Genomic DNA, 72,089 nt, shown 5'->3' on the forward strand with positions numbered 1-72,089 from the left:
CTACCTAATCTGCCAGCACATAGCATAGCTGGCTCACACTGACATCGAGCTTGAATCTCAACAGCCCCTCTCAAGCTCATGATGTACTGCCGATGAAGATGTAGATGAGCTTGGGATATCAAGACTCTCAACACTCCCCCTCAAGCTCATCCCATGTACTCCCAACATAGTCCGGAAGTACTCAAACTTCTCCCTGCTAAGTGGCTTCGTAAAGATGTCTGCCACCTGCTCATCAGTCTTCACATACTGAAGATCAACTGTACCATCCAGCACCTTTTCTCTAACAAAGTGATAATGGACCTCTATGTGTTTGGTCCTCGCATGAAACACTGGATTCTTGGCCAACTATATACTGCTCATGTTGTCACAATGAATGACAACTTTGCCATCAATAGGCTCACATAAATCTGCCAAGAGACCCTTTAACCATACTGCCTCACAAGTAGCAATGGCTGCACCCCTGTACTCCGCCTCTGTACTAGATAAAGCAACTGTAGGTTGCTTTTTGCTACTCCAACTCACCACGGCACTTCCAAGTGTAAAAGCATATCCACTAGTAGACCTCCTGTCATATGCGCTACCTGCCCAATCAGCATCTGTGTAGCCATGTATGTCCAAGCTTTTACCACTCTCATAAAATAGACCATAATGTGCTGTGGTCTTCACATATCTCATGATGTGTCTCACTGCATCCAAATGTGGTTTCTTGGGGCTCTGCATAAACTGGCTGACTAGCCCCACAGTATAACTCAAATCCGGGCGTGTGATAGTCATGTATATGAGACTACCAACCATCTTCCTGTACATGGAAGGATCATCCAATTCCTCGCCATAATCAGCCCGCAACTTCACATTTTGCTCCAATGGTGTACTCATAGGCTTACACCCTGTCATGCCATACTTTGCCAACATATCCAATGCATATTGGCGCTGTACTAACCAAGTACCTGCATGATCTTTGACCACTTCAATTCCAAGGAAGTATCTCAACTCACCAAGATCTTTCATGTCAAATTGCCCACTCAAAGCTTTCTTGACATGCATCACATCTGCACCATGATCACCTGTGATAATCAAGTCATCCACATAGATGACAAGTAAAACAATCCCATGCTGTGTCTTCTTCACATAGAGTGAAGAATCTGCTGTAGAAATCTGAAAACCAAGTGAGATAAGATATCTGCTCATCTTATCACTCCAAGCACGAGGTGCTTGCTTTAGACCATACAATGCCTTTTTCAACCTGCATACGTGAGTGGGATATCTAGGGTGTACATACCCTTCTCGCTGTGCCATATACACTTCCTCTTGTAAGTCTCCATTTAGAAATGCATTTTTACATCCATCTGATGCATTTCCCAGCCATTAGCTACAGCCATAGCAATGACCGCTCTCACTGTGCCCATCTTAGCCACTGGACTAAACGTCTCATCATAGTCCAATCCTTGGGTTTGTGCATAACCCTTTGCTACCAATCTTGCTTTATGTCTTTCAATAGAACCATCAGATTTGCACTTCACTTTGTAAACCCATTTACGTCCAATAACATTCTTGTCCTTTGGTAATGCAACCAAATCCCATGTGTCATTATGGACCAATGCGTCCATCTCAACATCCATTGCTTTTTCCCATACATGCTCTCCAATAGCCTCTGTATCATGTAGGTTCCACATGCTTCACCATAGATGTCATATATGCATAGTGCATAGCAAAATCTCGATATGTCAATCTGTCATGGGGTATCTGACCCTCTGGGATCTCCACAATGCATGCGGGTCACTCTGTACACCTGTAACTCTAGCATGTGGTGGCAAATATCTATCCTGCCTAACACCAGGTGTGTGTAAAATAGGTATGCCAAGCTCCTCATCCAAACTCTTAGAACTAGATGACTCATAATCTGTGATTCCAATTCCTTCAACTTTCTTCTTTCCTTTATCCATAGCACTACTCCCAGTGCTCACACTCTCATGCCTCAAACGTCCTGACCATGGACGTACACTGCTACTCTCAGCTTCTGCTGCTAGCCCAGACATAGTAGTAGAACTAGAACTTGCTTGTGGTGGCAAGTTCACAGGTACATCAGCCTCAAGTGACTCAATGACACCTTCATCTTTTCCTTTGTACCAACTAGCAAGCTCATCAAACACCACATCTCGTGAGATGACCACTTGTCTAGTTTGTGGATTATAACACTTGTATGCCTTTCGATCCTGTGCATATCCAACAAATACACATTTCTCTGCTTTAGGATCCAACTTCCTTCTTCTTTCATCAAGCACATGTACATAAGCTATGCATCCAAAAACTTTAAGATGTCCAATGTCTGGCCTGTAACTTGTGAGCCGCATCTCTGGCGTGCTTCCATGAATGGCTGCTGTAGGTGTTTTGTTCAATATATATACTGCATTAGCACATGCTTCTGCCCAATAGTAATCTGGCATGCTCTTTTCATTGAGCATCGCCCTTGCCACTTCACATATGACTCTATTCTTTCTCTCAGCCACACCATTCTGCTGAGGTGTATACCTGCAAGTCAATTGTCTTCTTATTCCATGCTTCCTCAAGAAATGCTCAAAAGCTTTTGAGGTGTATTCACCACCTCCATCTGTTCTCAAACATTTAATCCAACAGCCATATTGCTTTTCTGCAAAAGCTTTGAAATCCATGAACTTTTCCAAAACTTCACTCTTCTCTTTCAGAAAGTATATCCATGTCATCCTACTGAAGTCATCTATGAATGTAACATAGTATAAACTGCCTTTGATAGATGGGTTTTGTGCAGGACCCCATACATCACTATGTACTATCTCAAGTGGCCTGTTACTCATATTTCCTTCTCTAGGAAACCTCAACCTTGCCTGCTTTCCAAACTGATAAGCTTCACACACATGCATATGTCCATCGTATTTGAATCTAGGCAATCCATTGACAATGCCTCTTGTTTGCATGTTCTTTAATCTCTGTATATTGACATGTCCAATCCTCTTATGCCACATATCAATGTCCTGTACCACATTTTTACTTTTGGAGAACATGGCTGATTTTAGCTCAGGAATTCCAGCATCCAGCTTAAACAATCTGCCTTCTTTCTTGCCTTTAGCAATGACCCTACATCCATGTTTAAAATCTTCAACGAAGCATCCATGCTCGTTGAAACGAACCTGTAATCCCTGTTCCACCATTTGACCAACTGAGGCCAAGCTTTTAGTGATCGAAGGCACATACAACACATCTGACATAGACTTTGTCTGACCATTGTGCATGACCAATGGTACACTTCTTCCAACATGTGTAATGACATGCTGGGTATCATCACCTGTTTCCACATAGCCTTTTACATCCATAGGCTTCATATGCTCAAACCATTCACCATGACATGTCATATGGTTTGATGCTCCTGAGTCCATATACCATGTGTCATCATTCTCAGCATTTGTCGTCATAGAACCCACAACATGCTTCATGGCAAACAAATGATTTGCAGTTCCATCATTACTGCTTGATGCATAGTTACCACCATGTTGTGCATAATTTCCACCATAATGACCACCACGTTGTGCTCTCCCCCCTCTCAAATCATTCTGTTTGCGGAAACAATCTCTCGCCATATGACCATATTTGCCACAATAATGGCATTCCACATCTTGCATAGAATTTTGTTGGCCTTGCCAACGTCCTCGACCATGGGGGTTACCTCTGTCTCTCTGAGGTGCATATCCACGACCACCTCGAGCACCATATGAAGGCTGAAAATTCTGTTGTGGAGGCCTGTCCTGCCATCCACGACCATTACCACCACGTCCACGTGATGCGAATCTCCCCCTGTGTCTAAAGCCTCTCTGCGAGTAGAAAGCCTGATTTCTGCCATCATCATGGCTAGTAGATGCATCCAGAAATGAATCACTGAGCTTGATTTCCTCAACCAACAAGAGTGAAACCAACTCATCAAAGTCGGGTAGACCTGTACTCCTCACTGAGATAGATGTATCAAAAGATTTGTATTCCTTGCCAAGACCACGCAAGGTAATATCCACCAAATCATCATCAGGCATGGGGGCATTTATTGTGGCCAATGCATCTGCAAACTTCTTGATTTCTTGCACATAATCATGTATGCTCCTTTTATTCCTTTTCACATTATGTATCTGTTGTCGCAACTGTGTTGAGAGATGTAATCGTGGTGTTGTGTGTATGTGGGAAAGCACCCTAGAGGTGCAAGATATTGTGGTGAGATAGGAATGCCACATGTAATATTGCATGGTGTGTGAGAGTTGACCAAAAGAGTGTAAAAGGAGTTGCCACATGGATGATGACATGTAAAGTGGGATAAGGCTAGAAAGCCTATATCATTGTATGGTTCATGGAGAATGCAATACAAGAGAGAATAGTGTTGAGTGTGCAATCTCTCTCTCTCTAGTTATGGAGTTCTTAGTGTGGTTTAATCCACCTTAATCTTATGCTTAATCTATGTCCTTCACCATGATCAATCCCATTTCTAGAATCTTAACATGGTATAAGAGCCAAATGGGCTCTTGGTCTTGGTGATTATTATGTATATTAGCTTGTTTGTGTGTTTCTTTGATTAAGCATTATTTTCAGTTATTATGAGAAAAAAATTATGCACACTCATATTATCATTTGGATTTGCATTTGTGAGGACTTGAGAGAGATTTGGAGCTACCATTCTCAAGTTTGAGAGGAGATTTGCAACAAGGAGGTTGCATAGAAGCTGCCCAAGAGAGTTGCAAATGGAGTTTTGCAACATAGAGAGCTTGATCATCATCAAGGAAGCTGAAAATGGAGATTTCAGCATTATGAAGGCTATGGAGTCTTCATCATCATCAAGGAGAAGCTACCAAGAGAAGATATGCTACTGATTATGCCTCAAGAAGGTTGGTTTTGTGAAGTTTTGCCTCAAAGTTTTGTGTTTAAGCATGGAAAAATGCTCAATGTATAAGGGTTGCTTAATGGGATGGAAGAATCCCAAGGTTCTTTGCTTCCAAGAAAAGAGTGTAAGAGGCGCAATGCTTGTCTAAGAAGGGACAAGCGGTTATGGGCTTGGAAGAAGTCCATGGTTGAGCACATTGGAAAGAGTGATGCTCATGGTTTTGCTCATAGAAGATGGGCAATGTTTGGTGGAAGCTTTTGGAGTTTTCACATTGGTTTGCACCTATGGTTTCAATTGAGAGACCATGTGAAGAAGCACCCTTGAAGTTTGTATGCAAGAAAAAGCATAGAGAGTGCAAGTTCATTTGGGAACTTGCAAGGCCATGTTGATGGCTATGGGAGAAACCTCAATGAGAGAGGTTTAGAAGAGGCAAAGAGACTGAGAAAAGAAAGAGATGCATGTTAGAGCTCAAATTGGGGAGCTCTTGAGGGCCATATCAATGGCTTATGAAACCTCATAATAGGGGTTTTTGAACAGGAAAATGTAGACAAAGAATCGGGAAAGGAGGTAGTGCAGTCAACATGTGGAAGAAGTGAGCAGCGCAAATTGGTGGCAAAAAGGAAGAGTCCTAGAGAGGACAAGCAGTTATGGTGAGCTCAAAGGAGAGGAGCTCAAAGAAGATGACCTACACGGTGGGTCCTATAGCTGCATATTTTGGCAGCGCAGACGTTTGGTCAAGGCCACCAAGGAATCCATAGAGAAAGAAAAGCATCAGTCATGGCATAGGAACTCCAAGCATCAAAGCTCCTCAAGCATTTGGCTATGGCAGACTACTGTGTGCAGCAATAGAGAATAAGCAGCTTGAAGAAGAAGCTAGAGGAGCTGATCAAAGTACGCATGGCGAGCTCAGATTAAAAGAAACGGCTGTTGAAGCAGTGATGAGGACGGTGGAAGCTGCAGAGCAGAAGGCCCAAAGATGGCTTGGCACTGGGTAATGCAATTGGACGTAAAGCAAGAGAGAGGCAACACAAGCAGAGGCATCGTATAGCCAGTAAAGAAGAAGGCAATGCAGTACAAGAAGCCAAGCGATGTAGGCAGAGAAAAGCTTCCAAGCTGTGGCTATGGCGGATATCTGCAGCATAGAGTCGACTAGAAGAACAGTCGAGGTGAAGAAGACGAAGACCCAAGTGGGGTCCGTATCTGTGAAAAGAGAAGCTAGTAGAGGCTAATAGAGGCCAGGTTTGATAGATGAGAGAATTAATGGAGTCTGGCTGGCACCTCTACATATCGGCGCTGCACTCTGCACAGAAGACGGCCCGTGTGGCATGTGTTGCGTTGCAGAGGAAAACTTTAAAGATTAAAATTTCAACTCCACCCTTATTAATTTGTAAGGGTGCATTCATACCTTTCAAAATGCAGCATCTATTTGTTCTCATAAGGTATCCATTTATATGTGTTCACACATGGGTTCACTGCCCGGCTTCGGCCAAAAATGATTGTATTTTTTTCTCTCACCCATGAATGAGAAGGGTAATTGTACCCAAGCTTGAAGCTCAAAACGAGGATTTTTTTTGTAATCATCCATGGTATGAGGGTCGCCCTGCCCGAGCTCACCTAGAAGCTCGAAATGGTAGTTGTTGTGATGTGTGCAAGAGCGATGCACGTGTGAGGTGCATGTGCATGGGTTGGTGAACTTCTACGTTCAAATCGAACGCAGTGGTTCTGCTGTGAGCGAGTCGGCTCAAAATGGACTAGGTGTCTAAGATGGTAGACATGCGCACACATGATTGGTTGATGGACACTCCAATGTATCATTGAGGGGGAGTGTTGAGAGGTAGCGATTGCGGCTGTGCAATGCTACATTGATATGGGTGATGGATGATGGGTGAGTTGTGGAACACCTCGATTAAGAGGGGGTGTTGAGATATGTAATCGTGGTGTTGTGTGTATGTGGGAAAGCACCCTAGAGGTGCAAGATATCGTGGTGAGATAGGAATGCCACATGTAATATTGCATGGTGTGTGAGAGTTGACCAAAAGAGTGTAAAACGAGTTGCCACATGGATGATGACATGTAAAGTGGGATAAGGCTAGAAAGCCTATATCATTGTATGGTTCATGGAGAATGCAATACAAGAGAGAATAGTGTTGAGTGTGCAATCTCTCTCTCTCTAGTTATGGAGTTCTTAGTGTGGTTTAATCCACCTTAATCTTATGCTTAATCTATGTCCTTCACCATGATCAATCCCATTTCTAGAATCTTAACATACTGAGACTTGCGAGCACTCGTATCTGTATGAAACATCTTGACCAGAGTATCCCATGCATCTTTGGGATTCTCAGCATCCTGTATGTGTATGAGCATAGCATCAGAAATACATATAGACAAATAATGCAGCACTTTGAATGCTCTCTCTGACCATTGCTTATGAGCAATAAGCTGCTGCTGTGTAGGTTGTCGAGGTAGCTCAGGCTCTGGCTCAGCACCTGTAATGAGATTCCAAAATCCTTTTCCTTTCAAGAAACTCTTTATCCTGTACTTCCATGCCTGGAAGTTCTTCCTATCCAGCTTTTCACCAACAATCGGAACTGGATTATCCGACATGTTGCTCAATGCGTACACCTTCCGCACACTTCAAATCTGTAAATGAGCCTTCCTCAGCTCAACCACACTCCAATGAATGTTCCAGATACTCCAAGGTAGCCAACAAACTCCAAATTTGATGTAGAAAATCAACCTGTAATCATCCACCAAGATGAACTGTCTCACGCAGTCCGGGATACCCTGCTTTGACACGCCTTCCAAGGCTCCAAATCACAATGTAATGATGCAATCAAGTATGGGCAACTTGCATTGACACCTAAACAACCTCAATGTAGAGTATCAACACCATCTGACATGTGTACATATCAAATTTTGAAAACCCCTTTCTCTGTTTTTGGAAAAACTAGAAAAACCAGAAAAACCAGTAGGAAAATGGCTCTACTTTCTTCAATATTTGACCAAATTGAGCAACCAGGCATTCATTATCTTAGCAATAGTGTCCATCAACTCCATGTAAGAGGAATTTTTCCAATTGTATAAGACCAAAGATTAATTGCTCAATTAAAAATGCTCTGTTTCTCTGTAACCAGTGGACAGCCTGTTTTAATCAGCTCATTCCCAGCTCAATTAGGCATAATTGACCAAACAAATCACATAGCCCTCTTCTCCAAAATGTATATCATCCAATTGCTAAAGAAATTGTGGAAGGAACCAAGTACCCAATGAGGATTTGATCTCCTCGTAGGCAAAATGACCAAAAACTGCTCTGTTTCCTCTGTTCTGGCTGCGCCGCCTACAAATGAGGGGTTTAGGAGAGTTTGTGTTGACAATTGATGATGTTAATAAGTCCCCAAGACACCTAGGTACATGTGCAATCCACTAATGGTTGGATTTTAGCCAAAATCACACTCCAAATGCTTCAATTTTGGGCTTCCTCTTCTCTGTTTTGTGAGGGCTCAAAAACCAGAGATTTTCATACATTCAAATGCTTCCAAAATGCTCCAAAATCACAATAGGGCTTGCATAGAAGTTGCCATTACATCCCTCATTGTCAGATACATGTTTGCTTTGCCAGATTTACATGTATTTCCACCATACATCAATGCTTTCAAGCTTTAATGGAAAGCTTTCAAAAACCAGAATTTTTCTTTGCTTTGATTTGCTCTATTTTGCTTGGCTTTTGCCTGTATCACCTGCAATCTGCTCAAGGATGTTTAGAAGACCTTACCCGGTAGGCCAAGCTCTCAGATCTGATAGTATTTGGTGTGCTCCAACAATTGGTGTGCTCCAAGGTGTGCTCCAAGCTTCACAGCTCCAATGGCAAGCTTCACAGCTTCTTCTCCCTCTTCTCTTCACTCACTCATAAACCCTAATAAACAGCACAAGGCTCTAATACCATGTTGAAAGAACAGTAGAGGGGGAGGAGACACACACACAGGAGCAAACCCTAATGTATATTGCAAACCCTAACCATAGAGGGAAGCCATGTCCACTCTCACACAAAGCATAATGCACTAATCCATAATCCACACAACACACAATGAGTTGTGTCCACACTCTACTAACCCTAGCTAATGTCCACACACTATGACCAGCTGGACACACGGTCATTTATGTCTCACACATGTTTCTACCTAATCTGCCAGCACATAGCATAGCTGGCTCACACTGACATCGAGATTGAATCTCAACAGCTTGGTCCTCCCTGGTCTCGCGCGAGGTAGATGTCTCTGTTGCAGCATGAACTGCAGCTCTTGCCTGTTCTGTAATCGGGTTATGGTGTTAAGAGGGACCGTATGGATGAAGCCGTTGTGAGGTGAAAAAAAGAAAAAAGAACACTGCCTCTATAGCCCTTCACCTCCCGAACTTGGAAAATACAAACACAACGGAGGCACCACCAGCCACCGGCTGGAACACTTTCCACACTTCACCGCCCAACCCACGCCAGACAGATAGCACGAAACAGGGGCACCATAGACAAAGATAAACACAGCAATATATTTCCAGAAAACACTTCATACAAGCTTCTCTCGACACAGAAGCCTTACTCACAGAGCTTACAAACACTCAGGCTCAGACCTGTCACTGCCGAGGATACACCACATCTCCAATTACCACGAACCTCTCGCTTGCCTGCTGTGCCAATCACACCAAAATGAACCCGGCCACTCTCACTTTAGAAGGCGCCCCACCAGCTAACCCTCAACTCTCTGTAGCCCATCACTTCTGTGTATGTCGTCAGCAGCAGCTACCCATAAAACATTCCCCTTTGCACCTGTATCGGCCTTTGAGGCTCCTGTCTAATCAAACTTTGCATAGGACTCTTATCCACCTCAACCAAATTTACATGTATACTTTCTGCAGACACAATACCTTCATACGGATAAATACACATCTCCATCTGCTTCAAAATCTTGCCTTCCTTTTCCCTAGCAACCCTAACTACATCATCAAATGACTTGGGATTCTTTAACTCAACCCTGACCTTCAAATGGGGTAGCAAACCATCAACAAACAAGCTCTTTTTCTGAAACATAGGAGGAACTTCCTGCTTCAATGTCATACACCACTTATTCCACAAACATGTAAATACCTTCACAAAGTCATCCACCATGGACCTGCTTCAAGATGCTCAACTCCTGCCAAAGCACACTAGAATCCTCCACTTGCTGAAAACGCTCCAAAAGGCCTTCTTTCAACCTGTCTAAGGTCAAAACACCAGCATCCTGTGCTTCAAAATCGTTAAGCCAGCTTCGGGCATCTCCCTTTAAGAAAATCTTTATCAGCCTTAGAACTTGCTCTTCATCTGTCACATGATTGCTAATGCATGCCAGCTCCATCTGCTCCAAAAAGTCACACACATCTTCACCCTTCCTACCATGAAATTCTGGATAAGAACACATCATAACCTGTAAAAATCCCTGAGCTCAGTGGAACATACGCCCTTCTAGGCAATGAACAACACCAGAGCTATCCTCAGTGGGGGCACCAGAAGAATGTGAGGTGAAAAAAAGAAAAAAGAACACTGCCTCTATAGCCCTTCACCTCCCAAACTTGGAAAATACAAACACAACGGAGGCACCACCAGCCATCGGCGGGGCTGGAACACTTTCCACACTTCACCACCCAACCCACGCCAACCCACGCCATACAGACAGCACGAAACAGGGGCACCATAGACAAAGATAAACACCCAGCAATATATTTCCAGAAAACACTTCATACAAGCTTCTCCTGACACAGAAGCCTTACTCACACAGCTTACAAACACTCAGGCTTAGACCTGTCACACTGCCGAGGATACACCACATCCCCAATCACCACGAACTTCTCGCCTGCCTGCTGTGCCAATCACACCAGAATGAACCCGGCCACTCTCACTTCAGAAGGCGTCCCACCAGCTAACCCTCAACTCTCTGCAGCCCATCACTTCTGTGTATGTCGTCAGCAGCAGCTACCCAAACACCTCTCTCTCTCTCTGTGTCTCTGTGCTGATCCTTTGCCACCTGCAGCTTATCTGCAGTGCTACCGGCCCCACCACCAAGCAGCAACGCCTGTCTCTGTCTCTTCTTTGACGTGCGATCAGCCCCACCAGCTTCTGCACGATCCTCTTTATGGCCACACGTGCCCTCTTCACCACCCTGTCTTCAGCATCCGGTTGCCAGCATCTCCTTGGCTTCCACATCCAGCTTCACCTAACGGCCACACGTGCCCTCTTCACCACCCTGTCTTCAGCATCCGCCGGTTGCCAGCATCTCCTTGGCTTCCACATCCAGCTTCACCTAGCGGCCCTCTCTGCCTCTGCACTTTCGCAGCTCCTTGCCAGCTGTTCTGCTTCTCTTCTTACGCGTGCCCTCCACCCTCACCAGCCCGTCGGCTGTCCAACTGCAGCACCTTCAACGCCCTTGTGTGTCCCTTGAACTCCTAGTTTCTCCTAGGCGGCCTTTCTGTAAGTCGCCAGCCCGTCAACAAGGCCAATAGAGTCTCACCAGCCTCTCTTCCTCTAGCGGACCTTTTGCTCTCACCTGCAGCTTCCACACTCGCCACCAACGACCATCACTTCCTCTGTCCTCTTCGCCAGCTCGTCACCAGCCAGTCTTCTCCTTGATGCCAGTCCGCTGCCTTTAGCGCCAGCCTCACACTCCTTGCACTGTCAGCCCGTCAACCAGCAGCTAGAACCTGCACCTCTAAGGCGGGCCCCTTGCGCTTCCACTTACACTTCCCTACACTTTACAAGCCTGTCAGCCCTTCGACTTGACGCCAGTCCGCTGGCTTTAGCGCCAGCCTCACACGAACCCACAACTCTTGCCACAGGGGGCTCCAACCACCGCCAACACCACCTCTTCACCTAGGATTACGACCTCGTTCATGCCGCCAGCCCATCACTTGCTGCAGCTTCTCTTCAGGGCGACCTCCCTTTCTCTGTGTATCTGCGGCTACGCCCGAGAGCCCTAGCCACTCTCACCAGCCCGTCGGCTGTTCTCACCAAGGCGGGTCTCCTTGCCAACCTTTGCACCTGCTAGCTTGTTTTACCTGACGCCAGCCAGTCTTCATGGCTCCTCTTCGCTAGCTCTCCACGCTTACACGCTAGTCACCGTTACAGTCGTCACACTTCGCCAGCCCATCATCTTGATGCCAGCCTGAACCTACATTTCTGGCGGTCCTTACACTTCACAAGGGAGGCCCCCGTGTCCAGCCTCTGCTTGTCGTACCCAGGGCGTGCACCCCTCGCCACAGCGCCTTACGCCTACACGTTCAACGAGACCCCCACCTTCTCACGAAGCGGCCACCCTTTTTAACCTGCCGAGTCTCCACACCTGCAGCTTCGCCAACTTTCTAGAGGTCCTACGCTGGCAGTAGCGCTGGCCACCTAATAAGCAGCCATGATAGTAGTTTGTAACATTGTGATTTCCCCATATTTGGCAATATGTGCAATAGAGGGTGGGACAAGGTCATAAATGTGGACACTACGCTAGTATGGCTAGCTAGAGTGATCGGGCACCATATAAGCTCCCTCTTTGGTGGGTATAGAGATGGGGTTGGCTGACCCGATCCCCCGACCTTGGTTGGTTCTCCAATGTTGGGTCATTTGCTGTATTAATGTTGCGGGAAACTTCTTGACTTGCTGCCAGATGTGGACTCTTTGCTGAGATGTAGTGCTCGTGGTCTTGAATGAGGCTTTTAACGTACCCTCATGAAGTTCTTAGGAACGTGTTCCCTTGAAATTGTCCTTAAAGTCCATAGCACTCCTACATCATTGCTTAAAGGAGGTATGGTCCAAGGCATACAATGAATTGTGCAAGGGTACATCATCCAGACCTTCTAGAAATCTCCCTATTAATCTCTTATCAGAGAACTTGTCTCTGGCACTACATCGGGAGTGGAAATATTTGACTTTATTGATATAGTCTTAGATGGTTTCACCATCCTTTTGTCTGACATTGTGCAGCTACTCTATTGGACTCCATCTGGTACCTTGGTGACAATATCCTACCTTGAAGGCCTCTTTCAAGGCTTCAAAGTTGGCCTTGTCCTCAACTTTCAAAGGAACTAAACCATTAGCCTACTTTACCATCTAGGGTGAGGCAAAAGACACTCACCTTAACTTGATCTTCCACGTGGCCAAAGGATTCACAAATTTGGTTGAACATCTCCAAATGTGGGATGGGGTATCCAGTCGCATCAAATTTAGTGATGAGCTTTGAGATGCTCATGGGTTTATTATGGTCTAATCTGGATCCTAGTGTAGGTTGTACTGGCGCTGGGAGCATGATGCCTGCAGCCACCCCCTCCCTATTTCCATGGCCAATCTTAACATTTCTAATGTTAGCCGTAGAGCAGGTGTCGCTTGAGGAATGATTGGAGGAGGAGTGGGGCCAGGAGGTTAAAAATCTTTTGAGGCCCTTTTCTTATAGGTTGGTTAGATTGTGTCCCTTGTTGTCCCATGTGGTACCCATGGTATGCTCCTTGTGGTGGGGTACTATTGACATACGAGAGAATTGGGCTAGTGAGACTGAGTTGGGTAGGCCCTTTCTATCTAGTATAATTTTTTTGGTCCTTGAGAAGATGGACTTGGCCCTAGGTGTTGTACAGGTCTTTGGGACTTGTATGAGTCAGGCACTCTTGAGATAGGCATGGCTGTCCAGACTGGTGGTTGGGTCTTGGTTTGATGGCTTTCATTCTGCCCTATTTCTGCTCTAGGATCTAAAGATGGCATGGGATCACTTTGTTGTGTATGGTCCATACCTCTCGCCCTGTGGGTTGCAAGTCTTTCGATTGTGTGATTCCCAAGATAAAGTTGCAGAGCCTCGAAGAAAGGCTTCTCTATGAATGTGTGGAAGAGGTAGGATCTTGCTCTTGGATAGATGGTCTGCCCATACACTAAGGTTTGGGCTCTCCTATCTCGAGGTTAGGAGTTTCTTGTCCCGTGTTGGGATGGTCTTCTCTCTCACTTGTGCTGTGAAAGACGAGCACATTTTGGCTCCATGCGGTATTAATCGATGGGTTTGATCTTAGCGAGGGAGTTTCAGGAGAGTTTATATCATCAAAAAGAGGGTTGTTTTGCACCAATTTACCCAAACGTAGGTGCATGGAAGTGTGGAACTACTGTGCAGAATCCCCCTGTGAAGAGTAATTTGTTTTTGGGAACTGTACAGCCGTAAGATTTGGGATGGTACGAGCATATGCTTGTAAAGGGATTGGATGTACACTTGTCAGGGAGCAGATGGCACGAGCATACGCTTTTGAAAGGACACGGGCGTGGCAGGTGAATGGTACAGGCATGGGAAGTTTGCCAATGGGCTTACACTTTGAGATGGAACAGTTGGTATGGGCGTGGCACAAGTGGAACGGCCGTATGCTTTCTAAAGATGGGGTAAAAGAGAATGGCACAGGCATGGCAAAAGTGACACGGACGTGGAAAATGAAATGAATGCTTTGGAATGTACGTACACTTTGGGAAGGAATGGCCATGGAAAAAATGGAATGGCCGTGACACTGTCATATTTCAGAGATTGTTTAGATTTTTAAGGGAATTTAAGGCGGCAAGTCTGTTGAGATATCGAGCTCGTCTAGTGAGGCAGTGGCCACTAATGACCCGCCTGGGGGATAGGCCCCACACTTACACCACTGGCATGGTTGGTGAGATCTTGGGTGATACGCGGCCAGTGGGATGACAGGCTGTGTGACAGCCATTCTGGCATAGTTATAGCGCCAGCTCATTTAGTCGGGTTCACACTATAGAGAACCCGTGTATGTATTTGGTTGAGTACCTTTCATATTGTGTGTACTCTTATTCTTGTATATGGTATGTTGAGAAGAAGAAGATTTTCAGCCTCTCACCTTGTGTGTTCTCTATTAGGGTTTTATGAGTGTGTGTGTGCTTGCAAGAGCTCAAGCTCTCTTCCCCCCTGCATCTTTTCATGGTATCAGAGCCTGGTTCGTGCTAAGGGCTAAGCTGCAAGCAAGAGAACCACAGGAAGCGGTATGAGGGTAAGAGCTTCAACTACTCTTCCCTATTGTGTTGGTGACTACACCCTTGTCGGGAGCTCTACGGGAGGCACCGGCAAACGATCTCTGATTGAGGAGCTTTCTTCGCGGGAGTAAAGCTATAGGGCAACTATAGAGTCCTTTGGACTGAAATTTCCGGGCCGAAAACGTGTTTCGGGCGCGTCTGGACCTCCGTTTTTCAGAAAGCAGGCGATTTCGAGCACTACGGGTAAGTCATCGATTCTCTGCAGAACTCTGTTTTAAGAATTGCAGGAAGACAGATTGACTGTGCAGACACTGTGGGTGCTGCAAAGAGGTCTACAGTTGCCATTGGGTGTATGTATGCACATTGAGGTCACTGGTTGTGACATTTGAGTGGACTGCAGTACCGCTGTGCAGAAAATACAGCAGTTGTGCAAGAAAAACCAGAGTGCAGTTTCTGGTAAAATTGTGTGTTTGGCAAGATGTCTAATGATGGCATAACACAGATTGTGGCTGAGAAGCTGGATAAGAATAACTTCTATGCTTGGAGGTTCAGGTTGACTAATTTCCTGATGGGAAAAGGCTATTGGGACTACATAGAAGGTGAGCATGAAGAGGCACCGGAGATACCGGATATAAATCCGGATATAAATCCGACTGCTGCAGATGTGAAAGAGTTTAAAGACTGGAACCAAGGAGCCAGGAAGGTTATGTATTGGCTTTCCATTAGTATACAGAACACCATGATTGGGCACATTCAGGATGCCAAGTCCCCCAAGGAGGCGTGGGACACCTTGGTAAAGCTTTATGAAACAAATACCAAGGCTCGTAAGATACAGTTGAAGAATGAACTTCATACTGTGGAGAAAAAGAGCATGTCTGTGAATGACTATGCACTGAAGATAAAGGGTATTGTGGAATCCCTTGCATCTATTGGTGTGTCAATAAATGATGATGACAAGGTGGAAGTCTGTCTACGTGGTCTCGGGCCACAATACAAGGCGTTCAAGACGTCTATCCAGACTCGGGAAAACATTCCCAACTTTACAGATTTGGTGTCTATGAGAGAAGAACTTCGGTGAAGACCAACAGTCTTCACAAAGTAAAAACAGTTCAGAGCAACAGGCCTTCTACACGAGTTCAGGAAGAGGACGAGGTAGAGGAGGCCGTGGACGCGGTCAAGGAGGTGGCCGAACAGGTAATCAGAATTACGGCCAGCAGCAGCAACAGCAACAACAGTCCCAGAATCAACAACAACAACAACAACACGCAGGTGGAAGAGGCAAATTCAGAGGCAGGGGGAGTCAAAGAGGCCGTGGAAATTGGCAAAGGTAGTACAATGATGCACGTGAATGCTATTATTGTGGTAAGCCTGGACATGTGCAGGCAGAATGTTATAAAAAGCAAGCTGACATCATGCAAAATGGGAAAGTGCAGCAAAACAACTATGCATCCTCAAGTAGAAATAATGAGGATAATGAGAGGTTGTTTGTTATGCAGCATGTTGTGAATGCCATGTCTGAAAATGTTGATGCAGCACAAAAAGATAATGTATGGTATGTGGATTCAGGCGCTTCGAACCACATGACGAGTCATGGGGAGTGGTTCAAGGAGATGAAAAACCCAGAAAGACCAGGTTTTGTGGAAACAGGGGATGACACTGCTCATCCAATTGCCCACATTGGAGATGTGCCATTGTCTATGCAGGATGGCAAAGTGAAGTACCTTGCAGATGTACTTCATGTACCGAACATAACAAAGAATCTGGTTTCAGTTGGCCAGATGATTGAGCAGGGTTTGCAGGTTCGGTTTAACCCTGATAGGTGTTATATTGAAGATTTCAAAGATAAGTGCAAGTTGGTTGCAAAAGGCAACAGAGTGGGCAGAATGTTTACGTTGGATGTAGACATGCCTGAGATGAGTGCTGCGATGTTTGCAAATGGTTCAAGAATTGTTGCAGACACAGACATATGGCATAAAAGAATTGGACATGTGAATGTGCAGAGATTGAAGTCTATGCAGACAAAAGGAATTGTGACAGGGCAGCCAAAATTTAAAGTGGAAGGTATGCAGAAAATATGTGAAGCATGCCAATTTGGGAAGCAAACAAAGCATGTGTTTCCACGTAACAGATATGTGAGTAGAAATGCACTAGATGTTGTGCATTCAGATATATGGGGTCCTACAAAGACCATATCTATGGGAGGCTGCAGGTACTATGTGACTTTCATTGATAACCACACCAGGAAAGTGTGGGTATATTTCATGAAGGAGAAGAGTGAGGTGTTCACTCATTTTCAGAATTTCAGAATTTTGGTTGAAAAGCAAACAGGGAAATATGTAAAGTGCCTAAGGTCAGATGGAGGGGGAGAGTACTTCTCCAATGAGTTCTCTGAATTTTTGAAGAAGAATGGTATTCGGAGACAGTTTACATGTAGATACACTCCGCAGCAAAATGGAGTTGCTGAGCGAAAAACAGGCACATTGCTGAGATTGCGCGAGCATTGATGGAAGAGAAGAATATGCCGCATTGCTATTGGGCTGAGGCTGTTTCTACAGCAGTATACATCATGAACAGGACTCCAACTGCAGCCATACATGATGTAACTCCAGAGGAGAGGTTTACTGGCAAAAAACCAGATTTGTCTCATCTGAAAGTCTTTGGATGCATTGCATATGTGCATGTGCCAGATGAGCTGAGAACTAAGCTGGATCCAAAATCTGAAAAATGTGTGTTTATTGGATACTCCCTTGAGCAAAAGGGATACAGGTGTTATAACCCTACTACGCGTGAGTTGAGGGTAAGCAGGGATGTTGTCTTTGATGAGATGAGCAGCTGGTATGCTGCTGAAAAAGAAGCTGTTGGGGCTGATGTGAGTGGAAGTGTGGTTGCACAGAATGCAGGTCAGCAGCAATCACAGTCTTTGAGTGGACCAGGAGAGTCCTCATCTAGTGGGTCTATTGATAGACCATGGAGTGGCAGGCTGCGTCATAATACCAGTCCTGCAAATGTGATTACTACATCACGTAAAGGAAAAGAGAAAGTGGTTGAGCCCCTTGGTATGCCTGACATTTCTGCAGGGCATTCTCATGTGGATGGAGAGTCTAGTGGCTCAGATATGAGCCTTGATGAGGAGCTTGGGATCCCAGCTATGAGAACACCTGGTGTAAAGAAGGCTATGGAAGCCATGAATGAAAAGCTGCGAAGATCAGGGAGAGTGAAGAACCCTGTGTTGCAGAGATTTACATATGATGGTTATGTGGCACATCACTATGCATATATGGCAAAGGTTGTGCAGGTTGTAGAGCCCACATGCATTGATGAGGCTATCGGAAATGTGTGTTGGGAGAAAGCTATGGATGAGGAGATGGATGCACTATATGGAAATGAAACTTGGGATTTAGTGCAATTGCCTGAAGGCAAGAAAGCCATTGGATGCAAGTGGGTGTACAAAGTTAAACATAACAGTGAGATGGAAGCATAAATAGGTACAAGGCTAGATTGGTAGCCAAAGGATATGCGCAGACATATGGGATTGATTATGAGGAAACTTTCAGCCCAGTTGCCAAGATGGCAACGGTGAGAGTTGTGATAGCAGTGGTGGCTGCGTCAAAGCAATGGTCTTTACATCAGATGGATGTAAAGAATGCATTCTTGCATGGGGATTTGCAAGAGGAGGTGTATATGTTGCAGCCACCTGGTTATGAGGATGTGGGTCACCCCGAGCATGGTTGCAGGTTGAAGAAAGCCTTGTATGGCTTAAAACAAGCACCAAGAGCATGGTCTGACAAGATTTCTGACTATCTTGTCACTATTGGCTTTCATGTAGCCAATGCAGATTTCTCGCTGTATGTGAGACATGGTGATAGAGGGGTTGTGCTTGTTGTCATCTATGTAGATGACTTGATCATTACGGGGGACCATGATGTAGAGATCTTTGATGTAAAGATCTTGCTTAGACAGAAGTTTGAGATGAAGGAACTGGGGGAGCTCAGATATTTCTTGGGCATTGAGGTGATTAGGTCACCACATGGTATTGGATTACTGCAGAGACAGTATGGCTTGGACATGTTGTCCAAGTATGGTATGACAGGCTGTAAGCCTATTTCTGTGCCATTGGATCAGAATGGCAAGTTGAGTGTAGATTCAGGAGAGATCTTGGAGGATCCTACTATGTACAGACGCATAGTAGGAAGTTTGATCTACATGACGATCACCAGACCAGATTTGAGCTATGCTGTTGGGTTGGTGAGTCAGTTTATGCAGGTTCCACGGAAACCGCATTTGGATGCAGTGAGACGCATACTGAGGTATGTGAAGTCTACTTTGCATTGTGGACTATTCTATGAGACTGGGACAGAGATATGTGTACATGGGTACACAGATGCTGATTGGGCTGGTAGTATCTCAGATAGACGATCTACCAGTGGATTCATCTTTTCTTTGGGGAGTGCTGCTGTGACTTGGAGCAGCAAGAAGCAGCCTACGGTTGCTCTATCGAGTACAGAGGCCGAGTACAGAGGAGCTGCTATGGCAACATGTGAGGTAGCTTGGTTGAGAAAGCTACTTGCAGATTTTGGTCTATTAGTGGATAGACAAGTTGTCATTTTCTGTGACAACATTAGCAGTATACAGTTGGCCAGGAACCCAGTCTTTCATGCTCGTACAAAGCACATAGAGGTTCACTACCACTTCGTCAGAGAGAAGGTCTTGGCAGGAGACCTTGACCTTGTTTATGTCAGCACAGAGGATCAGGTTGCTGACATCTTCACGAAAGCATTGGGTACAGAGAAGCTCTGCAGATTCAGGGCTTCGCTTGGTGTACATGAGATGGAGTTGAGCTCGAGGGAGAGTGTTGAGATATCGAGCTCGTCTAGTGAGGCGGTGGCCACTGATGAGGGATAGGCCCCACACTTACACCACTGGCATGGTTGGTGAGATCTTGGGTGATATGTGGCCAGTGGGATGACAGGCTGTGTGATAGCCATTCTAGAGACTGGCATAGTTATAGCGCCAGCTCATTTAGTCGGGTTCACACTATAGAGAACCCGTGTATGTATTTGGTTGAGTACCTTTCATATTGTGTGTACTCTTATTCTTGTATATGGTATGTTGAGTGTTGAGTAGAGAAGAAGAAGATTTTCAGCCTCTCACCTTGTGTGTTCTCTATTAGGGTTTTGTGAGTGTGTGTGTGTGCTTGCAGGAGCTCAAGCTCTCTTCCCCCCTGCATCTTTTCAAAGTCTAACTGCCACCCACTATATTCCTTGTTGATAGTGCAGTTGTACCTACTTGGTTGAATGCAATTTATGCCCACCTAATGTAATTATTCTATTTTTAATGCTAAATACCACATTCAAGGCTGGAGATCTTTCCAGATTTGGCGAGAGAGAAAAGAACAGGTGTGGCATAAATGGCATGTCCGTGGCCTATGAAAGGAATGATTGATTGCTTCTCAAAAAAGCTTCTAGAATGTAATTTTAACCTTGATTTTCCCTCAGACTCTTGAAATTTCAAGTATCTTCCCACTAATTTTTTGGATTTTTGATTTAATAGAGAGCTAGAGCTAGTCTCAAGCTATCTATTGATGTCTACAATGCTTAAAGAAACCTAACTAATGAAGATTAATTTGTTAATTAAGCTACAGTGAAAACTTGATGAAAGAAGAAAGAAAGACCAAAAATTTGCATGAATGTGAAGTGCAATGTTTGAACACTTACTTGCTTCTCCTGCACAGTGAAGATATCGATGCTCCAATGCTCGATTGACCTCCATTGGTCCATGGAATCACCATCAACAAACAAAAACAAGCTCAAACTCAAGCAAACAATCGATGGATTTGCACTCCAGCTCAGTCAAATAAGGACTCTAGAAAATCAACAAAGTGGAGGACCCTAAGCTTAATGCAATCTCCGGCAGTGGCGCACCAGAGATGTTAATCCAAAAATACTACCTTGCACACAAGAGAGAGGGAGAAAAGAAGAGATCAACATGCAAGAGTCAATTTTAGAGAGGTGCACTTAGCCAAACCTAATGAGGGTTAAGACCTTGATGTGAAGAAGTAATGGAAATGTGAGAGAAGAGGGTGAAATTGCAAAGGGACAATAATAATCAAAATGCATGAGATGTAGACCCCCTAACTCCATATATTTTCAGTATGCTTTATTTTGTATATGACATTTTTGGACTCATACACTTAAGTAATTTCACCAGGTATTGTGATAGAATTATAACATTTTCCAACCATGAATTGTAATTGTCCTTTTTTTCTATATTTGTAAAGTTTTACATTACATGTGTCCATGACGATGAGTAGGACATGAACTTGTGTTAGTTTTACTATATTTGTATTAAAAAAAAGAACTGGGGGAGTCTCCAGAGTCCTATGCAGACTCCCTAGTCTGGCTGCCTCAACTTTTTTTTTCACGCAGTTTTATCGATACTCAAAAGAGAAATATTGCTACTCAATTTCACTACTGAATAGAAAATTTCACTGTTATTTTTGCTGCTAATAAGCAAGGATCCGAGTACAACAATAATAGCAGCTTCTTTGCAGCGAAATGGGCCCGACATCTCCCTACCCTTATAGTTATAAAACGGATGCTATTTTCACTGTAACACCCTCATTCTATTGTAGTGTACATGCTATGAGTGTGTGTGCCTTTATGTGCCAATAGTATGTGCTACCCTTGGCTTTATGTAATTTTTGGTAAATTTATGCTGATAAATCTGTTGTAATCATCACTTAAACACCAGATTTGAGTTGTAAAAGGGTAGACACTGCCCTTGAATCTTGAATTGGATCAAGAGGTAAGACCCCTTCACATCATTCATGAGCACGGCACAAGAAATAGCTAAATTCAATGGAGAGCAATTTTATACATGGCAAACAAAAACCATGTATTTGCTCATGAGGAAAAATGTGTGGTGGCTAGTTGAGGGAAGAGATGAATGCCTAGAGGTGATTGGGGAAAATGAGTGGAAGAGCAGGAATGAGAAAGTTGTCTTGGGATCGCAAGAAAGGCTTGAGGTGGGGGAACCAGGGGTAGTAAGGGAATTTTAGGTACCCTAAGAATTCCTCTTTCGGCCACTTTTGGCTTGGCTGAGGTGCATTTTGGAGAGAAGGTGCGGCAAAGCCAGCGGTTCTCTTGGGTTCGCAGAGGCAAGGCTTGAGGTAGAGCACGGGCTTGAGCAGCCCTTTGCTGAGAGCAGTTCGTAGCTTTGTGATTGCCCCATCTTTGGCAATATGTGCAATAAAGGGTGGGACGAGGTCATAAATGTGGACACTCTATGCTTGTATGGTTAGCTCAACAGATCGGGCACCATATAAGCTCTCTCTTTGGATAGCGATGGGGTTGGCCGACCTGATCTTGCTCGGTTTTCCAATTTTGGGACATTTGATGTATTAATGATGCGGAAACGTCTTGACTTGTTGTCCAGATGTGGACTCTTTGCTCTTTCCGTTAGATGTAGTGCTGGTGGTCTTGAATGAGACTTCTGATGTACCCTCATGAAGTTCTTAGGAATGTGTTTCCTTGAAGTTGTCCTCAAAGTCCATAGCACTCCTACATCATTGCTTGAAGGAGGTATGGGCCAAGGCATACAATGAATTGAGAAAGGGTACATCATCCCAGACCTTACAGAAATCTCCCTAGAGAAAAGAAGGGGTGTGGCATACATGCCACAGTCATGGCCTGTAAAAGGAAAGACTGCTTGCTTCTCATTAAAGCCTACAGAATGTGATTTTTGCCTTGTTTTTCCCTCAGATTCTTGCAATTTTAGATATCTTCCCACTATTTTTTTGGATTTTTTATTTAATAGAGAGCTAGAGTTAGTCTCAAGCTATCTATTAATGCCTACAATGCTTAAAGAAACCTAACTAATTAAGATTAATTTTTTAATTAAGCTACAGTGCAAACTTGATGAAAGAATAACAAAAGATCAGACATTTGCATGAATGTCAAGGGCAATGTTTGAACACTTACTTGCTTCTCCCATGCTCGGTGAAGATATCAATGCTCCAATGCTCGATTGACCTCCATTGCTCCATGGAATCACCATAAACAAACAAAAACAAGCTCAAACTCAAGCAAACAACCGATGGATTTGCACTCCAACCGAGTCAAATAAGGACTCTAGTAAATCAACAAAGTGGAGGACCCTAAGCTAAATACAATCCCCAGCAACAGCACATCAAAGATGTTAATCCTAACATACTACCTTACACACAAGATAGAGGGAGAGAAGAAGAGAAACAACATACAAGGGTCAATTTCGGAGAGGTGCACTTAGCTAACCCTAATGAGGGTTAACTCTTCGATGTGAAGAAGTAATGGAAATGTGAGAGAAGAGGGTGGAGTTTCAAAGGGACAAAAATAATCGAAATGCATGAGATGTAGACCCCCTAACTCCATAGATTTTCATTATGCTTTATTTTGTATATGACCTTTTTGGACTCATACACTTAAGTAATTTCACCAAGTATTGTGATAGAATTACGACATGTTCCAACCATGAATTGTAATTGTCCTTTTTTTCTATATTTGTAAAGTTTTACATTACATGTGTCCATGACGATGAGTAGGACATGAACTTGTGTTAGTTTTACTATATTTGTATTAAAAAAAGAACTAGGGGAGACTCGAGAGTCTTGTGCAGACTTCCCAGTCTGCCTCAACTTTGTTTTTCACTCAGTTCTATCGCTACTCAGAAGCAAAATATTGCTACTCAATTTCGCTACTAAATAGCAAATTTCGCTCTACTGAGCAACGATCCCATTACAACAAAAATAGCAGCTTCTTTACAAAATGGGCCCGACACATCGCTACCCTTCTAGTTATACAAGGGATAATATTTTTGTTGCTACACTCTCATTCTGTTGTAGTGTAAGTGCTATGAGTGTGTGTGCATTTATTTGCAAATAGTATGTGCACACGTGTCTATGTGACTGCATCATTAACTAGTAAAGCCTTGATGAAGGCAGCTCATGCTACCCTCACACTTAAACTATGTGTGTGTCAACTATAGGTGTGTGATTGTGTGTCAACTTTGTTTACACATGTGTATGTGTACACGTGTACGAACACTTATGTGTGCATGCATACATGCATATGTGTTTGTGTGTTTGCATGCTCGAGTGTGTGCATCCACCTGCACATGTAACTCTGTGTGTACGCACGTGTATGCGAGTGTGTGTGCCTTTATGTGTCAATAGTGTATGCATGCACATGTTTGTGTGAGTGCACCATCATTTGTTAAAGCCTTAATGAAGGTAGCTCACATTACCCTTAAGCTAAGACTGTGTATATCGACTCTCTGTGTGCACGTGTAAGATTGTGTGTGCTTACAATCACATGTGCACGTGCACCATGTGTGTTCTTATATGTGCTTGTGCCTATGTATATGCACACTTATGTATCTCTGTGTGCATGTATGCAAGAGAGTGTGTGCACCCATCTATGTGTCCATCTATGTGTCTATGTATGTGGATGCACGAATGTATGTGTATGCATGCACGTGCACTTGTGTGCCCATGCACGTGCATGCATACATGCATGTGTGTACACACATGTATAGTTGTGTTGTGCGTGTGTATGCAAGTGTGTGTGTGCATGCTAGCGAATGTGTGTATGTGTGTTATGTGCATGTGTGTGGATGTGTATGCATGTACGTGCATGTGGGCAATTGGATGTGTGTTGATTCTGTGTGCATGCATGTGAGTGTGTGAGACTTTGTGTGCATGCGTAGTCGTGTGTGCGTGTATGTGCATATACAAGTATACGACCATGTGCATGTGTCTATGCATGTACATGTATATGTGAGTGTGCATGAGTGTGGACACACTAGAGTGTTCTATTTTCATGGTTCAAATTGAGAAAAACCGGTTGTAATTTTGCTTAGCCTTGAATTTAAAGATTCAAATTTTTGAGGTTTTAGTTATAAAATTGATTAATGTATGCATTTTCTTAACCAAAACTAGTTGGACTTGAAGGTTTCCTTTTTAGAAAAATAATTATGTATGACACTTCTCCCTATAGCACTGCTCCCTCTTTTGAATAATGTTTGTCTTCCACTCTTTAACTCTCTCTTCTTATACATGATAAAATGAGATGGCCATAGAGTGGAATGTGGGTGAATGTTGTGGCAACAAGAGAAAAATAGTGAGGGTAATACTGCAACATCTTACAAAACTTAAAAAGAGGCAAGCCAAAAAGGAGGAGGAGGAGGAGGAGGAGGTATACGATGTTAATTTAAAAGACGACGTGGGCGTGTTCTTCCTATAAGCAAGGAATGTGAAACAATTTCCTTTGAAAATATAGACAGACAAACAAAAAAAGTTTCTTTTGCAATTTCTGACATAACCTATAAAGGCTTTTAACTCATGGTCTTTATGTGCTACTTTATTTTCACATTGATCAAACTACATAGTTTTTGGATTGGGAAACAAACAACTTTGTGAAAACTTTCCAGTTATCATAGGTATTATACCCTTTCAATAAGGTATAGAGCATTAATGGATTCCTACCTATTGCTTTCCCTGCTATTACCTACATACATATGCATACATGCATATATTACTTATACATACATGTCAAGAGCCACAACATTCTTAATCCAATAAGTGATGTACATAATCATCTTTTGTTCATGTCAAGTATGCATGCATTCATGTACATTCATGTATAAGTAATATATGCATACATGCATATATTACTTATACATACATGTCAAGAGCCACAACATTCTTAATCCAATAAGTGATGTACATAATCATCTTCTGTTCATGTCAAGTATGCATGCATTCATGTACATTCTCATCATCAGCGCCCCTCGGAGACTATAAAAGTGATTTTTAGCATATGAGTACGTTGTAACGTACTCATATGCATGCATGCATATGTACATATGAGTGTGTTGTAACGTACTCATATGTAGGTATTTTTGGGCCCATTTGACTCAACGATTTTTAGCATCTATATTTAATGTTGAAAAGTAGAAATTTCTTAGAGGATATAAACGATTAAGTTTGGTCACAAATTTAGTAATTTTTTATATTTTAATTTTTGGTCAATTTTGGGACTTTTAATACATGTTTTGTGGTGTCATTTGTAAGTGATTTCTATTCTATACTTAACCATGTTAGATAATATATAAGAGGGTCATAGTGAGTAGTTTAGCCTAAAAGGAAACTCATATGGGAGTTTACATCGTAAATATCATCGCAACGCACACCTAAAACAGGGCCCAGACACCAAATTGACCCTTAATTTTCAGTGCCTTGCATGAGGGGGTAGATAGCTTTATTTGTCAGAGAAACATATTAAAGAAAGTTAGTTCATCACAAAAATGGTTTAGCCTTGAATTTAAAGATTCAAATTTTTGAGGTTTTAGTTATAAAACCGATTAATCTATGCATATTTTTAACAGAAACTTGTTCGACTTGAAGGTTGCTTGTTTAGAAAAAAAGTTTATTTCTAACACTTCTCCCTATAGCACTGCTCCCTCTTTACACTATAATTTGAATTTGAATAATGTTTGTCTTTCACTCTTTAACTCTCTCTTCTTAGATATGCTAAAATGAGATTGCCAGTGACGTCCAGCGTGGAGGTTGGGTGGACGGGCGTCGAAGAAAAGCCCTATTGGCTAGATCTTTTTGTTGGTGATTCTCTCTCTGATTTTGAGATTTTGTATTGGCGATTATTATGTTACTTTGGATTATCAATGATTATGGTTTATTGAAATCTCTTCGTTTTCTAAAGTATGATGTGATTTTTACTGTAAATTTTGAGAAGTTTTGTGCATAGATCATGGAACAAAATATTGGTTACGTTTCATGCGTGCACACACTCGATTGTCCTATTTTTATGATTCAAATTGAGAAAAACCAGTTTAACCTTGAATTTAAAGATTCAAAATTTTGAGGATTTAATTATAAAATTGATTATTCTATGCATTTTTTTAACAAAAACTTATTGGACTTAAAGGTTGCCCTTTTAGAAAAAAGTATATTTTTAACACTTCTCCCTACAGCACTGCTCCCTCTTTACACTATAATTTGAATTTGAATAATATTTATCTTTCACTCTTTAACTCTCTTTTCTTACACATGGTAAAATGAGATGGTCACAGAGTGACACGTGGGTGAATGTTGTGGCAAGGGCAAAATAGTGAGGGTAATAGTACAACATGTTACAAAACATAAAAAGAGGCAAGCCAAAAACGAGGAGGAGGAGGAGGTATACAACGTTAGTTTAAGAGACGACGTGTACGTCTTCTTCCTATAAACAAGGAATGTGAAACAATTCCCTTTGAAAATAAAGACAAACAAACAAACCAAGTTTCTTTTGCAATTTTTGACATGATAGGGGTAGAAGAAGAAGAAGATGATGATGGTTATTAACTCATGGCATGTGATACAAAGCTGTATAAGCTTTTAACTCATGGTCTTTATGTGTTACTTTATTTCAAGATTGATCAAACTACATAGTGCTTGGATTGGGAAACAAACAACTTTGTGAAAGCTTTCTAGTTATCCTAGGTCTGCTGCTCTTCCCATAATGGATTCCTACCTATTGCTTTCCTTGCTGCTACCTAGATGCATATGTTACTTATACATACATGTCAAGAGCTACAACATTATTAATCCAATATAAGTGATGTACATAATCATCTTGTGTTCATGTCAAGTATGCATGCATGCATGTACATCAAGAGCCCCTTTCTCATCATCAGCGCCCCTCGGAGACTTGCTCGGGGTTGATGGTACTTTTACTGAGGCTTGAGCTATGGCTATCACTGCCAAGGTGAAAGGCATAGAGGCCAGTCACTGGCGGCGGATCCACTGCCTTGTGCCCTTTGATCATGAGAAGCAAGTCCTCCATGGAGGGGCGCTGCTCAGGGTTACCCTGCAGGCACCAAAATGCAACCTTAACAAGCCTTTCAGCATCTTTTTTGTTGTACACACCTTCTAATCTCTCATCAATCAAACCTCCATAGTTCCCCACTTCCATCAATTCAAGAGCATGCTGAAGATACAACACTCTTATCCTCCTCCTACCTTGGTCTCTACCATCATCATCATCTTCTTCATGATATTGCTGTTTTCTAACCCTCCTTCCACTCACAATTTCAAGCAAGACCACCCCAAAGCTATAAGCATCTGCCTTCTCTGTCACCAGAGCTCCCACCTGCCAACACTCTGGCGCCATGTAGGTAGGAGTTCCTCGAGGATTATAATTTGTGAGATATGCTCTCTCAGGACCCATGATCTGAGATATCCCAAAGTCTGCCACTTTGGCTTTGAATTCCTCATCTATGAGAATGTTGGCAGGCTTGATATCCCTGTGCACTATCTTCTTGGGACAGTGGGTATGTAGATATTCGATACCGGTGGCTGCTCCTACTGTGATCTGAAAGCGCATATCCCAATTGAGTAAGCTTGATTCAGAAAAGAGATGGTTGTTGAGGGAGCCATTTGCTACAAACTCATACACCAGAAGGCGTTCGGGACCCTGGGCACAAAACCCCATCAGGTTCACCACATTGACATGTCTAATGGCTGCAAGGGTCTCAATTTCTGCCATAAAATCACTGTCGTCTTCTTCATCAAGGGCCTTGTCAGAGCGCTGTCTTTGATTGAGCCTTTTGATGGCCACATCCAGCTTTCCATGCGGACTTGTGGGTGTTGTAAAGATTCCTCTGTATACTGACCCAAATCCACCAGACCCTAGCTTGTTTTCTTCATGGAATCCCCGAGTCACCATGTATAAATCCTCGAAAGAGAAGCGCCTTGGTCCTCCAAGCCTGTCGGCCATGTCGGGAAGAAGAACTTCTTTGAAAGTGGGAAACCTTGATCTATACTGAAATTTTATGAAGAAACCAGCAAAGAAGAGGAGTGCCAAAGAGCCAGCCACTATAAGGACTATAGCATAAGCAGGAAAGGACCTGTGTTGTGAGCTGGATGCAGCTGGACTATTACTAGCAATAGTTCTGATGAAAGATGTCTTCGCATACTGCGAATATGTTACGCCATTGAAAAGGCTTCCCTGGTAAAGCCAACAATCTGAGGTAGAATTCTGGTATGTGGCTGCTGTGCAATTACAATCCCCGAGGCACTGGTTAATGCAAGCTTGCTGGCTTAAGGTTTGACTATTGGGTGTCGCACCAGGCACTCCAAATTCAGTGTGATCCGAGGTGGTCATATATCGCGAGCAATTTATAGGAGACCGCGGATTACAATTCCCATCAACTCTTGTAAAACCTGATGGGCAAGAACATATTGTATCTGTCGGGGCCTCTGGTACAGGGCATCCACCTCCCCCCACAGTTACGTTGTTTTGATCTCTATTACACACACCATTATCTCCACAAGTACCAAACACATCACATTGTAGATATAGAGCTCTCCATTCAGTATTCCATTTGTTGGAAGACCAAGTGAGAACCCTAAGGTTGCCATCCACACCCAGCTGGACCTTTGTAATGCTGTTTGAGGCTATTGGGCAGCTGACATTAGACCATATTAATTCACCATCACTGTCACGTAGGCTGATCGTGCCATTGGAATCGAGACTGAATGTGGGATTGACAAAAGATGTATCAGGAGTTGTCAGAGGCTCCGTCCAGTACTCCGAGTTTTGGTACAGAAGGCGGATTTTGCCGGTCGGTCCGCCAGTGAGTCCGAAGACAAAGGTGTAAACAGTTGAAGGAGAGGGGTCAATGGTGCTAATCCAAGGCACAAGGGAGGGGTTGTTAGAGAATGTGAAGTTCTGGTCTGGCAGGAGGGTGTCAGTGGGGTGGTCAAAGCTTTGCCAGATGACAGTAGATGTGACATCTCTTAGCACAAAGTTGCCTGTTTCTAGCAATTCTGCTTGTGCGGCATGATTAACAACATCATTAGATGTGAGATTAGAGGCAGACCATATGACAGAAGAGTTTGAAGTGATGAGCTGAAGCTGGCCAGAGGATGTGAACTGGAGGCTACTATTCAGGGTAACACTTTGGTTGCGGTTAGCGGTCCAGATGATGCTTTGATTGGTGGGCAGGGAGGAGTACCAGATGCCCACATAGTAGCTATTGGGCTCAAAGGAGAAGAATCCCATGGAGAATGTGCCATTGGCAGAGGTCCAATGGGATGCAGAAGAAGCTGGGCTTAATGTAGTGTTGGGATATAACACAGTAGCAAAAGCAATCACAGGAAATGTCAGGATGAAGAAGGAGGATGAGAGGCGGTTGAAGAGTGCTGCTCGGTAGCTGCGTCTTCTGCTGCTTGCCATGGCGGCTGCTGCATGATGATGGCTAGACCTTGAGGCTTGTGTGTGGAAGGTTTAAATAGGTAGGACTGAAAGCTCCTAGTCGCGTCGCCAGACCAGTCTTCAAAAGTCTTCCACATACGAAGACCGCGTGACTTATCCGCCTTGTAATGAATGGCCCATCCATAGTTACTCAGTGCCGCCCATGTGTTTGTTTGTTTTTCATTTTTCCATGCCGTCTATCAACAGCTCACCTTTCTCCGCGTAAGCAACGACCACACCGCCGCCCGCGTTTTCAATTTCTCTCTCTTTCTCCCACACCCACGCACAAAACAAACAAAATAGAAAATTATAATTTATACAAGATATATATTTTTACCGGTTATTAGAGTCGAATAAATATTCAAGTTTAGAAAGTTAAATACACAAATATTAGTTAAGTTAACCAATGCATTTGATATTATAATTCCAACACATCTTATATCATGCTTTAAAGTAATCTCTCTTATTTAAGACCGTTTGGGAAAATCTCATTACTTTGAGAATTTTCTTTTCAATCTACTTTTTGGTGTATCTTGAGTATACCAACTCGAAAGTTATCGGAGAATGTGGATTTAGAACCTACTCTTCAAGAGCTTTCTACCGATATGTCACATGAGGGGGTTTTGATAAAATCTTTAAGGGGTTTACCATGCCCTCCCATTTTCTAATCTTACGAAATTAAATTCCTTAATGATATAATTTTTATTAGTTATTAGAGTTTAAATTATTACATCTAATCTAATAAATATTCAAATCTAGAATGTTGCCTTATCTAATGCATTTAATACAATAATCTAATGCATATTATATTATGCATTAGATGTATGGATTAATGTACACACACACACACACACACACACGCAAATGTATATACACTGTATATACACACACACACACGTGCACGTGTGCACACAAAAAAAAAGTACATTTAAACTCTAAGATTATCTAAAGGCAAGCATTTTGATTTGTGTAGTAATAGTTTGATAACAAGATATAAAAGTGTCCTAGGATATTTTTTGTCATATCAACTCATCAAAACATCAAATATGTCTTTTTTCTTAGTTGTATCTTATGCATTGTATGATTGCACATTTACATTTAGAAAAATCTATATTTCTTCCAAGGACAATTGACATCTCTATTGTGCCAAATTCATTGCCAAAGCAAAAATCAAAATTTCACCTTGCCTTTGATGCAAAATAGGAATTAAAAGGAAAGTGAAACCATGATCTATAATTTTTGTTTCCATGAAAATAAATTTCATATTATCTATTTAATCTCTTAGAGTAAGCATGATCAAGAAAAGCATCAAATTAAATTTTCTTTGAGAGAAGGATTTTTCTAAGCATTCACTTTTTTCAATCCTTGCTACACCACTTACCATGGTGTATCCATGAGTTTGTAACCATGGTGTATGCTCCATATTTTCTATGTTAATAAAATTTTACATAATGTAGATTGAGAAGAAATAAGAAAACTATCCAATATTTTTTGTATTTGTCCTATGCTATTAATAAACTAGTGTGAGAAGATAGATGTAGATGCTTGCAAAATCATAAAATGGAAATTTGTGCATGTGTGTGTGTGTGTGTGGGGGGGGGGGGAGAGAGAGAGAGAGAGAGAGAGAGAGAGAGAGAGAGAGAGAGAGAGAGAGAGAACTTCATCCATCATTAGGTTGAAATGTTTAAGCATGAGCTTACCTACATATTTGTCAAGGATCTAAGACGAGGAGAAAATTGCATTTTGAAAATAGGTGGGAACTGAAAGCTCCTAGTCACGTCACCATCTTTTCATTAGACAAAAGTTTTCCACATACAAAGCACGTGTGACTTTTTCGTCATGTAATGAAAAAGGAGTCCATCCATGGTTGCATATTGCTGCCCATTTGTTTGTCATTTGTGAAGTTATAACCACATCAAAGCTTTGAAAAATGCTTTCATGAAAATTTTCTTTGGTGGTCTTGTTTTGACAATCAAAGATTTAGTATTTCATTTTTCCATGCTGTCCTTGACATGGATGGCATCCTAATCAACAACCAAAAAGAGCTCACCTTTCTCCACGTAAGGAGCAACGAAGTTAGAATTTATTTAATAATACAACATATATATTTTTGTCGATTATTAGAGTCAAATTGTATGATATATAATCTAATTAATATACAAGTATTAATTAAGTTAACCAATGCATTTGATATTATAATTTCAATACATCTTATATCATGCTTTAAAGTAACATCTCCTATTTGAATATATTAGATGAATTCACATTTTAAAAAAACATCTTAACTTTCAAATTGCCTAAAGTTTTGACTTGTTGATACTAGTCTGGTAAACATGATATAAGAGTGTCCTAGCATATTTTTATGTTTTATTAACTCATGAAACATTATTGAAACATCGTATATGTCTTTGTCTCTTTTGGATTGCATGATTACACATTTGGAAATACAAAATATTTCTTCTTCTAGGGATAAATTATATCGTGATTGTGTCTAGATCTAAAATCTAGGTACGGGTACTAAAGAGGAATAAAACGCATATGGTATCCTATTATCTCTCAGTGATGTAGTTTACGCACGATTAACAAAATCATCAAATAATATTTCCCTTAGGAGAATAACTGGTTTATCTAAGCATTGCCTTTTTTCAATCCTTGCTATACCACTCTCTATTCACAAACGCACAAATGCATACACGTGAGCGCGTGCACACACACATGCATGCACGCTTGCGTGCACGCACACACACACACACACACACACACACACACACACACACACACACACACAAACACAAACACACACACACATGCATACACACACATACACAGAAATAAAACACATACACACATACACACACACACGCACACACGTGCACGTGCACACATACACACACATACATACACGTGCACGCGCGTGCACACACACTCACATGTAAAAATAAAAAATACATTTAAACTCTAAGATTTCCTAAACAAGACATAAAGGTGTCCTAGGATAGTTTTATGTCTAAACAACTCATAAAAAATATTGACACATCAAGTATGTCTTCTCGATTTAAACCTTTTTATTCTATGATCACAAATTTATAGAAACGTGATATTTCTTCCAAGGACAATTGAAATATCCATTGTGCCATATTCATTTGGCAAATAAAAAATCATAATTTCACCTCACGTTTGATTCAAAAGAGGAATAAAAAGGAAGGTGTAACCATGGTATTACTAAACTAGTGTGAGAAGATAGATGTAGAGGCTTGTAAAATCTTAAAATGGAAATTTGTGCATGTGCTTGTGTGTGTGTGTGTGTGTGTGTGTGTGGGAGGGAGAGAGAGAGAGAGAGAGAGAGAGAACGTCATCCATCATTAGGTTGAAATGTTTAAGCATGAGATTACCTACATATTTGTGAAGGCTCTAAGACGAGGAGGAAATTGCATTTTTTAAATAGGTGGGAATAGAAAGCTCCTAGTCACGTTGCCATCTTTGCATTAGACAAAAGTTTTCCACACATCAAAGCTTTGAAAATTGCTTTCATGAAAATTTTCTTTGGTGGTCCTGTTTTCACAATCAAAGATTTAGTATTTCATTTTTCCATGCTCTCCTCAACACGGATGGCATCCTAATCAACAACCAAAAAGAGCTCACCTTTCTCCATGTAAGGAGCAACCTTGTTAGAGTTTATTTAATAATACAACATATATATTTTTATCGATTATTAGAGTCAAATTGTATGACATATAGTCTAATTAATATACAAATATTAATTAAGTTAGCCAATGCATTTGATATTATAATTTCAATACAACTTATATCATGCTTTAAAGTAACGTCTCGTATTTGAATATATTAGATGAATTCATATAAAAAAAACATTTTAACTTTGAGATTGCCTAAAGTTTTTACTTGTTTAATACTAGTCTGGTAAACATGATATAAGAGAGTCTTAGCATATTTTTATGTTTTATTAACTCATGAAACATTATTGACACATCGCATATGTCTTTGTCTCTTTTGGATTGTATGATTACACATTTGGAAATAGAAAATATTTCTTCTTCTAGGGATGAATTACATCTTGATTGTGTAAATCTAAAATCATAATTTCGCCTTAGGTACGGGTACTAAAGAGTAATAAAACGGATTTGGTATCCTATTATCTCTCGGTTATGTAGTTTATGCATGATTAGAAAAAGCATTAACTAAAATTTTCCTTGGGAGAATAACTAGTTTATCTAATCATTGCCTTTTTTCAGTCCTTGTTTGCTATACCACTCTCTATTCACAAACGCACAAATGCATACACGTGAGTGTGTGCACAAACACACACATGCATGCATGCATGCTCACACACACACACACACACACACACATGCATACACACACATACACAAAAATAAAACACACACACACGCACACACGTCCACATGCACACTATTGTAATATTCCTCCCCAGCCTCTCAAGATGTCCACCATCTTCGCCATCCCTCTTCAGAAATATAAAAGATCTTGTTTCTACCAGTTTTGGCCTAGAGAGAGAAAATATTCTAGAGAGTGGTAATTTAATTTTTAAATATTTTTGGATGGAAAAATATCTCTTCTTATTAAAATAAGTTCCCCCGAAACAGAAGTTCAAAAATATTTTCAGAAGGTGCATTAGAAAATAAGTATAATTTGTTCAAGAGGCATTATCATAGGGGTCAAGATTTTTTTGAAATTTTAAATTAAGGTTCCTATGGACCAATAAGATTCATCCAAATGTAGGGAGGAGATAAATAGAAGAATAAAAGGAAAATCCCCCAAAAATGAGTAAATACTCACATAAGATGAAGAGTTGACTAAGGACAAGGTTAATAGTTAAAAAAGAGAGATATTTAGATGAAATGATGCATTTTTGACACCTCAGTATGGGGGAATCCCCCTCATGAAGGAGGCACCTATTTCAAATGTGTGGGAGAGTTTTAAACTCCCAAATAATGAGATATTTTTATCTCTCGTCTCTCCTGTTTCAACTAAATTCAAAATGTGGACTAAACTGACCCAAAAATGGTCAAAATTTGACCAAACTGATCTGGAAAATTCTAGAATCAGTTGGCTTGGTTAGAATCTCACTTTTTACTATAAATAGAAGCCTTCCCCTTTGTTGAAGCTTAATAGTGTTTTTGCACTGTTACCCTACTTCTCCCAAGAGCCAAAAGCTGTGAATTTACTCATAATTCAGTTTTTGACCTTCCCTCTTCTAAAGATTGGTGGCAACTCTTGTTTCAAACAAGAGTAGATTCCTCAGCCAAAGGAAAGCTCTCAAATTCTCCTTGTAAGTTGGAGATTCTTCTCTTTTCTATTTCATTTTATGGTTTTTTATGATTTTTGTCTTCTCTAATATGAATATGATGTTATGCCTCATTGAAAAAAGACATTCCCCTCTCTTCTTTAGTAAATCCAACCATTCTTTATCCTAGATGAATGATTAATGGATAAAATCAAGTTTTTCATAATGTTTCTCTTTGATAGGTAGAAAATGTTTACATTAGAATGATTTAAATACTCTTGGTGAACTTCTAATTAATTTTAGAGAGTTTAAAAATTTAAAAATGGTCAGCCATACAAAGAAGGTTATGGTAAAATTTTCTAAAATTGCGAAAAATAAGTTTACTTTTTTTATTCAAAAAGAGTAATTGCCATCGTTTATGTATTCTTAAAGTGTTATTTTTCATCCTAGGTATAGAAAAATGCATACTAAAAATATTTTTTTAAAATGATACTTTCTTTAGAAATAGATTCTATGCATAGAATGGAGCATATTGAAATTTTTATTTTGATTATAAAAGTGTTATTTTCATCATGAATGATTTTTATGCATAAATATATGCATAAAAGATTTTTTTAATTAAAAGAGTGATTCTCATCATAAATGATTTATATGCATAAACATATGCATAAAAGATTATTATTTTTATATTAAAAGTGTGATTTTCAGCACATAAATGATTTTTATGCATAAAAGATATTTTTTTATTAAAAGAGTGATTCTCATCATAAATGATTTTTATGCATAAATATATGTATAAAAGATATTTTTTTAATTAAAAGAGTGATTCTCATCATAAATGATTTGTATGCATAAAAGATATTTTTTTATTAAAAGAGTGATTTTCATCATAAATGATTTGTATGCATAACAGATATTTTTTTATAATTAAAGTGTGATTTTCATCATAAATGATTTTTATGCATAAATGGATGCATAAAAGAAATTCTTTTATATTAAAAGTGTGATTTTCATCATAAATGATTTTTATGCATAAAAGAAATTCTTTTAGATTAAAAGTGTGATTTTCATCATAAATGATTTTTATGCATAAATGGATGCATAAAAGAAATTCTTTTATATTAAAAGAGTGATTTTTATCATAAATGATTTGTATGCATAAAAGATATTTTTTTATATTAAAAGAGTGATTTTCATCATAAATGATTTTTATGCATAAATGGATGCATAAAACAAATTCTTTTATATTGAAAGAGTGATTTTCATCATAAATGATTTGTATGCATAAAAGATATTTTTTTTATATTAAAAGTGTGATTTTCATCATAAATGATTTTTATGTATAAATGGATGCATAAAAGAAATTCTTTTATATTAAAAGAGTGATTTTCGTCATAAATGATTGTATGCATAAACATATGCATAAAAGATATATTTTTTATATTAAAAGTGTGATTTTCATCATAAATGATTTGTATGCATAAAAGATATATTTTTTTTAATATTAAAAGTGTGATTTTCATCATAAATGATTTTTATGCATAAATGGATGCATAAAAGAAATTCTTTCATATTAAAAGAGTGATTTTCATCATAAATGATTTTTATGATGATAAAAGTGTGACTTTTATCAGAATTAGATTTTATGTATAAATAGATGCATATAGAATTTTTATATTTAAATAAGGGTTCTCTTAATCCTCTGTTTAATTTTCACAAAAATTAGAAAAATGAATAAGTAGATAATCTGTGAGAAGAAATGCTATCGTTTCATATTCACTAAGATGGTAATGAGAAAATTCTTGATTAAACTATCAAAGTCGAAGATCGAGATAAATGATTATTTTATTCCTTATAGAAAGTTCATGTTTTAGAAATCTGTAAGCAAATATTCGACGAACGAAATTTAGAAAAAGAGAAATTGAAATATTACCTTTTGAGAAAGATAGTTTAGGAAGAACCTTTCCAGACCCAAACTTTGATTCAGACTTTTGACCAAGACCTAATTCCTTCGTCAGTTTGACGATGTGTTCAGTTGAGGAAAAATGCAATCAAATCACCCACCGAACTTGAAACTAAGTTGAGACCTTTGATTTTGATCTGAGGATCAAGATTACAGAATTCGAGGAATTGTGTTTGGGAATCCAGACCTGTGATCTAGAAGTATTGGGATACAGAATTAAGATATAACCATTGTATTCAAAAACAAAATCAAAACTGAAAACTTGCATAGAAACCCTGTTTTCTTAAAGGACTGTCTTACACTAGAATGCTGGAGGGAGCATTTGGCATATATGTTTATCTAAGGGAAGTTTGGTTGCAACAGCTGGCGGGGAGTGTTCAAGGGACAGCTCACGCGGCAAAAACCTACCCAGGTCTTGACCAGCTTGGGTATGGTAAAAAATGGTGTGCTTCCGGTATGATGGGCGAGGACCGACGAAGTAGTCCCTGAGTAAAGTACCAGGACACCAAAGGAGGATTCTCGAGGGTTCTGACCAGGCGATGCACGGGCTCGTGGTGCTTAGGACACCCATACGTATGTCGAGGAAGATATATATATGTATGTTGACGAAATGATTATTGTAATCTGTTACTGGATCTCGTTGCTGACCAGTTGGTCCCAACGGAGTCCAGAGTGGTACTGTTTTTGTGAAATAAGGGATTGAATGGAAATTTTGAATTATGAAATCTGTGACCATATCTGTTTTGTCAATGGATTATTTTTATATTAAAGTTTTAAAGAGGAGTGTGTGCGTATCTGTTTTCTAAAGCTAAAGTTAAGAAAGACATTCAATTATGGGTGGGTGAGTACTTGTTTGGTTCTATCGATTCCAGTGGTAGGGTGGTGGCTAACCCATGCGCCAGATGGGGTTAGCTGGATGGGGTTACGCTGGAATCAGTGGAGTTTTAATAATCAAACCGAAAGATCTTAGGATTACGCTAGGATTCGAGTAGTTAGTTAATTCCTTGCTAAATTTCTTAATTGAGTGGATCAACGGCTATGCCTGATCTTGATTAGAAAAAAAGCATTGAAATTGCTCAGATAATCGAATTATATCACTGATAGTTTCCTTCTATCTGGGTTATTCAGTGAAGGATAGTTTAGATTTGATCTCGTTAGAAAAACTCGTTAAAAAAATTCAAAAAGGTGGAATCGTCCCCGCTTTTTGAGCATGAGAAATTTTCTCGGTTTCGGTTTTCGGAGTGACCACCAGCCTAGTCTCGTGCCCGGACATTCGTGGGCAAGGCCCCGAGTGAGAAACCCTACCCCGCGCATGAGGGGGCCACTTCCGCTCTCAGCAACCGGGAGTTCCACAGTGCGCGGAGGGGATAGAGGGATCTTACAGCTGGTATCAGAGGAGAAATTGCCTAAATTTTTAATAGAAATCTGGGAAAGAAATGTTTTTCACTTGTTAATACTATGTGAACTTCAAAAATTAAAAACTTATAAATTGAATTGGAAATTTATAGATGGACACCCCGAACCTATCTGGAATTCCTGGACTCTCTTAGAGTCAGGATATGAAAGCTCTTGCATTTGATCACCTCATTAACTCTGCTACGACTCGAATGAGCAGAGTGAGACTCGCTCGCCATTTTGAGAGCATACTTTCCTGATCCTCTTGAGCGACGTCGATATATGTGGTTCTGTGGAGGACGGTGTATTAATATCAGTACCAGTTAACGTCAGAGGCTCAAGCAAAATATTTCCTTGGCCATGATTCTGATAAGACTAGGGCTTGTTCAGCATGTTCAACTTTTTGATCATTCACCCAGGAACTTCAGAACTTCATGCCGATTTTTTAGACTTCTTAGCCGCTTTATCTCGAGAAATAGAACTACAGCACCTCTTTGTGTAATGAATCGTGTGTACCATGGTATTCTTCACAGTTTCACTTCTTTGTACGATTACGATTGAGGCAGTGATTCTGGAGCTGAGCTTCTCTATGTACATATTGCAACTTTTATATAAATATAGAAATGTTTTCTGGAGAAAAATTCCCTGTTGTATAAGTGATTGTTTACAGACGATTTGATAAAGAAAAATCTGTTATCGCACATGTGTCATAAATCTCCAATAAGATCATTGTCTTGTTTAAGAAATTGTTTTCTGAACCTCTTGAGTCTTAGGATCTTGTGGATGATATCAAAATAAAAAATTTAATAATATATAAATTTTTGGCAGAATCATGAGACAAGGAAACGGTGGCCATCAGCCAGACCCTCTCTCTGAAGATGACGAGCTTGACCATGATGTTCGCAAGGCTCTTCATAGGACTTAGCAAGGACCCTTCAAAGGAGAAGGGGAGAACTTGGGCGAGGCTGTGGAGAAATGGGTGGAAGCCATGGAAGAATATTTTGACGTCACAGGCTACAATGAGCGGAGCAAAATGGCTCTTGCCCGGCTGAAAATAGTGGAAACAGCCAGGGTAGCATGGAGGAACCACTGTGACACCAACCATCTAGATAGAAATAATCAGTCTTGGAATGACCGAAAAACCTATTTAAGAAAGAGATTTTGTCCCCTTGGATTTTTGGAAATCAAAATGAACGAATTCTTAGAGCTAAAGCAGGGGAGAAAAACCATCGAGGAATATCACCAGGCCTTTGCTCTTCTACTCAAATATTCACCACCTCTAGATGAAGAACAACTCATGGCCAATTTCATTCGAGGAATGAACGAACGCTTGGACACACTGGTCAAAAATGCCAAGCCAGTGTCCATGGCTGAAGCAGTAAGAATGGCAAAGGATTTTGCCAAAGCCTTTATAGTAAAGGTCCCGCCAAATCTTGCACCCTCTAACTTTAAAAGATTCCAAGCCCAGGGAAGTACTTCAAACTTTCCACCCCAGAAGAGGCAGCAAGGCTCGAATCAGAATCAGGATGCAGGAAGATTCCGAAGTGAAGGAAGACCCTTCCCCCAGAATACTTTCTCAGGAGCCCCACCTCTTTCAAGAAATCAGAGGGATGAACTCAGAAGTGAAAACTGATGTTTTGGATGCCAAGGTTTTGGTCACCAACTGAAAGACTGCCCGACTCCTGCCATGTCAAGGAGACAGGGAAGTCAAGGACCCCAAATTCAGAGACCAAACCCTTCATACCAGTCTAATCAGGGTCAGTCTCGCCCAAGCCAAGGAAACCCCAGAAGAACTCCAGCTCAGCCATCTGCCTCTGTCCAGAGTAACTCCCCTTCCTAGAACTGGGGCAGCCAAAGATAGAAGAGGAAAGAGGGCAGATCTTTGCTACAATTGAAAACCAAGGACCTAACCGTTAGTTCTCAGTCATCCAGACTCCAGCAAAATATCAGGGTAAGCATTGTAAGCTTTTGATTGATTCAGGCAGTTCTCATTCATTCATTTCCCCTGGATGCGTGCGTAAGCTAGTCTTAGAACAGAAATCAGGGAAACCTATGCAAGTTGAATTGGCCAGTGGGAAGACTCTTTTTACTCACCATGAGATAGATCTTATCCAGTTCAATCTAGATGGTAATGTAACCGACTGTCAGTTCAAAGTCTTACCTCTGGGAGTTTTTGACGGGATCCTTGGAATGGATTGGCTCCACAAAAATCAAGCTGACATACACTGTCACAATGGAACCATTTCCTTCCATGGCCTTCACGGGAACAAAGTTCAAGGAACTGGAGTTTCCGGATCCCCAGACCTTCAGTTAGTAAAAGCTTCTAGGTTGCTGAAAGGACTTAGAAAGAAGCAGCAAATTTATGTTGTCAAAATGAACCCAGTAGACTCAAAGCTTAAGGCTAAAGAACCAGAATGGTTAAATGAATTTGATGATCTATTCCCAGCAGAGCTAATTGAAATGCCTCCAATTCGGGAAGTAGATCATGTGATTGAATTGACTCCGGAGCTCAGCCAACAGCCCTGCGCATGTACAAAATGCGAGTTCCTAAAGCCATCGAACTCAAGGAACAGCTTAGATAGCTCTTAGAACAAGGGTTTGTAAGACCCAATGTTTCACCTTGGGGTGCGCCAGTTCTCTTTCAGAAAAAGAAAGATGGAACGCTTAGACTCTATGTGGACTACAGAGGTCTAAATCAGCTGTGACAGTTAAGAATAAGTATCCTATCCCAAGAATTGATGAGCTTCTGGACAGGCTAAATGGAGCCCAGATCTTCACAAAGATAGATCTCAAATCTAGGTATTACCAGATTAGGATCAATGATCAAGATATACCGAAAACAGCCATCAATACTCGCTATGGGCATTATGAATTTACTGTCACGCCATTTGGATTAACTAATACCCCAGTTACATTCAATCGCCTAATGCAGGACATCCTCAGAAATACTTGGATGATTTAGTTCTAGTTTTTTTTAATGACATTCTGATTTACTCAAAGAATGCAGCTGACCATGAGACTCATGTCCGAAAACTTCTTGAGATTCTAAGGAAGCACCAACTCTTTGCCAAAAAGAGCAAATACACTTTCGCTGCCGACCATGTTGAATACTTGGGCTGTTTGGTATCCAAAGATGGAATTTATCCAGATTCCGCAAAAGTCCAAGCAGTCATAGATTGGCCTGAACCAAAGACAATGAAAGAAGTCAGAGGATTCTTGGGATTGACTGGTTAGTACATAAGTTTTATACCAAAGTATGCTCTCATAGCTCCACCCCTGACTAACCTTCTCAAAAAGAATACCCCATTTCAGTGGGTTGCCAGGTGCCAAAGTGCTTTTGATAAGCTGAAGACCGCCTTGGTAACCAGTCCTGTTCTGAAGCTGCCAGATTTCTCTCTACCCTTTGAGGTCGTAATTTTGCCCTGGGAGGTGTACTCATGCAGGAAGATCATGCAGTGGCCTATGAATCCCGAAAGCTCAAAACGCATGAGAGGAATTATGCTGTTCACGACCTGGAATCACTTTCAGTAGTCTATGCCTTAAAGTTGTGGAGACATTACCTACTGGGAAAAAGATTCACTTTGATGATAGACCATCAAAGGTTAAAGTGGATATTCACTCAGAAGGACCTCAACATGCGCCAAAGAAGGTGGATGCAGACCTTACAGGAGTTTGATTTTGAAATCAAGTACCACCGACGCAAAGAAAATGTGGTAGCAGATGCCCTCAGCAGAAAAGCCTCCTTGCTTGCAATTACTGTAGTATCAAATCCTTTGATTATTGAAGCAAGAGATTCTGTAAAGAAAAGCTTCTTTTGGCCTGGTCTGAAAAAGAATGTACTGAATCATGTACGTTAATGTCTGACATGCCAGAAAGTCAGAGTTGAAAGAGTAAAAATCCCCAGGAAGTTACATCCATTAGACATCCCCCAGATGAAGTGGGAATGTATCAGTATGGACTTTTTTACTGGATTACCTTCAGTGCAATCAGGTTACAACTCCATTTTTGTGGTAGTTGACAGACTAACCAAAGTTGCCCATCTGATCCCAGTAAAAGAAACCTACACTACAGTGGATGTGGCCAAAGTGTTCCTCAAAAAAATCTTCACATTGCATGGCCTACCCAGGAGAATAGTAAGTGATCGAGATATCCCAAGTTTACTTCAAGGTTTTGGAGTGCATTTTTCGAAGCAGTGGGAACTTTCTTGGATCTCAGCACAACTTATCACCCTGAGACTGATGGGTCAAACTGAAAGGGTAAACCAAGTAATCGAAGATATACTTCGGTCATGCTGTGGCAGGGAACCCAAGAAGTGGCTAAGCTATCTACACCTAGTCGAGTTCGCCTACAATGCTTCTTATCACCGAAGTATCGGGATGAGCCCTTTTAAAGCTCTGTATGGACAAGATTGCTTAACTCCATTAACTTGGTCCGACCCATTGATTAGGGTCAAGATGTCCAGACAGATGCTTGACGACATGGAGCAGCAGATGCAGTCAATTTGTAAAGATATTAAAGCTGCCCAGGATCGACAGAAGCAGTATGAAGAGGACAGACAGAAAGTTTGAAGAAGCAAATATGGTCTTCATTAGAGTACAGCCCAAAAGAAGTTCTCTATCTCTTGGGAAGTACAAGAAGTTATCCCCCAGATATTGTGGGCCATATCTGATTACAAAGAAAGTAGGTGACTTAGCCTACAAGCTTCTTCTGCCTCCTCATCTCAAAGTTCATAATGTATTTCATGTAAGCCTTCTAAAGAAATATGTGCCAAGCCCAAATCATGTACTTGATGATGAAATCCTAACCTCTTCAACCCAAGGACAGATGGAACTCCAACCTAAAGAAATTATTGATGTTCAAGAAAAGATTCTCAGGAATAGAATTCTAAGAGAATTATTGGTAAAATGGAAGTTCTATCCTTTTAAAGATGCCACCTCTGGTGGGAGAATGAAGCCGATCTGTTGCAGGATTTCTCCCAGTTTGCGAGATGAGGGCATCTCGGGTTTTTCAAGTGGGAGAGAATGTAAGATTCCTCCCCCAGTCTCTCAAGATGTCCAGCATCTTTCCCTAAAATCAAATCCCTCTTCAGAAATATAAAAGATCTTGTTTCTACCAGTTTTGGCCTAGAGAGAGAAAATCTTCTAGAGAGTGGTAATTCAGTTTTTAAATATTTTTTGATGAAAAAATATCTCTTCTTATTAAAATAAGTTCTCCCCAAAACAAAAGTTCAAAAAGATTTTCAGAAGGTGCATTAGAAATTAACTATAATCTGTTCAAGAGGCATTATCTTAGGGGTCAAGATTTTTTTAAAATTTTAAATTAAGGTTCCTATGGACCAATAAGATTCATCCAAATGTTGGGAGGAGATAAATAGAAGAATAAAAGAAAAATCCCCCAAAAATAAGTAAATACTCACATAAGATGAAGAGTTGACTAAGGACAAGGATAATAGTTAAAAAAGAGAGATATTTAGATGAAATGATGCATTTTTGACACCTCAATATGGGGGAATCCCCCTCATGAAGGAGGTGCCTATTTCACATGTATGGGAGAGTTTTAAACTCCCAAATAATGAGATATTTTTATCTCTCCTCTCTCCTGTTTCAACTAAATCCAAAAGTGGACTAAATTGACCAAAAAATGGTCAAAAATTGACCAAACTGATCTGAAAAATTTTAGAATCAGTTGGCTTGGTTAGAATCTAACTTTTTCCTATAAATAGAAGCCTTTCGCTTTGTTGAAGCTTAATAGTGTTTTTGCACTATTACCCTACTTCTCCCAAGAGCCAAAAATTATGAATTTACTCATAATTCATTAGTTTTTGACCTTCCCTCTTCTACAGATTGGTGGCCACTCTTGTTTCAAACAAGAATAGATCCCTCAAACCATCAAGCCAAAGGAAAGCTCTCAAATTCTCCTTGTAAGTTAGAGATTCTTCTCTTTTCTATTTCATTTTATGGTTTTTTAAGATTTTTGTCTTCTCTAATATGAATATGATGTTATGCCTCATTGAAAAAAGGCATTCCTATTTCTTCTTTAGTAAATCCAACCATTCCTTATCTTAGATGAATGATTAATGGATAAAATCAAGTTTTTCATAATGTTTCTCTTTGATAAGTAGAAAATGTTTACGTTAGAATGATTTAAATACTCTTGGTAAACTTCTAATTAATTTTAGAGAGTTTAAAATTTGAAAAATGGTCAGCCATACAAAGGAGGTTATGGCAAAATTTTCTAAAATTGTGAAAAATAAGTTTTACTTTTTTTTATTCAAAAAGAGTAATTCCCATCGTATATGTATTCTTAAAGTGTTATTTTTCATCCTAGGTATAGAAAAATGCATACTAAAAATACTTTATATAAAAAAAATATTACTTTCTTTAGAATTAGATTCTATGCATAGAAGGGAGCATATTGAAATTTTTATTTTGATTATAAAAGTGTTATTTTCATGATAAATGATTTTTATGCATAAATATATGCATAAAAGATATTTTTTTAAATTAAAAGAGTGATTCTCATCATAAATGATTTGTATGAATAAACATATGCATAAAAGATTGGATGTGGATGTGGATGGGATAAGATGTGATGTGATGTAAATATATGTGGATGTGAATGTGAAGAGATGTGATGATATGTGAGTGAATGGGTGTGACGTGATGTAATGTGGATGGAATGAATGAGATATGATGTGGATAAATGTGGACGTGATGTAATGTATGTGATGGGACGTAAAAACAAAAACTTATACACACATGGTTACACCTTCCTTTTTATTCCTCTTTCGAATCAAACGTGAGGTGAAATTATGATTTTTGATTTGCCAAATGAATATGGCAAAATGGATATTTCAATTTTCCTCGGAAGAAATATCATGTTTTTCTAAATCTTTGATTATAAGATAAAAAGGTTTAAATCAAGAAGACATATTTGATTATAGGATAAAAAGGTTTAAATCAAGAAGACATATTTGATGTGTCAATAAATTTTTATGAGTTTTTAGACATAAAAATATCCTGGGACACTTTTATGTCTTGTTTAGGAAATCTTAGAGTTTTATTTTTATGTGTAAGTGTGTGTGCGCGTGTGTGCATGTGTGTATGTATGTGTGCATGTGCACATGTGTGTGTGTGCGTGTGTGTTTTATTTCTATATATGCATGTATGCATGTGTGTGTGTGCGTGCGTGCATGTATGCGAGCATGCATGCGCTCACGTGTATGCATTTGTGCATTTGTGAATAGAGAGTGGTATAGCAAGGATTGAAAAAAGGCAATGCTTATATAAACCAATTATTCTCCCTAGGGAAATTTTATTTCATGCTTTTCTTAATCGTGCGTAGACTACATAACCAAGATATAATAGGATACCATATCCATTTTATTCCTCTTTAGTACCCGTACCTAAGGTGAAATTTTGATTTTAGATTTAGATCAAGATGTAATTTATCCCTAGAAGAAGAAATATTTTGTATTTCCAAATGTGTAATCATACAATTCAAAAGAGACAAAGACATATGCGATGTGTCAATAATGTTTCATGAGTTAATAAAACATAAAAATATGCTAGGACACTCTTATATCATGTTTACCAGACTAGTATCAAACAAGTTAGAACTTTAGGCAATCTCAAAGTTAAAATGTCTGTTTTATTTTTTATTTTATTTTTATGTGCTTTCATCTAATATATTTAAATATGGGACGTTACTTTAAAGCATGATATAAGATGTATTGAATTATAATATCGAATGCATTGGTTAATTTAATTAATATTTGTATATTAATTACATTAGATGTCATACAATTTGACTCTAATAACAGATAAAAATATATATGTTGTATTATTAAATAAATCATAACTTGGATGACTTTTACGTGGAGAAAGGTGAGCTCTTTTTGGTTGTTGATTAGGATGCCATTCATGTCAAGGAGAGCATGGAAAAATGAAATACTAAATCTTCAATTGTCAAAACAGGACCACCAAAGAAAATTTTTATGAAAGCAATTTTCAAAGCTTTGATGTGGTTATAACTTCACAAATGACAAAAAAATGGGTGGTAGTGTGCAACCATGGATGGAGTCTTTTTTTATTACAAGACGAACAAGTCACACATGCTTCGTATGTGGAAAACTTTTGTCTAATGAAAAGATGGCAACGTGACTAGGAGCTTTAAGTTTCCACATATTTAAAAAATGCAATTTTCTCCTCATCTTAGAGCCTTGACAAATATGTAGGTAATCTCATGCTTAAACATTTCAACCTAATGATGGATGAAGCTCTCTCTCTCTCTCTCTCCCCCTCTCTCTCTCCCCGCCCCACACACACACACACACACACACGCATGCACAAATTTCCATTTTATGATTTTACAAGCCTCTACATCTATCTTCTCACACTAGTTTAGTAATACCATAGGACATTAAAAAAAAAACTTATACAGCATGGTTACACCTTCCTTTTTATTCCTCTTTCAAATCAAACGTGAGGTGAATTATGATTTTTGATTTGCCAAATAAATATGGCACAATGGATATTTTAATTGTCCTTGGAAGAAATATCACATTTTTCTAAATCTGTGATCATAGGATAAAAAGGTTTAAATCAAGAAGACATATTTGATGTGTCAATAATTTTTTATGCGTTGTTTAGATATAAAACTATCCTAGGACACTTTTATGTCTTGTTTAGGAAATCTTCGAGTTTAAATATATGTTTTATTTTTATGTGTGTGTGTGCGTGTGTGCATGCACATGCATGTGTGTATGCATGTGTATATGTGTAAGATCCCTCTGCCCCCTCCGCGCACTGGAACTCCCGGTTGCTAAGAGCGGAAGCAGCCCCCTCATGCGTAGGGCAGGGTTTCTCACTCGGGACCTTGCCCACGAATGTCTGGGCACGAGACTAGGCTGGTGGTCACTCCGAAAACCGAAACCGGAAAATTTTCCATGCCCGGAAAGTGGGGACGATTCCACCTTTTTGAATTGTTTTAACGAATTTTTCTTACGAGATCAAATCTAAACTATCCTTCACCTGAATAACCCAGACAGAAGGAAACTATCACTGATATAATTTGATCATCTCAGCAATTTCAACGCTTTTTTCCTAATCAAGATCAGGCATAGGCGCGTTGATCAACTCAATTGAGAAATTTATCAGGGAATTAACTAACTACTCGAATCCTAGCGTAATCCTAAGATTTTTCAGTTTGATTATTAAAACTCCATTGATTCTAGCCTTTCCGGCCCATGGGTTAGCCACCAGCCTATCTGGAATCGGTAGAACCAAACAAGTACTCACCCACCCATAATTGAATGCCTTTCTTAACTTTAGCTTTAGAAAACAGATAGGCACATTCCTCTTTAAAACTTTAATATAAAAATAATGTATTGGTAAAACAGATATGGTCACAGATTTCATAACTCAAAATCTCCATTCAATCCCTTGTTTCACAAAAATAGTACCACTCTAGACTCTCCGTTGGGACCAGCTGGTTAGCAACGAGATCGAGTAATAGATTACAATAATCATTTCGTCAACATACATATATATATCTTCCTCCTCGCGACATACGTATGGGTGTCCTAGGCACCGGGAGCCCGTGCATCGCCTGGTCAGAACCCTCTAGGATCCTACTTAGGTGTCCTGGTACTTCACTCAGGGACCGCTTCGTCGGCCCTCGCCCATCGTACCAGAAGCACACCATTTTTCACCATACCCAGGGTGGTCAAGACCTGGGCAGGTTTTTGCCGCGTGAGCTGTCCCTTGAACACTCCCCGCTAGTTGGATCGAGCAACGGAGCAGCCTGAGAGGGTGACAGGCCGGCTTGAGTCCTTGCCAGCAGCCGCCGACGATGAGGTGTATGGTCCCGTAGGGTTTTGCCTAGCATGTAGAGGCTGGAAGGCTAAATTCTAGATCATCGGCAGTATAAAGGAAAAGAATAAGAGAGCCGATTTGGCTTGTATGAAATTGATTCATGTATAAACATTTTTTTATAAATCTTGTCTTTGGCATTATTGTACTGTGAAAAAAGGAAGTTTAACAAACCTTGTAAAAAGGGCCTTAATTAAGGAACATGTTTATTTATGTCAAATAGTGTGGTAGGATTAATTAGAAAATAAATTGATGCGTGAGTAGGGTGGAAAGTGGGAGGATGGAATTGCCCCGACGGCACCATCCTACGAATGGGTGGACCCGATTAGTCGGGTAGCTTTCCAACATATTAAGTGAAAGCCCTACGTTAAACAAATAGGTTCTCGGGAAATTCTATTCTAGAAGACTAGGCCAAAGGTTATGCCTTGTAGGGATGAGGAAAAAAGCGTTGTCTCTAGGAATCAAGACTAGTAGTTGCCCAAATTATGATCAATTACCCTATGGGTGATTTGATTTTTAGAAGACGACGCTCCCCCTGCAGGATAGAACGAGGTCTTACCTATGAATCGTATCCTTGAATTTCTGCATGGTCAAGGTGTCGATGAGTAGGACATTTTCTCCAAGATAAGACTTAATGTACTATCTTAAGTGTTTCCCCTATTTTGGAAGGGGGGAACCTTACAAGTGGTATCAGAGCCGATCTTAGTTCCTAGGATTTGTTTTTCAAAGGTTAATTATCAAGGGATTAAAACAAGTGATTGTTATCATATGAGGACGAATCAATCATCTCTATTGGCCATAGAAGTGATTTGAATATCCTCACATATTGAGACAATCATCCTATGAAATTGTGCTTATATCTCACATATTGAGACAATCATTCTATGAAATTGGGGGTGCACACGCAAGATATTTGTACAATAAATTTGAGAAATAAGATTGGGGAGGAAACCTTTTGAGGAAAAGCATAGGGTGATCAAATTAAGAAACTAGTGAGAGATTGAATGACTAGAAGGATAGACAGAAGCTTCGTTTAGAGAAATTTTCAGGATATATCTTATTAACTTTCATATCATAAATTATTAAAATTATAACTCCATTAAGGTTTGAATAGTTCACGTGTGAATGCCATCCATTGGATGCTTTACACTAGGACGATCATCCAAGATCTTGAACCCATCTCAGACAAACATGGGTCTACAAACATGGGTCTAACTTTGGATGTGTAATTCCCAGAGGATCATGCTATTAGATGTGTTAATCCCAAGATACTAGATGTGTAATTTTTAAAAAACTAATCATCTCAGACATGTTAATCTTGATAATCTTTGGATGTGTCAATCCCAAGGCATTAGATGTGTAATTCTCAAAAAATGAAGATCTCAAATATATTAATCCAGAGTGCCTTTAGATGTGGCGCTATGATAAGTATTTGATAATTTTGAACTTTTCATGGATACAATGAAAGAAGCAAGTTCACCTTTCTCGTCTAAAAATCGTAAAAAATGCCAAATTAGTTGGAAGCACTGTTGTCAATCTAACCAACTGGAATAGAATCAGTTATGGGATGCCATGAAAGTACACCTTCGTGAAAGGTTTTGTCCACAATTTCGAGATGATAAAATTGATGAATTTTTAGAGCTAACCCAAGAAAGGAAGACCCTAAAAGAATACCACCAAACTTTTGTTAAACTTCTCTAATTTGTTCTAGAGATGGATGAGGTATCTCTTCTCCATTGATTCATTTGGAAGCTTAATCTACCATTGAATAACCTCGTCAAGAATGCAAAACCATCCTCTATTTCAGTAGCCATAATTATAGCCAGAGACTATAATAAAGGTTTTTTTTATATAGAAAGTGTCGAGAAGGACCCTTCCATGTTAATCAAGAAGAGGTCCCCTAATTCAAGAGGAACAGCAAGCCCACCCCTGGCTATAAGGAATCATGAGCTAGAGCAAAAATTAGGTCAAGAAATACAGATAGCAGGGTTAAAGATAACCGAATTCAATAAGTATTTCTATGAGTAAATACAAGAGGATTGGTGCAAGATTCATGTGAAGTAATGTGCATGATGAATAGAGGTATTCTACAAGACGATACTAAGATTATGAAATTGCTATCATAGATTAAATTGCGTAAAGGATTGATTCCCTCACGTTTTTCCATGACAATTTGTTAAGTATTATATTCTATGGGGGTATAGAATAAGGAATTCAAAGGTTCATAGCATATGAAAGGTATATGGATGCATGAAATTTGGATAATAAAACCAATTAACTTTAGAATAATAAAGACCTTTTGGAGGCACAACAAAATAAGCCAAACACATGAAATAAGGGACTCTTTAGGAACAATGTTTAGATAAAAGAAGATTTCTACCTAGTGGAGACACCACTTTGGATGAGACAGGAGAGTTTACTTAGATACTACCCCAACTCGCAAGATGAGGACATCTTGAATCTTTTAAGTAGGGGAGATTGTAACGTCCCTCCCAAGCCATGTATGTATGTGTCTCTTTTAATATAGATTTCAATAAGAAAAGAGAGTGCACTTAGAGAAGAGTGAGACAATAAGGCTAGAAACATTAGGAAAGTGTTAGAATAAAAATATTAGCTCCAAAAATATAGATTTCAATAAGGAAAGAGAGTGCACTTAGAGAAGAGTGAGACAATAAGGCTAGAAACATTAGGAAAGTGTTAGAACAAAAATATTAGCTCCAAAAATTCTAAAAGAAATAAGAAGACAAGAATAGTTCTATTCAGAGACAAGTATCTCCAAAAATAGAAATTTGAATTGAGGTGATAGGAGGTCGTATCTAGAGTACTTTTACATATTTAGAGTCCATGCATACTAAAAATGTGGAAAAGCAATGCGTTTCTAAAGATGGCATGTTTGCAGCTATATACTGTACACGTTTGTGCCTATTCTACTTATGTTAGATTGTAAACTAGATGCCTTCCGATTCTTTTGACTGGTTATATGACTATATTTTGAGTTTTTATCAGAGAGTTTTGGCCGAATCAATTTGCTGATTCTGTCAAGGTCTCATAGGGAAAACTGTAAGAAGGCAGCAAGTAGTCTCAAGGTAATCCTAGAGCTTGAGATGTATATATCCCTTCATTCTTATCTAATATCTTAGAAAAGAAGGTTAGATTGCTATGGTCTTTCAGAGGAAGAGACTAAAACTCCATAGCTTTTCTTTTAAAGAAAGAATAGTATGCCGTAGCCCTGCAAAGAGAAGGCTATTTTGCCATAGACCTTCAAAAGAGAGAAAAGTCACAGTACGAGTAAGAGGAGATAAAGCTTGGGGATGATTGGATGATTTCAATCGTAAGAGAAGGTATTAGAAGACTCTATTCTCATATGTCAAGTTCTAAAGCTCTTGTTATCGATCAAAGGTAACGATAAACGATAAATTTCTATAAGGTATATACATATTCTTTTTTTCAATTGTATATCATTCTTAGGGGTTGAGGTATGGCCCCGGCTTCTCTATTAATTGTTAATGGTGATCTATTTGATTTATTTACTAGTTAAAGTTTGTATTCTTTTAAACAATAACATATGCCTTAATAAAGAATATCTTATCGCAATCTCAAGTTGAAATGCAAAAATCTTTTGTGAAAAGGATTGTTTTCTTAAGAAGGTAACATGGATTCTAGTCCTATGGTTTAGTTAAGTAAATAGATTATTATCTTGGTTAAAAGGTACAGGTACAACTTCTCCCTGCCTTGACGCTGCCCCGTTCTTGTGCTTGTGTAGCCAGACGTGACGGAGACATTAGTAAGGCCCAGAGTTGGCCCATGGTATCCCTCATACCATTGAGAGAATGAGGTTCTCCGATTGATGTGAGTGATTGTGATGCTGCCTAGTTCTGAGGGCCTAGGCTAGTGTGGTGAATTAGCCCACCCTAGTGCGTAGGCATCCCTCTGAGGGGGCGGGAGGATCGAGCAACGGAACCTGAGAGGGTGACAGGCCACTTTGAGTCCTCGCCACACAGCGGCCGACGATGAGGTGTATGGTCCCGTAGGGTTTTGCCTAGCATGTAGAGGCTGGAAGGCCGAATTCTAGATCATCTCGGTAGTATAAAGGAAAAGAATAAGAGAGCCGGTTTGGCTTGTATGAAATTGATTCATGTATAAACGTTTTTTTATAAATCTTGTCTTTGGTATTATTGTACTATGAAAAAAGGCTGTTTTAACAAATCTTGTGAAAAGGGCCTTAATTAAGGAACATGTTTATTTATGTCAAACAGTGTGGTAGGATTAATTAGAAAACAAATTGACGCGTGAGTAGGGTGGAAAATGGAAGGATGGAATGCCCTGATGGCACCATCCTACGGATGGGTGGACCAAATTAGTCGGGTAGCTTTGCAACATATTAAGTGAAAGCCCTACATTAGATAAATAGGTTCTCGGGCAATTCTATTCTAGAAGACTAAGCCAGCGGCTATGCCTTGCATGGATGTGGAAAAAAGAATTGTCTCTAGGAATCAAGACTAGTAGTTGCCCAAATTATGTATTTATGTCAAACAGTGTGGTAGGATTAATTAGAAAACAAATTGACGTGTGAGTAGGGTGGAAAGTGGGAGGATGGAATGCCCTGACGGCACCATCCTACGGATGGGTGGACCGAATTAGTCGGGTGGCTTTGCAACATATTAAGTGAAAGCCCTACGTTAGATAAATAGGTTCTCAGGCAATTCTATTCTAGAAGACTAGGCCAGCGGCTATGCCTTTCATGGATGTGGAAAAAAGCATTGTCTAAAGGAATCAAGACTAGTAGTTGCCCAAATTATGATCAATTACCCTATGGGTGTTTTGATTTTTAGAAGACCACGTTCTCCCTCTGCAAGATAGAACAAGGTCTTACCTATGAATCGTATCCTTGAATCTCGGCATGGTCAAGGTGTCGCGATGAGTAGGAAATTTTCTCCAAGACTTAGTGGACTATCTTAAGTGTTTCCCCTATTTTGGAAGGGAGGAACCTTACAGATGTTCACAACTGATGCACTCATCCCCATTCCCTAGACATGGTATGATGAAATGCTAACATTTTTTGTCATAGGTATGATGGAGGACAATCTTTCAAGAGATTAGTGGAAGCAGATTGCACTCAGCCCGGCATTTCCAAGTCATAGTAGCCAACCAGTTATACCAGAAGGGGATTGACCAAATCCTTCGAAGGCGTATCCCACCACATGATTAGGAAGCTATCCTCAAAGAGGATCATCAAGGAAGTAGTGAAGGAAACTTTGTCAAAGAAGTCACGGGAAGGAAAATCCTCCAAGATGGACTCTAGTGGTGTGGCCGATAGTTCTTGGTGATGCCTAAAGATGGGCCAAGCAGTGTGACATATTCCAACGTCTCAGCCAACCAATAGCTAGAGACAGGATGCCGCACAACCAAATCCTTCCCCTGGAACCATTCCAAAAATGGGCCTCAACTTTGCTAGCCCATTTAAGCCGACATTCCATTTCACCAATCACAAGTATATCCTGGTGGCCACAGACTACAACACCAAGTGGGTAGAAGCCCATGCTCTCTGAGAGATAACATAGCAAAGTGAGCTGCCAAGTTCCTCTATGAGATGATAATCACTTGTTTTGGATGCCCGATCAAGCTCATTAGTGACCAAGGCAAGCCCTTTGTCAATAATGTCATCGAAGAATTGGTCACCCAACATCTCATCATCCATAAGTGCTCCACAATGTACTATCCGCAAGCCAACGGTCAATCCTAGTCGACCAACAAAATCCTCAAGTAGATCCTCACAAAATTGGTCAATCAAAATTGCAATGACTAGGATGAAATGCTGTATTCAGCTTTATGGGCATTCTGCACAACCTACAAGATTTCGACCAGAATGACCCCATTCAAACTAGTATATGGCATAGAGGCAGTCGTACCAATGGAATTCCTAGTACCAAGTCTCCGCATTGCCATTGCAGAAAAGTTAAGCCCGGAAGAGTCCTTGTAGCATCGCCTGGACCAACTCCTTGCACTGGATGAAGCACGCTTCAAGAGTTTCTTTGTCACCATAATCATCTAGAAAAGAAGGAAAAAGAGGGTTGATTGCCACTCCAAGTTTTTCATGTTCAAGGAAGAAGATCCAATACTGTTATTTCAATTTCAAATGGGTCCGCATCTCGAAAACTGAAGCTCCGGTGGATAGGACCTAGATAGTGGAAAAATTATATGAAGACACCTTCTTACTCAGCACGATCAGCGAGACAAACGGTTCTAGAAGCCGATCAACAGCTACTACCTCTGACCCTACCACATGCCGATGCCACTAAATCCCTTCATCAAGGTAATAGCCCCACTTATCCACTACTTGAGCATCCATCACCACATGATGATATCAACCCTCTACACAATAACTCTTTTTAAATCACCACAAGATCTAATTAATCCTTGTGTATCTATCTGTTTACATGTAGCACCCCTTCTTGCTCTGAGATCCAACCCTTCGCCTGCAATGACCTTCTACATTCTCTCTTGTCCACCACCTACTCTGCACCTAGCCATGAAAAATACTATATATATGTCGAAGGGCCAGCTGCTTACCCTAGAAAATCCAGCCACAATAGCCAAAATTGAAGAAGCACCCATGTGTACACCCACACTCCAAAAATTCAATAGGCTAGTCCCTTCTTCTAATTTTGGGTATGCAAGCCAAGGTTATCATTACCCTAAAAGGAAAGGTAGCACCTACAATGGCCTTCTAGGCCCTCGCAGGAGTTTACAGTGAAGGCCAATCATGTGGGGGCGACAGTAAAGATCCTTACAACAAAGGGATAGGCCAAGGATAGCCAGAAAGAGCACCACCTTCTTCACAAGACTGGAGATCAGAGGGTGGGATCCAAAGGCCCCCTTCTGGCTATGGGAATCTATCACAAGGCCATCATCACTATGGTGGCCGCCAAGGTGGAGATGGTTTTCATAGCAGTGAAGTGTGGGGCAGCCATGCCTCCGCCGGTGGTAGGAGAGGTTACTCTGAGGAGAGGGCAAAGAAGGCACCAACATCTTGGAAGCTGGAGGGCTCATATTCAAGGATCATGGGTAGCTCCTCCACCTCCCATGTTGGTATTGCTACCAGGTATAGCTGGGATATCACTAGAAGACGTATAGCCATCCTCACCTCATCCGAAAGAGAGCATTCCTTTGCACTTTGAAGACCCAATAGAACCAAATCTGGAGACACATATCGACATGGAAAAGCTACAACTGTTGGAATTACTAAATGATTATGCCATGGCTCTCCAAAAGAACTATGGCCAGCTGCATAATCGGCTAATCATCATGATGATGTCCTATAAAGAGCAGCACCAAACCAACAACCACAACAGCAACAAGATTCTTGCCCACAATAAGGAACTCAAGGCAAGCACACTAGGAAGAAGCCGGTACTAATGTGGAATTTTTCTTCCAGAACTCAATCCCTGGAATACATCTCGCGAAAGGCATTCTTCATCTTCAGCCTTCCGGACCCTTCCTTCCACATCAAAGGCCAAGATGTGCCTGCCACACCAGGATTCAGGATCTAGCTAATAAAAGTGCCGAATCAGAGATCATCAGTTATGCCTCTACTAGCTGTAATCAGAACTCACCAAGAGGCTAAAAGGCATCTAACATTCCAGAAGACTGCAACTTTTTGGGTTCGAGTGGTTGGATTGGGAATTTGACCCACTGGGAAAATAAGAGGTCATTTCCCTTGCCAACATGTTTGGAGATAGAGGTCTGGCAAGAGTAAGATGGAATCTTTATTTCTCAACCAAAGTCTATAGGAGAAATTCTAAAGGCATTCGGCATGGGCTGAGTCAGTGGTTACACCCATGATGGAGGTTTGATGTGAATCTTTCTATTAAAGACACTTCTCCACTAGTGGATATGAATAAGTACAGGAAGTTGGTGAGAAATTTGATCTTCCTATGCAATACACAGCCTAACATCAGTTTTGCAATTGGTGTTCTTATTAGGTTCTTAAATTAGCCCTAAGATAACCATTGGAAAGCCAAAGATATAGGTGTTGAAATACATCAAAGGTACCATTAGGTACGACATCCCTTAAAAATTAGAAAATTCCTTGTCTGGATTGTATGACTTAGATTGGGTGGAGATTGTGATAGTGAGAAATCTGTTTTTGCTTACTATTTTCTTATTGGGTCTAGAATAACATCTTAGATCAGCAAGAAATAGCTTGCAGTGACACTTTCTTCTATAGAGGCCGAGTACATCATGGTTTGCTTCATGTGAAGAAGTCTAGTTGATGAGGATCTTAGGAGACATGGGTTTTACTCAAAAGGGAGTGATAGTGTTATTATGCAACAATCAGAGTTGTATGGCTATCTCCAAGAACTCGGTGTTTCAACTCGCATGAAGCACATTGAGATACAATATCATTCTGTGTGTGATCTAATTTAGAATGGAGAGGTGGATCTTGTCTACTACCCGACAATAAAGAATCATGCAGACATCTTCACAAGCAGCTCTCAGGAGAGATTTTTTAGAGCACAATCTTTGACAAAGGCTCTCGGGGAGAGGTTTGCTAGAGCACCATCTTCAACAAAGGCAAGAGAGAGAGAGAGAGAGAGAGAGAGAGAGAGAGAGATTTGCTGTCAAATGGCCGTGGGAGCTACATATTAACTCTAGGGGCCTTTGTTGTAGTCTACTATGGTCCTAGTTAGATTATGTGGTCGGTTGGTCATTTTGGACCAAGTCATGGGTTGGTCGACGTGGCTGACATACATTCCTACCGACCCTAGGTACTATATATAGACTAGTTTGGTTATCGTTGAGTTCATTGTGTTTAAGAACTCTTCTAAGTAAGACATCCTCCATCCAGAGTCTATCTAGATCGCTATCAAAGCTCTGCACCCAGATTACACAAGGGGGCAGATGCCATCAGCTTTGCAATCCAATTTTTACAAGAAATAATATTAGCAGTAATATTTTTTATTCTCCATTTCTTTCTGCAATTTAGTGCTTTGTATTGTATTAATCTAGCTTTCACTATTGTGTATTCTTACAACTAGCTCTATTCACATGGGTGCCCAAAACCCTTAAATTAACTATTTGAATTCCGGTGTGGCACTAAACACAAATTTTCCTCTACAAACACATAAAACACATGGAAAATTATGCAAGCCTTATAAGCTAAAATGTACTAAGTTGTCTTTAAGAACAAGAAACAAAAACTCTTAGTTCTATCATATATGTATGTGATGCACAACAAACTCCTAAAATGGAGTATGCATGTTATAGAAATCGATCAACATGGTTAAGTATTCTCTATACGTGAAAGCACGGGCCTTGAAACTATTAACATGACCTATAAATACCTATAAATAAGCAAGAGTGCATTGTTGCTTATGCATAAACTTCCAATGATAAACCTAATCTAAACATATTACTCCAACACCCAAGAACTAGGCTTAGTATGCAAAATGTTTTTTAGTCCCTAGTGAAGGGACTTCAACATCAACTTGATCACAAAAACAACCATCTATATTGTATTCCCTGACATCATGGAATGAGTCATGTCATGTTCACAACACACACACGTGGATGACTATTGATCTCGTACACACAAACATGAATGAGTCAAGCATGAATATCATGTTCACAACACACACACACACACACACACATACACACCTGGATGACTATTATCTCGTACAAACAAATGTGAATGAAGGCCATTTAAGCACTAGTAGAAATTATTGTTATTGGTTAGATGAGTCAAGCATTATATGATGCTTCACAAAGACCACTTTCAACTTTTAAAACCTAGACAGATTATGGTGATTCTTCACTTGTTTTAGAAATGTATGGGGCCTGGAGTGTGCACCAACTCTTCATCCCTACGCATGTGGTTTGATGTTGATAAATTAACCAGTCTCCCTATCATGCCCATAACCCTCTGTCCCTTGAATAGCCTTGGGGAATTTCCTGTCTAGTCTCGCAATCTTCAAGATATTGCGAGCGTTGTGAAATGTGTACCAAACTCTCCATGGGATTGGATTGGATTGACATCAGAGTTAGGAGTTACAAGTGTAGATGGATCGATAATTGAACCTTATAACAAGGGTTGAGGTCACATGCATGAACATTGAAGACTTTTGTGGAGCCCCCAAGGTGGTGGAGAGCACAAGATGACTTCATAGCATCCTAAATATCAAACAACAGCGCGTGAAAGGGCCGAATGTTATGAATGGTTGCATTTTATTTTGTTTTTGGTGGGAAGCTTACACACTTAGAGGTGGTGTGGAGTACCGGACGGTTGTATCGGTTACTGAATGGCGAGGGATTTCATTCAATGCGTGGATCAACGTTAGAGACGGGGTCCAAACACAATCCAATTATTTAACCCTTCTCCTATCCAAACACAATCCAATTATTTAACCCTTCTCCTATGTCTTGTGTGTGGGCGGATCCAACACAGGGACAAAAGCATGCTTCTGAATGTATACCTTGGCGGGCTGTCTGGTTGTGTGCATGATTGTAAGCTATTATGAGGTGCAGGTGGTAATGGGTTCCCTCTTGAATCACAATATTGATCTTCTTTTCCACACATTTCTGTGCTAATTCTTTATGATAGTTCATGGGTTCCTAAAACTCTCTCTCTCTCTCTCTCTCTCTTGCCCATGAGCAGGGAAGAAGCCACGGTGGAATCATCCTGCCAATCAGGCGGCTGAGATCAGCTGAGCTGGAAGATTATCCGCCAATCACGAGGCCTCCTTCCACAACGCTTCCTCCGGTGCATGGGGGCCCAGTGCCAAGCAGCAACTACAAGGAGATGAAGCAGCCTGCCCGCCCACCCGAACTCTGCAATATGGCTCGCCCTCCACATACACAAATCACCACCCACGCTCCTCCTCCCGTGACCTCGCCACAAGGATTTCCATGTAACACTCCTCTTATTTCATTAGACCCATAGCATAGCTACACTCTTACAAGTGGTATAGACTGCGTTTACGCTGTGAAATTAGACATGACAATTGCTTTGTATTAATCTTGTGTGCATGTGCACTACTCATGTGTAAGCTTTTCATCTTACCAAAACAACTAGGGAGTACATAAGCATTATATGCTCCAAAATTTATATTGGGCATGATTCAAAGTACGAGTGAAGTTCAATGCAACCTATAATCCAAGGATAGTTGAAGGATATTTACATCTCAATTGAAGAATTGAGATGGGATTGTAGGAATCCAAAGCAGTTCATGTTAGGAGCTTATTTCAATAAGAAATGAACACGCTTATTTCAAGAGCTCTTATAGGTATCCAAACCAGTTCTTCTTAAGAGCTTATGATGCATAGTTCTTGCCTAATGATAAAATAGCTCTTGTTTTATGTTTTGCCTAGTAACTTAATGATATTTTCTAAAGAAAGTGTTTTCTAGGGCATATCTATTTACAAGTAAAGATAGTGTTTTCTAGGGCATATGATGCATAGTTCTTGCTTGATGATAAAATAATTATTGTACTCTTTCATTTGATGATGTTTTCTACGGATAGTGTTTTATAGGACATATCTATTTGTAGGGCTATGAACCAAATCAAAAAGCACAATTTGATGATAGAGTGATGATAGATCTCAAAGTGCAGCCAATGATCTTCCCAAAGCAATTTGTCATGGTCCCCTAAGTCCCCACTCCAAGGTCATGTCATCCCAAGAAACACTTTGATGCCTACTAATGTGCTTCAATAATATAGTGCAATAAAATTTTCATGTGTACCATGTCTATATCTTGCCATATATCCTTCATTCAAACAATGAATTTGTTGATGAAAAGTGTCCAAACTTGCCTAGATAAATGGTTCCACTTGAACGGTGTGTCAGACAAGGATGTCCTTTCTCACCATTGATGTTTAACTTAGCTATGAAATTAGAATGTTCTTGGTTGGGATCTCCAAATGAGGAGGAAAGTGGTTTCGATGGAAGAATAATGATCTCTAAAAGAAAAAGTTTAGGGTCCTAATCCCTTTCTCTCCCCCGAATTACGAGAGTGAAATGAGTTGCTGCCTACTCTTGCCTACATTCTTCTTAATTGAATAAGGAGCTTGAATCATTAAGAAATATTAATCCAAGCATTTTCATATATGAGTTGCTACTTACTCTTTCCTACATTCTTCTTAATTAAATAAGGAGCTTGAATCATTAAGAAATATTAATCTAAGCATGTTCATATATTATGACGTACTAGAGGTGCAAGGATCAAGCACAGTCAGCAACCCATAACCTTGGGGACCAAAGATAGGGGTGATTGGAAGCATTCAAACTCCGTGATGGAAATAGTTCTTAGAACAATTTGCTAATGACACTACTTTAACCCTAGGAGCAAATATGGAAAAGTTTTTAGAATATTGGACTTCTATCACTAATTTTTACACCATCTTAAGTTTGATGGTCAAAACAACTAAAACTACTATCTGAGAACTAGTAACTACCAAATCGAAGAGTAGTGTTAGACCAAGGGCATTTAGAGGGCAAAACAAAGCCAAATTGTTAGAACCTTGCTGGCTAGCTAATGTGGTAATTGTTTCTCCAAAAAGTATCAAGAAGTGTAGTAAAAGGTATGTCTCTCATTTGAACCTAGTAGGAAAAGTCATTCTCCTTAACTGGATTTTAATGGCTAGTGTGGTCTATGTTTTGAGTTGTTGTTGAAGGTCACATGACTCACATCACATGACTAGTGTGGTCTGTGTGTTGAGTTGTTTTGAAGGTCACATGACTCACATCTTAGAAACTTGGAAAGGGTGGTGTTAAGGGATGTATTTTGAAGGCAAGAAAAGAGTAGCCAAGATCAAAAGGAGACATGTTGTTTTCCCAACGAAGCAGTGGGTCTTGGTCATTTGGATATTAGAGTGTTAGCCAACTATTTGAGTGTTTATATAAAAACATGAAACATTTGAATGCTGCCAAATTTCAATTAAGTAGAAATTATGTTACAAGCTCAATTTCTCTAGAGAAAATTTAACTGCTTCTTCGGCTCACAAACTACACACAATCCTCTTGAACGATCCTCCTATGCAAAATCTCCACCACTAGCATATGGGTCAAGCACTAAATCCATTTCTCTTACTACGAAGGTATTTAGAATCAATGTCCATTTCTCTCTTAGGAAAGTATTTAGAATCAATGTCCATTTCTCTCTTACGAAGGTATTTAGAATCAATTTCCATAGCTCTCTACCTTGTTACATCCCCCCTACAAATATCACCATCATGTTAGTGTGAATATAGTGCCGTCAAATGATGGGTATACGCATGAATAGGTGGACCAAAAATGTGTGTCCCAGATAGTGGTTTACAATCGGTGGTTGTGAAACCTTTCTAGGCATAGTTAGAGAATCAAAACATGTTCATTAAATCTTATTAAATCTTATTAAATATTTAAAATGTCTAAATAATATTAATAAGTTACTAAATATGATGTATTATTCTATTATATGTACTAATAGCGGTCTTCTTTAAGTAGTAGAAACCAGTGAGAGCAACTAGTTGAAAGTATACCACCTTATCATGCTTTCACCCTCATACATTCCTATTAAATGGGTACTTTTAAGTTCCTTTATTTCATACCTCATAAACCCCTTCTATCTATCGATTTCTTCCAAATGGTAGGATGGCTAGTATCATACACATAATCTAGCTTGGGATGCTCAAATTTTTGCTCTCCTAGGAGGCTTGTAAAATGGACACACATGAGACTGTAGGCCTTCTCAAGTGACAAGTTGTAGTGATTACAAATGCGATCAAGCATAATGTATGCGAGCATACATTATTAAAGCATGCAAACAACATGAAAATATTATGGCTCACCATAAATCCATGAATTCTCCCCACTTTGGTATTGTAACATACACTAAGGAGGCAACTTACTTTGTATCCTTTTGCATCTACCTTGGAGCACATAATTGTCACTTGATACATTGACCTAATGATAACAAGTGTGCTATTGTCATTAAGTACAGTGGATGCAAGTTTAAATGAATACTTCTTGTTGCCCTCTGTAATGTAGTTTGTAGATACTTGTAGTATGGTGAAATACTCTTCTGATGCAATCTATTATCTTTAAAATAACTCACCACCAATCTTATTCTATATAAGGTTTATGTCAGTGTCAATACCAAATACAGGAAAACCAATGGTGCAATGAACTATGATTGACCACTCAAAGCATGGAGTGGGAACATGGGTGTAGGAGCACCATCCATGAGCAAGAGAAGAAGGGAAAAATTGCCATGAAAGCTTGTTAGGTTGTAATTCTTGATTAGTATGAGTTAAGTGCGATTGGCAGTTCACATTGGCCTATATGCCATGGCCCCCTTTTCGCACACACTTATTAATGTCCACCCTAATTTGCCTTTGGCCCCCCAAGCCTATGTCCCTAACTTACACTTGGCCCCTTGGCCTTCTATGTACAATTTGTGTCCACACTCATGTGTCCACCACATCATTACAAACAATTTATGTCCACACTCATGTGTCCACCGCTTCATTAGAAACCATCCCCACCCAAATATGTTTCGTCCCCTCGAAACATGCACAAAGTAAAACCACAATATGGATGGTTTGAATAAGCATCAAAATGAACCACTTCACACTTCTTTGCCCAAAGCTATCCAAAAGAGCATGATTTGAGCCTTTGAGATCTCCAAAACTTCATATAATGCTCCCCAACCCATTATCAATCATGGTGGTGGCTAAGAAGTGTATAAGTCAATTGCATCCATTTGAGCCTCGCTTATGCCTCATAATAGTAAATTATAGCAAACTATTTTTCACTATTTTGACTCAAAAATCCACCTCAAATGCATCAAAAGGTGTTCCATCCCCTCCAACATAGAGGCGGGCGGCCATGTTGCTTCACCTTGAGGTAAACCTTTCCACTTGACAAGGTATTCACGCAAAGTGCGGTTGCATAACACCTTCTCTCTTTCTCCTAGTTCACCTTCTGAGGAATGTACTCCACCATGCCATCTTTACTCATGGGTAGAAGCTCATCCACCAATACTTGCACACCTCCGGCCTAACATATGCCTTCAAATGTGATACGTGAAAGACATCATGTATCCTTGTAGTAGATGGAAGTAGCAATTGATGAGCCACTTCACCAACCCTTCTCAATACTTTGTATGCCCATAATAATAGTGTGCACGCTTTGTGTTGGTACTACCTTTAAGAGATCCATATCAATTCTTAGGTATCTTCAAGAACACAAAGTCCCCTTCTTTGAATTCCAATGGTCTTCAATGTGCATCTTCATAAAGCTTCATCTTATCTTAAGACTTCCTGATGTTCTCGTTGCATGTTTGCAAAAGAGTTTGCATTCTTTCCACTTCCTCCCTTGCATGTGGATTTTCATTATCTTGCTTGAATGCTATGATCAGTACATGCACCTTGTAGCCATAACATAGCCTCAAAAGGCAACATTCCAATACTACTATGATAGGTTCTATTGTAGGCAAACTCCACCAAATGCAATCAATCATCCCATGCATGTTGTGTTTCATAGCAATAATGCCTCAAGTAAGTCTCAAGCCACTTATTGACCCTCTTGGTTTGACCATTGATTTTTGGGCGGTAGGCCATGCTAGGAGTCAACTTGGTACCCATGCTATTAAAAAATGTATGCCAAAATATGCCCATGAACTTCACATCTCAGTCACTCACTATTTGTTGTGGCATACCATGCAACTTAAACACATTTTTCATGAATTGGTGCGCCACCATAGATGTCGAGTGTCTCACTTTTGTTGGTACAAAATGGGTAGCTTTTGTCAATCAGTCAACCACCACATGGATGCTATCCCATCCCCTCTTGGGAGAAGGCAAGCCCGTAATGAAATCCATAGCAATATGCATCCATTTACCCTCCAGAATAGGTAAGGGCTAAAGCAAACCACCAGGATTGTGTGTGGGATCCTTGTTGAGTTGACAAGCCATACACTTAGCAACATACTCTTTGACTTCCCTTGACCATTTTTAGGTCAGTTTATCTTACTTTTTGGAACTAGACTTGAATTAGGAGAGAGGAGAGATGAAATATCTCAATTTTTGATAATTTAGAACTCCACACATGTGAAATAGGCGCCTCCTTCATGAGGGGGGAATTCCCATTGTGAGGTGTCAAAAATCCATTTTTTTTGTATTTCCTTTGGTCCTTAGTCCACTCTTCATCTTATGTGAGTATTTACTCATTTTTGGGGGGATTTTCTTTATTTTTTCTATTTATCTTCTCCATATATTTGGATGAATCTGATTGGCCCCTCAAAATCTTAATTTAAAATTTTCAAAAAATCTGGACCCTAGGATAAGGCCTCTTGAGTGAATAGATTATACTTGATTTCTAATGCACCTTCTGAAAATCTTTTTGAATTTCTATTTCAGGGATCTTATTTTAATAAGAAGAGATATTTTTCCATCCAAAAATATTCAAAATCTGAATAATCTCTCTCTAGAATATTTTCTCTCTCTAGGCCAAAACAGGTAGAAACAAGATCTTTTATATTTCTGAAGAGGGATTTGATTACAGGGGAAGATGCTCGATATCTTGAGAGGCTAGGGAGGAATCTTACAAACAAGATCTTCCTCAACATGAGGTGTTGAAGCACCAGCTCAATAAGTATTCCCCTTGAATGGAACATGACCATCACTCCTTGGGAATCTTGAGCCTTCATTCCTTGGGTTTGGAAATGCATGATCCTTGACCTTGGCTTCATTGGGTGTTTTCAAAAACATTGGATTGCACATAGTACAATGAAAACTTGGGTGATGATTCTCTTTGTCTTCAACATGAGCTTGTTGAAAATTGTGAGATGGTCCACCGTTATCTTCATCCTTTCTCTTTATGTCATCAACAATGCCCCTAATATCTTGCACAATTGGTTTCATCATGCTTTCCACAAGTGGTTGCATCATGGTTTCCATCATGCTTCTCATTATCATCACATCATTTGTGGCATATCATTTGTCATAGCGAGCATTGCTTGTGCATTTGCTCCTCCCAATTGATTTGATGCATTGGAAACATTTGCAAAACTTGACCCAATTTGCACATTATTTGTCCTATGTGTCATATTTTCATTGTTTTTGTCCCCTTGTAAATTCATGTCCTCTTCACTAATCACCTCTACATGATCCTCATTCACCATTTCTGTAAGATTCCTCCTCAGCCTAAATGATGAATAAGCTTTACTTCAATCCCCTGTAATCATTTCCTATTTCTAAATACAAGAAAATATTATTTTTCCTTGTTTTTTGAGAGAAGAAAAATTCTAGAGAGTGGTAATTCAATATTGAGATATTTTTGGATAAACAAATTCTCCTAATATCAAAAATATATTTCCTTGAAACAAAAAATCATAATAAATTTTCCAAGGTGCATTCGGAATCAATTAAAAATCATTTAAAAGACCTTAGCCTAAGGGTCATGATTTTCTGAAAATTTTGGATTATGGTCCAATTAAGGTTCCTATGGGCCAATAAGATTAATCCAAGTGTTGAGATGAGATAAATCCAATGAATAAAAGAAAATACCCAAAAATGAGTAAATGCCCACATAAGATGAAGAGTTGACTGAGTACAAGGTTTATTAGTTAAAAACTATGAGATATTACTAAAAAATTGAGATATTTTGGTATAATGATACATTTTTAACACCTTGGTAAGGAGGGGGGAGACTTCAAGGAGGCGCATATTTCATGCATGTGAATGGGTTTTTAATTCCAAAATATTAGGATAGTTTTATCTCTCCTCTCTCTTGGATCAAACACAATAAAAAAGGAAGCTAAACTGGTCCAAATCTTGTCCAAATTTAGCCAAACTGAAGCTAGAAAATTCTAGAGCTTAGTTGGACTCAGTTGGTGGCCTCCCTCACCTATAAATAGACCCTCATTCTTTTGTATTCTCATCTGTGAACTAGACCATACGAGTATTACATTAAAATAAGCATATTTTCTATTATCCCCTAAAAATCCTCTACAATTTAGAGAGATTGGAGTTTCTCTCTCTCTTCAACCTACCTTGGAGCTTTCCTCTCAACATACTAACCAATTGATTGGTTGGGGGCTTCTTCTAAGAATAGAAAAGCAAGCAAATCAAAAGGCAAGATGTGATTTTATAGTTTTTTCTCTAATATTCTAAATGTTTTCACTTTTCAACCCCTCTCAAGCTTGAGAAGTACTCAAATGAATGGTTTTTCAATGCAAATGAAGCTCTCTAATGAATTCTAATGATTAATCATAAAAAGATTATCTTTATGCTTAATTTAGAATGTTTTTTAAGTATATCTCTCTCTCTCCCAAAGAATGATCATTCCTATGACCAATTCTCTATTCAAATGATGCTTCTCATGGAGCACTTCTTAATTCTAAAATCAAACTCTATGGTAGTTAAGCTAAAAGAAATGGCTTTTTAATGCTTTTATATTACATTAATTATGATAAACTTATGATTTTGATCCATAAATTGGATTTAGATCTATTGATAGTTAATCTATCATAATTGTATTACTAAGTCTTATGCTTTTCAAAATTATTAAAAATTATCAGTAATAGCAGCGGAGCTATGGTAAAATTTTTAGAAATTAATACATAAATCATTTTTATACATAATGTGAAAAGAGGACTTCCTACCATTTTCTAGGATTAGTCATCCGATGTTAAAAGAATAACTCTCATCATATCCATGGAGAATTAATTTTAATATTTATGCATAAATAGTTAATTAGAGAAAAAGAGAAATTTTTAGTAATTTTATTTTTATAATAAAAGAGGAATTCCCATGATAATGAAGATCCATTTATTTTCAATGGAGAAAGATAAAAATAGGTATATTAAAATAATGAATATTTTTATTTAAAATTAAAGAGAAATTTTAGATAAATTACTTTTATGCATGAATATATTTAAATGATGAAAGAGAAAATCCCATCATATTTGGAATTCAATTATTTTAATAGAAAAAGTGGACTTCTTATCATATTTAAATTAATGAATATTTTTATTTAATTTTTAAGAGAAATTTTAGTTAAATTTATTTTATGCATGAATAAATTTAAATGATGAAAGAGAAATTCCCATCATATTTGGAATTCAATAATTTAAATGGAAAAAGAGGAATTCTTGGTATATTTGAAATAATGCATATTTTTTTTAAAATTGAAGAGAAGTTTTAGATAAATTCATTTTATGATAAAAGAGGAATTCCCATGACAATTGGAAGCTAATCCTTAAATGAGGAAAAGAGAAATTTTAAGCTTATTTAAAAAAATGGATAATTTTATTTAATTAAAAGAAGAATTTTTATGATATTTAAGTAGAGAAAGATTTGAATTAATTTTTAATGACAAAAGAGGAATTAAAGGTTGAGAAATTAAATGGTAGAAAGAATATCTTTAGATATTTTATGTGGTTAAATCACCAAATTGGTATTTACCCAAAAATAGATTAAATGGAAGAAAAGTATTTTCATTAAAACCCAATATTCTCTAATAAAACCATTTCTTAATCTACTATGGAAAAGAAAGAGTGAAATTCACAAAGTTGGAATTTCCTTACGATTACAAGTTAAATCCTTATTATTAGAACTGAACCGAATGATTTTGGTTAGACTACGAGAGGGATGGACAGTAAACCTACTTGTCCATCTCTCGGTCTGAATATCAAGAAAAAACTTCGTGACCAATTCTAGTTCCTAAATACAAAGAATAGATTACCGTTGAATTAACCTAGTTTTCTTTTGACCGAAATCACCAAGAATCTAGTTGGACAATCAGTCAAATGAGTAGATTACCCTGATGAGAGATCAAGGATTCTCACTATGAAATTGGGAATTAAGGAAAAAGGGGTTTTGTGGAACCAATCTCAAACTGGGAATTTTACTTGCATAGAACCTCTGTTTTTCATTTAAAGGACTGTTTTACGCCAGAATGCTGGAGGAAGCATTTGACATGTGTTTTACTAAGAGGAGGTTTGTTGAATAGCTAGCGAGGAGTCGTCGAGGGACGTCGCTCGCGGCAAAGCCTATCGAGGTCTTGACCAACCTCGGTACGATTAAAATGGTGCGCTTCCGGTACGATAGATGAGGACCGACGAAGCGGTCCCTAAGTGAAGTACTAGGACACATAAGTAGGATCCTCCTAGAGGGTTCTGACGAGGTGATGCATGGGCTCACGGTTGCTAGGACACCCATACGTGCGTCGAGGAAGATTCGGATGGACTACGAAGAATGACTTTTGTGAATCAAATTTTGATATTGGATCTCGTTGGTTGGCCAGTTGGTCTTCAACGGAGAGTCCAAAGGACACATTTTGTAATACAATGGACTCAGAATTTTGGAGGACGATGATTAGTAATATTATGATTTTCATTGAAAAATTATTTTAAAGACAGTCGAATCTGTTTTAAAGACAGTCGAATCTATTTATAAATGGCAATTTCATATCGGGTGTGTACGTGGTATGCCTACTTTAAATTTTGCTTGAAAGCTGGCTAGGGGTCTTGGGAACTCTTTTCGTCGGTACCTAGGCAAAACATAACCAAATATTTATAAAGGAATCCCAACAATAAAGTGGTCGGGTGGTTGGCTAACCAGTAGGCTGGATCGGGGATTCCTGCGAAACAATTAAGATACGATTAGTTATGTTAGTTAGATTAAGTCCTGAGAAGACTCTTGTTCTGTGGGAGGGAATCAACGGCTATGCCTCATTAAAGGAGGCAACAAGATAGTCAAAATGCTTCCCAGCATTCTGGACATAAAACAGTCTTTTAAAAATAGGTTTCATAAATATAGTTTCTAACAAACTCTCATCCTTCCACATCATTTCTCGTTATTCCACATTCTTCTACATCAATTCACATTGCTTATTCCACATCCATTCATATCTATTCCCATCTTCTTTCATCCATTCTCATCCATTCACATCATATTACATCTCATCACATCTATCCACATCTCATCACATCTATCCATATCACATCACATTCATTCACATCACATCTATCCATTTACATCACATCACATTCATTTATTCACATCACATCCATTTACATCCCATCACATCCATGTACATTCATTCAGATGCACATCACTTCTCAGAGACTGTAAAAGGGAGTGTGTAATTGAGTGGGTAGCAGTTAAAGGTATCTACTGATGAGAGAATCAAGGGTAGCATGAGTGAATATAGGGGTGTGGAAAGATTCTAGGAAAAGGTGCCCCCCCCAGATGTAGGGGAAGTGGCACAAATCAAGGAGAAATCAGTGGGATTAGATGCTTGGTATCTTGTGGATGTACAACCTATTAATTGAGACATTGGCCTAATGAGAAATTTTTGGTTTTTGAGTATCCATGCCTACATTATCATAATATCTTAATTGCTCACTAATCTCATCTTAATCATCATCTTAATTACATGTTAATGATGTTGATTCTTGCATTAGCTACAACTTGGATGGGTGCCCGTAATGGTGTGACGGAGTATTTATGGTGATTCTGCTTCAAGAGCATGGGGTAGAAGCTACTTAAAGAGTATGAAGATGTGTTCCATATTCCCAAGTGTTTGCCACTAGTTAAAGAGCTCATAGATATAGGGTGGGTGGAACCAAGTCAATCACCATTTACATCACCCGTTTCATTGGTGAAGAAGAAGGATGGGAATTTTAGAATATGCATAGCTCATCACTTTGCTTGCATTTTATTAGACACACTTCCACCTTATCATCATCATCAACAACAAAAACACCAATTGATGCAAGGGATTCCACAATGCCCTTGATCTTCAAAGCATAATCATTCACAAACATATTTTTCTTCTCCACAGTATGAAGCTCATTCTTCAACTGAATCTTTCGTGTGCCTTGGTGTTGGTTTCATACAGCTTCACCAAGATGTCCCATGCCTCCTTAGGTGACCTTGCATCCTACATATGCCCAATCATGGTGTCTTGTATACTAATAGAAAGCCAATACATGACTTTCCTTGTTCCTTGATTCGAATCCTTGAATTCTTTTACATATGTAGTAGTTGGATTAATCTTCGGTATCTCTGGTGCCTCCTCATGTTCACCTTCAATATAGTCCCAGTAACCTTTTTCCATTAAGAAATTTGTCAATCAAAACCTCCAAGCATGGAAGTTTTTCTTGTCAAGCTTTTCTGCAACAATTTGGTTTATTCCATCATTCGACATCTTGACTACAACACAAATTTACCAAAAATAGCACTCTTGTTTGACCTGCACAAACTGTTGTATTTTTTGCAACAGCGATACTATACTGCACCCAAACTATCACAACAAGTGACCTCAATTTGCATACATACACCCAATGGAAACTTTGAGACCTCTTTGTAGTACACACAATGTCTGCACAACCAATTGCCCTTCATGTAGTTCCAAAAACAAAGTTCTATAGAGAATAAAAACTTACTTGTAGTGCCCGTGAGTGAACGCCTTCGAACTGAAAAACTCTGGTCTAGAGTGACCAAAACGCGTTTTGGCTTAAAAAACTTTGTCCAATGGACATTATAGTTTTGCTATAGCTTTGCTCTCTCGAAGAAAGCTCCTTAATTGGAGTTCGTTTTCCGGTGCCTCCTCCCGAAGAGCTCTCGACGACAAGGGTGTAGTAGCCAACACAAAGAGGGAAGAGTAGATGAAGCTCTTACCCTCATACCGCTTCTTGTTCTTCTCTTGCTTTCCTCTCAGCCCTTAGCATGAACCAGACTCTGATACCATGAAAAGATGCAAGGGGAAGAGAGCTTAAGGTCTTGCAAGTACACACACACTCACACAAACCCTAGAAGAGAACACACAAGGTGAGAGGCTGAAAATTCTTCTTCTTTTTCACACAACAAAAGAGATCTACAAAGAAGATAAAGTGACTAACACACATAATAGAGTATATACAAGCGGTCCATACACACTAAGTGGAGTGGGTAGGTGTGGACTAGTTGGTGTAGTCCAGCTATAGAATCTCTAGCAAAGATATGTCAGTGCTAGTAGCTACCAAACCCACCAGTGATGTAAATGTTGAATGGTCATGTAGGCACCTCGTGAGTGTCAGCTCATGTTGAGCTTGATATCTCAACAAAATAGGTGTCATTTGATAATCCCAACATGAAAAACCCTATGGTAACATCCTTTCCAGTAAATTCACCTTCATAAGCTTCCACCTTGACCATTGAAGACACCATCTAATCAATGCTTCACCATAAGCACAGAAGGAACCATCGAATCCCAGTAAGTATCATGAACTACACCATGAGCATCTTCCACTATGGGACATCTCTTTGTAGGGTGCTAGCTCCATTGGTTCATCATCAACCCAATTGAAAAGATCAAAGGTCAAACCTTTTTCATATACTTCACATGCATGTGTAGCAAGAATCTCCACTT

General features: G+C 39.6%; 1 protein-coding gene across 1 annotated transcript; it reads right to left on the minus strand.

The window, feature by feature from the left end:
* Positions 1-27,329: 27,329 nt before the first annotated feature.
* LOC147617909 (G-type lectin S-receptor-like serine/threonine-protein kinase At5g24080) lies at positions 27,330-30,218 on the minus strand. The gene is made up of 2 exons (XM_086776160.1): positions 28,848-30,218; positions 27,330-28,706 (listed from the first exon to the last, which is right to left on the minus strand). Exons 1-2 carry the CDS (start codon positions 30,176-30,178, stop codon positions 27,632-27,634), a joined length of 2,406 nt encoding a protein of 801 aa, XP_086632286.1. The 5' UTR covers positions 30,179-30,218; the 3' UTR covers positions 27,330-27,631.
* Positions 30,219-72,089: the final 41,871 nt, after the last annotated feature.

The sequence above is a fragment of the Cibotium barometz genome, chromosome 36 (genome assembly GCF_041138505.1).
Source record: "Cibotium barometz isolate CiBa-2024 chromosome 36, ASM4113850v1, whole genome shotgun sequence".
Lineage (NCBI taxonomy): Eukaryota > Viridiplantae > Streptophyta > Polypodiopsida > Cyatheales > Cibotiaceae > Cibotium > Cibotium barometz.

Excerpts from the sequence above, each read along its gene's own strand:
- LOC147617909 (XM_086776160.1), bottom strand. The coding sequence starts at position 30,178 with ATGGCAAGCAGCAGAAGACGCAGCTACCGAGCAGCACTCTTCAACCGC. Across the intron at positions 28,707-28,847 it reads GCATCCAGCTCACAACACAG|GCTTGGAGGACCAAGGCGCT; the intron begins GTCCTTTCCTGC and ends CATGGCCGACAG.